The following is a 72,089-nucleotide window of genomic DNA, read 5'->3' as shown; positions in this document are numbered from 1 at the left end:
ATTCAAACTCCACAGGGGCTATTTAGCTACAGAAAGGGAATCATACTTCTAATTTTTTACAGTTTTACACAGTCCAATATTAGTACCTCAAAACAATGCCCCGTAAGACAGTGTCTTATATTATAAGAGGATCTGTCCCTCTCTTTTGCTGATGCAGGTGTAAGGGAGCACACCAGATAATTCTGCCAAGGTGCAGGTCCATGTGTAACCCAGTGCCAGCCCAGAACTGGTCAGCAGCTGCAGCACAGATGACATGGTCCTCACACCTGCTGGTTATCGTGTCCAGGAGCTGAAACATCCGTCTGGGTTGCTGTCACCATCTCGGCTGTCTTCAGCCCAGACTGGCTGCCCATCTAATAACTTCCATTTAACCTTCAGCAGCAAAGCAAAAGGAAAGTTGTATCCTTTATCTCTGTGGCATACAAGAGTTCCCATTTCTCTTCTGTTTTGAATTAAATACTTACGAGTTATTATTTATAATTTTTCTTGTCTGAATGTCTCATTGCAGCTTTTAACTACCTGTCATACTTTTCTTCCCTATTGTATAAATCAGTGTACTGTCAGCAATCTCTTCTTTATATAGGCATTCATATGTCTTCATTTAGTAATCTCTTGATTTTTTATTAGATTGCAAACCAGATTAGTCTTATTTTGACTATTATTGTTAGGCATATATTCCAGGTGTTATATCATTCACCAAAGTTATTGCAAGTTTTCAGTATTGTTTCAGAAATGTCAATGCCAGATCTATCCCCAGTATCTCAGAAATGGTTTCACTGCTTACAGCTGATGGTTCCATTTGCAGTTACCCTTTCTGTTCTGTCACTTAGCTACTTGTTAATCCACATAATTTAAATCAGGTAATTTTTGCATCTCTTATTTTTTTCCATAAACTAATGCAATTCAGCTGCCTACAAAAGCTTTATCTTATATACTAGTACCATTACTTTTATCGGTCAGATTTTTGACGTTCAAATAGCAAGCCTATCTGACAAAATCTGCATTTCATAATATTGGGTTGATGGACATTAGTTGCTTATACTTTAAATTTTCTTATGGAATCCTATTTCTGCCTTTTTAATTGAGTCCTGAATCCATGTCGTGTTAATGAGTTACAAGTTTGTGAAGTCAACCAATTTAACATTTGGACATGTTTTCTCTAATGCATTAAAATTTTTGAGTGTTTCAAGACTTGGGAAAAATCAACTGCAATATTTAAGGGAGTTATCTGACAAACTATTGTAATATTTTAATACTTTTGGACAATGAGTTCTCCATTTGTATTTTTTTTTTAATATTACCAATATCATTAGAGATCTGTGTCCAGTTAATTATAATATTACTTCCAGTGTTTGAAGTGTGATAGCTTTACTTAGTGACTTGTGAAGTGGGTAGGTGGGATGAAAATTGTATTCTGTTCCATGTGTATTGCATTTAAAGTGTCAAAAACAACAGAAAAGTTTTTGTATGGCAACTAAAATAAAATCTCTTCCTACCTGTATTTTGTCTTTTTTTCTAATACGTTGAAAAGTATTCTAGAACACAGGTTACACTGTGATGTGCCTTGGGCTATATTTCCAGTCTATGGTATCTCACAGTACTTCATACAGGACTTATGATCCATTAATGTTAATAATCCCAAATTTTCTCACTGCATGAATGATACAGATAAGACAAATTGTAAAGGAATATTTGTGAATGTTCAGGTATGATAATCACAAATATGCTAGTGTATAGGAATTTAAATACTGTGACTGATAATAATAACAGTAGTAACAATACAGCCAGACGATCCCTCATGGTCATCACAGGAGTGTTTGCAAGACTGCTTTATTTAGAGAATCAAACATTAAACCATATATAGCATATATAGCAATTTTTATTGCCACTTGGGTTCAGAGTGCCTACGAGCGTATAAGGTTTTTTCTTGCATGACAATATTAAATATGTCAGAATATCTTTCAATATATCCTAAAATGTGAATATTCTGTATGTCTAGTACATATACGAATGGAATTTTATCCATGACTGGAATACATCCAGTCTATAACAGCTACGGATTATAGGAAGTATAAATAATATTCTTTTAATTGCAAATAATAATAGTTTATCTGTAATGCCATAGCAATGATAAACTCAGGAACTTGTATGCTAGAAATCACCTACACCTACAGCAGGGAAACAGCCCTTATCATAAAGGCCTTGCAACATAGGCTTGGATAAAAATATCTTACAAGCAAGTTGGATATTGGCAGTTTCAAAACACTCTGGCATGTTTGCATGAAAAATGCTCTGGCCATGGGATGGGAGGCTAGGGAAAATGGTGTCTGGTCCATGTTATGGGCAGAGACTGCCGAGAAAACATTCCTATACAGATACAGTGACCTGTAATAATGATTCACTGAAATTACTACTGTTTAAACAGGTACCTGAGGTGATACCACCTCCTTCACCTCTTCCTATTCCTCCTTTCCTTTTTCTAAACATGAGCTCAGCTTTGATGTTAAGTTTAAATAGACTCTTGCAGCGTATTCTGTTTCTGTGGTTAGGGCTTGCCATGCGTTCAACAAAGAAACCTGAGCTCATGCCTGCAGGACTTGGAGTTTCCAGGTGATTCTCCTGTGTCGTGTCAAAACAACCCACATGTGCAATATTAGAGTGGGGTACATGCTTGTATAATTTTTGTTATGTGGCTGTCCAATTTGACTTAAAGGATATGGTGGGTACAATGCACATAATCATCTTCTATAGGTGATATTTTAGCCATATCATTCTCATGAATAAATAATACATAGCAGCAGCTGATTGAGCAAAATGGGAACTCTTTGATTAATCTCATTTTACTTTGTGCCCACATATCTTCTATGAACTACTCTAGGTTTCACAGCCAGTGGGGAGAAATAGAGACTTGCAGAGAAAGACTCATTCTATCACCCTTAGATAAAACAAGCCATTGCCTGAGGTTTTCTGTCTCTATCAATAGTACCAAGAGCCTAGAACAGTGACTAGATGAGATACCTAGGTGTTAATCCCACCCTATATATAGTTTAGGTAAACTTTACCCATTCTGAGCCAGTGTGTGCTTATTCTTTACGTACATACAAGCAGAATGTGCTGTCCTATTATGAATAACAAGAATACTTTTTATGTATCTATCTCATTCATCCCAGGGTGTCCTCTGTTTATAAATATTAATGTGCCTTCATAACAATCTCATGAGGAAAGAATTGCCCCCAGTTTAGAGTTGAAGAAATGCAGCCATAGCATGCTTAAATAAGTTGTCCCAGGCTGCACAGAAAACCACTGGTATAAATGTAAATACCAGAGGATGCCTCACAATCATAGCCCAAAGATAAGGTAATCATAAGGTGTGGATCCCAAATCAATACAAACAGTGTAATATGGTGCTTGCTTCCGCCCTGCTCAAAGTAAATAGGTTGAGGTGTGGTGTGCATAGGGTAATTCCTGATGTATGCACATCAGTCATACATTATAACTTGGTACAGATGTAGCCAGACTGGCAAGGGACAGAACGACAGAGCCAGGGTCAGATACCTATTCCACACACTTGAGACATTTGTTTGCCCATACAATTCACATATTTTGATTCTGCAGAACCCAGCCTTTCAGCAAAGAAGCACAATTTGAGAGCAGCCCTGTGGAAGACTTGGGGGTACTGGTGGGTGAAAGATTGGACGTGAACTGGCAATGTGCAGTTCCAGTCCCGAAAGCCAACTGTATTGTGGGCTGCATCAAAAGGACCGTGACCAGCAGGTCGATGAGGGTGATTCTGACCCTCAGTTCTGGTGAGAGCCCACCTGGAGTACTGCATTCAGCTCTGGAGTTCAGTACGAGACAGGCATGGACCTGTTGGAGCGGGTCCAGAAGAGGGCCACAAAAATGACCAGGGGCCTGGAACACCGCTCCTATGAAGACAGGCTGAGAGTGTTGGTCTCCTACCCCCTGTACAAGGCTTAGGAGCAGCTGGGGAGAAGGCTAGTTGGTTCAGGCTGAAAGCAGGACAGGGAACATTTTTTATTGGATTGCAAACCAGATTAGTCTTATTTTGACTATTATTGTTAGGCATATATTCCAGGTGTTATATCATTCACCAAAGTTTTTGCAAGTTTTCAGTATTGTGTCAGAAATGTCAATGCCAGATCTATCCCCAGTATCTCAGAAATGGCTTCACTATTTACATTTTAGGAGCTTGCTAGTGCAGATGATTTCAGTTCAGGATCGTGGATCATTCCCTGATGCCAATTTATTAGTGGGGACACAGGCACCTAGTGATGCCAGGTTTTGTTCACAACTTCAGTAGGCTTCATGTCACTACTTCCAAGGTTGTCTTCAGTAAGGATTTGCTGCACATTTTTCCCTACACCACTCCTCTCCCCTCCTGGCTTCATCCTCTTACTGCCATTGTTGCCTAACACCTCTTATGCACGTGTCTAAACCTACCATCATCAGCGTGTGCATCGCCAGAGCTGCAGGACACGTCATGAGGTGAGGTTACTTCCCCGCTTTGCCATACGCAAGCAGCAAACACATGAGTACTTCAGATGCTGCTGAAGTAGTCTCAAAGTACTATTCACAGAATTCCCTTCATGTTTTTACTCTCCTTACTTTTTCCTTGTCAGTTCCATGTACTGGATAACTTCCTGATGTGTTGACATTTGTACAATGTTTCCATATGCCCCCCTTCATCAGTTCATCACAGTTATGCCAGCCAACAAAATGCCAAGTCACCTTTCCTGCAACTGTCTGGGTCATGGTATGACTTGGGTTAACTACTTGTGTGAGCAACCAATAGCCAGCTCCTTCAGGCACCACCACCTGCTATGACATAACTTGGAACAGAGGCTCTCTCATCCTTTTCCTGGAGGATACAGGTGAAAGTAACTGAGAGGTTGCATGTTAATGGCAAAGAGGAAGGAGAAGAGACCACGATGGCCATGGGCCTCAAGGTCTGCCTCTGTACGTGGGATGCACTGGAAGGTGTTCTGAATGCAACAAGTGCTGGATAAGTAAAAGCTGTAGACATGTCTTAGAGAATGGTCTATGGCCAGAAGAAGGTCCACAATCTTTCTTACTGTTGCCATGGGTGAGCTGTAAAAGAACAGGAAGATACTCCTGGATTTCACTGCAGAATGCAGCTTTACACACTGGATTTATTACTGTTTTACAGCTATAGATTGTATTTGGCTTTGTGTAAAGATGGGAGCAAAAGCATTTCCCTTTTGCCACTTCTTCTTTTCCTGTATCTGGTAATCTATGGATATGGAAGGGGAGTGACTTAAACATACGACTTGGGCCCCTTTTATTTGCAATTTACAGAAATATAAGAGATATAGGTACAGTAAGGAAAAGTACCCATCTCTTCCAATATTTTTATAGCTCTATCCTAGCAGTAGGTTGAGACAGATTAACTAACACTGAAAAATTGTCCCAAATGGATGGGCTGTTACATTCTTTGGCTTGTGTCATTTCTTAGCAAGCTTTTTCTGACTGAAAGGAATAGGGAAATGCGTGTGAAACAACTTGCTTTTGGGAATTCCTCTCATAGTTCAGCTGCTTGCCTAAATTTTCCCTTTAGCTGGCACCTCAGAACACTTCTGCGTGAAACTGCAGGTGGTCAATGAGATGCTGGTAAGTGCATGTTTTCAATGGCAGCCTCTGTAACTAACATCTTACAGTCCATAATACGCTATTGAGTCACCAGCTAATGAAGAAATCTCCTTTGCATTAACAGGTGGAATTGTGCTTATCTTTCCATAGTTTGCCTTTTTTCAGTCTCCAATACTAATGTGTTCCAGGACCTACTGAGTATGAAGTAATAGTAAAACCATTTCTGGTAACAAGATCATTATGCCATATTATGTTATATTATTATTTTCCCTAGCAAATCCTCTTTTCATTTTCCCAGTTATTGAAGTTTTTTACTAGTTAACAAAAAAAAAAAAAAGAAATTCTTAACATAGTTTGTGTTTGTTTATTTTGGCCGAGACTGCTTTAAAGACTTCCAAATGCACACTAATGTACATAAATGTATGTCATGTTGATAACAAATCCTAATCAGGTTTAGTTTTTGCCTAGATAAGAGGAGGACATTTTTTCCCTCTTCTATTAAAAATATTTTCAGTTGTTCTGCAGAGACTTTTGGTTTTGCACATACATTTGAGTTTGTTGATACAGTGGCTGAGTACCCTAAAAATGGGGTTATGTGCTTGGAAAATGAAGGAGAAACATGTTATTGCACCCAAAACTTTTATTGTAGGTAAATCCTCTTAAAATTCTGTAAAAGCAAGTCTCTGATGCACAATTTCAAATCAGTGCATGATAGGAGAACGGATTTGCATATCACACCAGTGCACAACATACCACATGACCATGGTAGCCTGGCATTCCTTCACTCCTAAGCCATGCCACCCTGCAATAAGGGATGTGGGAGCAGGAGGCATCCCTCATTTCCCTTGGTTGCCTCCCCTTAGTCTCAGAGGGAGGAGACAGGATTTCTGTCTGCATGCCAGACTTACAAGCTGAATGTGTATTGAGATAACATATTCGACCAGAGCCTGCCATTATCTTTTCAGATAATGAGAAGATAACGTAAAGGAAGTGTTCGCTATGTAAGCTGCTGCATACTGCAAGGGCATGGCAAGGACCGCATTCAGTGTTTCCCTACACAGTGACGTTTTAGCTGCAGCCTGCACATTCTTCCATCCTCCTGCAATCACTAGGCATCAAGTAGGAGCAGGTCAAAGGGATTCCTTGCAGCAACAGTGAAATCACATACTTTATTGATTACCTTGTCAGTCAGAGAGTAAAGTCTCTGTTGTCCCAAAAGCCAAACATTGGGTCTCTTCAAAATGTGACAATATATACCTTTGCTGATGCTTCTAATATATAGACATACATGTGTTGAGTACCACTTGAGAATGATGGAATAGCAGCCTCAGCAATTCAGTTTCCATTTGATGGTCAAATAATGTGCATGTGAGTACCACTGATGACCTTACTGACACTTGGTAAGTCCAATTCCAGACAGCTGCTATTTCAGGGATATTTGAAGAATTGTCCCGTAACCCAGAGGTGTCATTTCAATGCCTGACTCTATGCTACTCTAACAAATCCGTTAGAAAAGGGAACAGGAGTGAAACATGTGGCAGTAGAGCTGCATCTTGATGCAAATAATAAGCCAGATGCAGAGGAGGAAATGGATGGCCCTTTCTGTTTAGGAAAAATGATGTGAAGACAGAGAGAATAAAAGTATTATTTTACTATGTGAAATTGGGAAGGAATTCTCCCAAAGATGATGAGATTGTTTGAGAAGACATATTAATATAGTATTGCCAAAATGATGCCAAGTGATAGAGGCATCAGGTAGGAGTGTACATGGAAAGCTGATGAGAATTAAGTGTGGAAAAAGGAAAAAAGGTAAACTAATGGTGAAATTATTGGACCAGGCTCCAGGATTACAAGTGTTATTATAGACATATACATGTTGTTTTCCTGAAGGAAGGAAAAAGGCATGCTATTACACTTCCACTACAATGACTTTAAGAATCTGGTTAAACAACCAAAAACATTTGCGTACAGCAGTCTCACTGATGTCAGGTCTCTTCAGTGTTATTCACCTGTCACCAGAGCTGTTCCGTCATTAAAGAGAGAGGACGCAGGTAAATCTAGCTGTAGCTTCTCTTATGAGTGCAGTACAACCACTTTTCTTGGAAGCATGTTCAAAAGGGACTGTAACTGAATATTCAGTTTATTCCTTTGGATCTGTTCTGGGGTTCTTCAAGCTCTTCAAGTAATTCTGCAATTTAGTTTACTTCTTTCTTTTTACTCCTAATGATACAAAATTTTGATAAACACATTATTCCACAAAAAGCTGTGCAAGTCTTGCAACAATTATATATTCCCCGTTCAACAGAATGGATACTTCTGAGAAAACTACCTCTCAGAAGTCTCATTTTAAAGTTACCTTTAGCAAATTCGCCATTTCAACAGATGGACTAGAGAAGAGGTGGGAATAAGGTGCATAGTAGTGAAAACTGGACTATGATGCCAAAAAAGAGTTCCCCAAAATATTCATGCCATATGAATTACACCTCCTATACAGCTATGCAACCCAGCCACTCAGCATATGGCAAGTCATTTAGGAAGCAAAAAGTAACTAATAAAATAAACATGATAATGTATTTTGTGATTCTGGAAAATTTCCTTAGAACATAATCGACCCCATAGTCAATGCTGCACTGTTAACAATGGAGAGTTACATACATACACAATTAGCTAGCCAATGATGACAAAAAATTGACATAATTCCATGGTAACTTTATTAGTACAAAAGTTAGATTGAAACACTGCTGAGTAGGAGTTTCAAAATGTTCAGTGTTTAGTGTGATCTCTTCTCCTTTTGATAAAATGAACTCATGTTTTACAAGATCGATTTTCCTGATCTATCTTTCATGCACTACATGCTTTTAATTCTCATCTAATTTTGGTGTTCATGCCTGTCAGCGACCAGAGATACCTCAGCCTGACTGATACTCTTCAGGTGTACAGCATCAACCATACTGATCAACAAAGGGAGTATTTTTTGAAGTCCCACATGGGTTTTGGCCATCAAACTCATTGTCACGACCTCTGAAACGACTATATTTTATAGAGTTTTAGGTCAGACAGGGCTGTGAAATGAACACCTGTGCTGATATATCACGACTCGTTGCATTTCATTGACTACCTTTGTATTGAGCCAAATACATTTTTGACAAAACCATCTTTCAGAAAAAGTAAATTTGTTTCAGAGATGATTATTCACAAATCCCCTTGAAAGCTTTATTTCAGTGGTTATGCTCAGTGCTGTGCCAGGGTCTCTGGTTCAGATGTGTCCAGTTTCATCTTCCAGACATTAGTTCCTTTGAACTTTTTCTCTACTAAATTACAGACCACTGTAATACCTATATTTTGCTCCCAGCAAAGATAATCACACTAATCAAATTATCTCAGACCTCTTTTTTTTTTCCCCTATTTAAATAACTATGAAGGCATTTTGTTCAGGTCTGAGGTATTTTTTTTTTGCCCTTTTGTGCCTTTTAATGACTCATTTTTTGAAATGAGGATTTTTTGCTGTTGACTAATATAAGACTCACCAGCATCATATATGAAACTAAAATTGCCTCTCAGCTCCTACTCAGTAATCATCTGATTTTTATACACAAGGAATGAATAATTTCCTTTTGCAATACCATCATGGTTTTAAGTTTCCTGTCCTTAAAATCCATATAAATCTCAGAGTTTTCAAGATACATTAACATTCTGGAGCAAGGAAGACTTTCCCTTGGTGTAGGAGGATCCTGTTAGGGACTATTTAAATAAACTGGACATACACGCTGGACTTGGTGGGATGCATCTACAAGTGCTGAGGGTACTGGCCAATGTCATTTCAAGGACATGTTAAAGGAAAAATTCACACAGACGTGGGTACCACTGGGCTTGCTTTAGTCACAACTCAGAGTTGGGTCACCACCCCAGTGAGTGGCTGAGAACAAAGGGATACAGCACAGCTTATATACACTTATCAAATCTGTTAAAGGACAATGTTAAAACAACACTTTGTTGAGATAATTATTTCTGAATTGATAAATAATTTTGCATCTGGAAGTTGCAGGAGATCTCTGTTCTATTGATGATCTCCAGGAAATCCAGAAGAAATGGAGCAATTCTAATCATATTTTGTCAGTGCCCAAAAAGCACTCAGAATGAAGTAATTACAAAATGGGCAATCAGGTACCAGCCCCGAGAAAAACAAAGTAAAAAGCTTTGAACCTTGATGTATCTTGGAAAACTCTCAGGTCCATATAGATGTTAAGAACAGGAAACTCAAAACTATGATGCCATTACAAAAGGAAATTATTCTATCTTCATGTATAAAAATTAGTGATGCTGGTGGCACCTCTGTGATAACGTAGTTATGAAAGGGTAAAAAACATTGCACAGCAGCTGTGAGAGGGGAGTGAGGAAAAAGAGGGAGAAACAAACCCTGCAGACACCAAGATCAGTGCAGAAGGAGGGGGAGCAGCTGCTCCAGGCGCTGGAGCAGAGATTCCCCTGCAGCCCGTGGTGACGCCCATGGTGGCGCAGGTTGTTCCCCTGCAGCCCATGGAGGTCCATGGTAGAGTAGATATCCACCTGCAGCCTGTTGAGGACCTCATGACGGAGCAGGTAAATATGCTCTGAAGGAAGCTGCAGCCTGTGGACAGCCGATGCAAAATGAGGCTCCTGGCAGGAGCTGTGGCCCGTGGAGAGGAGCCCACACAGGAGTGAGTTTTCTGGCAGGACCTGCGGCCTGTGGGTGACTCATGCTGGAGCAGTCTGTTCCTGAAGGACTGTACCCTGTGGCAAGGACCTGTGCTGGAGAAGTTGATGAAAGACTGCAGATTCAGCTCCTGACTGGCTTTGGCTTTTGCTCCAGTCATGTCTCTGTGCTCCTCCTGAGTCACCTGTCTTTGCTCCCCCCTCTTGTACACTTCCTTTTCATGTTTGAGTTTTGTCAGGAGCTCCCTGCTCACCCATGGAGGCCTCCTGCCACTTCTGTTTGACTACCCGATTGTCAAGATTGAGCATTCTTGAGCTTGTAGGAGGTGATCCTTGAATTTCAAATAGGTCTCCTGGATCCCTCTTCTTTCCAGGACTGTATCCCATGGGATTCCTCCATGTAGGTCCCTGAACAGGCCAAAGTCTGCCTCTAGGGTTGTGATATGACTTTTTGCCTTGTTACCTCCTTACAGGGTCCCGAACTCCACCATCTCATGGTCACTGCAGCCAAGCCTGCCCTGGACCTTCACATGCCCAAACAATTCTTCCTTGTTTGTAACTATCAGATCCAGAGGGCATCTCCCTTTGTTGGCTCTTCAATCACTTGTGCAAGGAAGTCGACAACATTGCATTCCAGAAACCTCCTGGATTGCTTGCACCCTGCCATGTTTCTCCTCCAGGAGGTATTGTGGTGGTTCAAACCCCACATGAGGATTGGGGCTTGTGAACGTGAAGCTTCTTCCAGTTGTCCAAAGGAGGCCTCATTTACTTCTCACCAGGCAGCCTGTAGCAGACACCCATCACACTGGTCTGCCCTTTACGTCACCCATGAGCGTTCAGCTGGCTCATCACCTGTCCCCAGGCAGAGCTCCATGCGGTCTGGCCACTCTGGCACATGAAGGACAACTCCCACTCCTTGCCATCCTGGCCAGCCCCTCCTGAAGAGTCTGTATCCATCCACAGCAGCACTGCAGTCCTGTGAGCTACCCACCATGTCTCTCAGACCTGCAACCACACTTTTAAAGCATTACACAGAGAAAAATCTTGATGTTACTGTGTATATTTAGTTTTCTTGTTGCCATTTCTTTATTTAATATTAACAGGTCTTCCATTCAGATTTTATGTCTTTAAAACTGGCATGGTGATGGGAGAATGTCGTAAACTTTTACATAAAAAACAACGATTCTGTAGCTCCATTTACAGGTGACATCTTTGAAACTGTAGTTTTATTTTTAATTGAAGAAATTTGCCTGTTTGAATCATGTAGAAAAACCCCCATATCCAGTAAACTTGTTTCAGCCATTCTTCTTGTCCTTTGCCTCATGGAGGACAGCAGATCATTGTTGACATTTCAGTAGACACTGCAGCTTCACAGTAATGCTGTGAGGCATTAGATGCATTATTTATAAGCTGCACACCTCAGTTATATTTAAAATTCACAGAGAACCAGATTTAAAAAAAAACCAACGTGAAAGATCCTTCTTATTTCAGACTCGCCTGACTTGCTGCTGGGAAGCTGTGGGCAAATGAATAAAGTGATGTGCTGTAGCTGGATTGTAAAGGGAGATAGGGATGATGCCAGGGCCAAGTAGTTCTGTTGCTACCTTGTTCATTAGTGCAGGTCCAGGTTAGAACGGCTGCTTCTCTACAGCGCAATAAAGCAGTGCTCCCTGGGGTCTAGTGAAGCAAGTGTCTCATGAATCCAATTTACTTTCTCTGTTCTTACGTATGCCACAACCTTCAGTAGCTATAAATACTTGCTTTTGGATTTTCTCCATATACTGTCATTTAATTTCTTGGCTTGGTTTTCCATGTTTATTCAGATTAAAGCTTGGTCATGTCAGGACAGAAATCTTAATAAAGGCTCCTGTATTGTCTTGGTTTTTACATTTATGTCCCTGGATTGGCGTGGAAAAAAATGGCAACATCTTGATCCTGCTTCCAAGTTGCAAAACTACTTATATAATAGGCTGTCTGGTAGATTTGATGTGGTTTGCATTGCCAAAAAAAGAGAAAATGCAATGGTTATCTTTTCAAAACATCTAAGCGCTCCAATCTTTGCTCGCTTTTCCAGAGTATTCTGTAACAGAATTTCTCAGAAAAGGTGCACTTTATATAAAAAATCAACCTGAAAATCTTTCCATAGATAGTATTAGAAAGTATTTAATTTAAAGTCATCTGATCCTGCAGTCTTTAATATGTAGCAGCATTCACACAATCACAGGTTAATGTGCTATCTCTGTAAATAAACAGGGAAGGATTTTGCTTCATGGAGGTGTCTTGAAATACCCCTTCCTGTTTCAAGCTTGATACTGCAGGTTTCCTGAATGGAAATCTCAATTGCAATTGCTGTCCCTGAGCTACAGGCAATCAAACAGGAGAACAGCAAATGGACAGAGTGGCAGGTGGTAATCTAGGGGTCTGAAGTCCCCATGTCAGCTACTCATCGGTACCTGCCTATGTGTCTACTCTCCACTTGTGGTAGAAGTGAGTTCACTGAGGGGTGACCTATTTGCCACGTTCTTTGGAGATTAAACCAGCCAGTAATGCACGGTAACACGGGCAATTATGAGAGAGCTGATGCACTGTAAATTCATACCCTACCTTAGCCTGCAGCAACTGGCTGATAGGTTCGTCTCTTCAGTTTACCTTCCCAGTACTAATATGAGACCCCCACATGGTTCCTTCTCAGAGGACATGTAAGATAAAGACCGGGGCAAAACCCGAAGTAACATTATTGGTTGCTCTGCCAGTCTTCTGGCCAGCTAGTGTAAAACATTGTGAGATTTTTAGACATGGGAACTTGATTCCAATGAAATGGTCAACATGGGGCACAATGGTTTGGTATGTGAGAAAATTCTGCTATGTCCGTCTAATGTTGGGTGACAATTCAGGAGATATTTTTAAGGTGCTTTGTGTCTTTTGTGAAGAAATGCAGTAAATCAGGCACTCAGCTGCCATGCACTTTAGAAAGACTGCAGGCACTTTTTTTGGACAAAACTGGACTCAGTATTTTGTAGAGCACTCACAGAGTAACATAAGCTATAAGGCATTGGATTTGTGTGACCACGAATGCTTGATTCTTTCAGTTTAACATGGAAAACAAAAATCTTCCTCCTTATCCACTTAGATTATGTCAGATTTGCACATTACAGCGAATGATTCACTATTCCTGCTCTGATAAGTTTTTAAAATTTAACTTCTGTTATCTGAAGTTATAATTTATTTTTGGAAAGAATAACATTGGTGAATAAGACAACTTTTATTTGTAATCTGTTTTTCTAAGGCATCTTGAACATATTAGTTTACATTTTCATATGAAAGAGTTGGTATGGAGGCATGAGACATGCCTGTTATTGGTTGGTGGCTGAGTAACTAGGAGTACCTGTAAACATGCAGGATGTAGGCTTTATCTCTCTTCTCTTTAAAGAAACGATAGAGATCATCTGCTGAAACCACTTTGAATATCTGCAGCATAGTTTTCCTTGTTATCACTCATTGATAGGTCAGATTAATTGCTAATTCAAATATACCTCAGTCATGCTCTCTGCACACTTTTCCTTTATGCTAGCTCAGTCCTTGATCTTTGCTGCTATGCTGCTACCATGTTCAACACTCAGGTCATCTTCAATGGGTTCAGTACTTTCTAAACATCCACTGGGATTTCAGGTATTAATAGCCTAAAGTTTCCAACATAATTCTTCAAACAATATTCAGCTTGAAGGGTTCCTGACAGGTTTCTCTATTTGGAAGGCAGTCCTTGCAGTACTTTCTTGGTTGTACAGGATCTTCCTTTTTTGACAACCAAGATATTTCATTTAGTCATAATTAAATCCCCTTTCTGCTACTGCAAACAGGCACAAGCTTTTAAAACCAGTTTTTGTGCAAAGCCTATATAAGTATACACTGGAGCACCCTTTGGCTACATCAGCATAAGGAACCTCTTCGCTGAGAATGAGGCTAAGTGCCAATGTCTTACCAAGTGATTTCTGTAGCTAATAATCAAGTGTTTATAAAATGGCCAGCATAGGTAGGGTCAAAATATCAGCAATTTTGCCCACCTGTGACTGTACTTCAGTTCTAAAGGATTTAATATCAGCAGTGTTAAGATAATTTTCTTGCTTAAGACAATGGTCTTAAGTTCCTCTAAGGTGTCATAATCTTTGAATTTCAACTTTCCCAGGGCTTAAGGTAATAAACTGGACAACTGGTATGGTCTCTCCCCTAGACAGCATCAGAAATGTGCACTGCCATGATGACTCCCCTTCCTTTATTCTTATATTTTTCTTCCTGGGGACAAGTCCTCTTGTGATGCACCCACAATAATATTTTTTTTAAAGTATGGAATAACTGGTTATTCTCATGTCTTTGCTTTTGAAGTTTTGTTTTGTCTTACCTCTGGGTACTTATTTCACGCACAGTTAACCTAAGTGTTACTGCAAGACTACAGCAAATTGATCAGCCCTTCCAATGAGCCTGGAGCTGCCTTGGCAGGTTTAGCCCTCTGTGTAGCATACCCCACTGTCTCCATGTGTTCACCTACAAGTGGGATGCACGCTAAGTACCACTATGTGGGCTGTAATCTGGCTTGCTCCGGTAATCACGCTGCTGATAATCGTGACATCAGCAGTAGCCAGGGCTATACAATGAATACAGAATACATCAGTTACTGGCCCAGACTGTGCTGCCATGTCTTGACTTGCTACATTGCCTCTGCTTACTGGATTAAAGTTAACTTGGTGCACGTCTATTTATCCTGCTCACACACCCAATGGACAGTAAGGCAGACAAATAATTCTAGTATCTTTTTATCAGTATCATGTCTGGACATTTGCTAATTGATAATTTCAGCTCTCATACCTTTGATTAAATCACTCTTGGTGGTTAGTTCCTTTGTGCCATTAATCTATGGGTTACTTTTTGGGTAACCTCCTTCCTTGAGAAACCTTGGGAGGACATGTTGCTGCAGTGAGTTAACACAAGTACAGTTTGCTACCCAAGCCATGGTTTCTTTCCTAATTTTCCACTGCTTTCTCACCCCATCAATTAGAGAAGTGTGCAGCTCAGCACACAAGATCTGATTCCCAAGGAGGTAACCTGATTTTTCATTATCAACCTCCTTGCAAACCTATTCTGTCAGGACAGGATAGAGGAACCGGCTCTGTACAAAATTGTGATCATCTCTTAAGTTACAGTCAGATTCTTGAGGAGCAAGCAATGCCTTCTATCAGACAGTAGTCTGTACCATACTATATCTTATTGGTATTCCTGAAAAAATGCTGTTTGAGTACCAGAAGCAACAGCGACAGCATGGAGAATCATGCAGGATAGAGCACGGCTTCTCAGCTTGACAGTTCTCAGCAGTGTATGGGAGCCCATGTTGCTCTCTGTGGCTGCCCTTGGACTGCTTTCAATAACCAGGTTAGCTCATTTAAGATGAGCTAAAATTAAGAGCTCTAACAAGGGTGTCCTGAGGTGGATCTTTTGGCTCTTGTGCTGCTATTTACAGCTGTGATAAAAATCAGTTACATATTTATTCCTAGTAATAAGATCTTAAAATGCACCTTGTGTTTGGCAGGCTCAGATCAATTTTTTTCTGCTAAATATCTCCTGAGGCTCCATTCTGGGCAATCTGCCTAGTAACAGCTTCCACTAGCTTTGCTTCATTGTGTCCTCTTGGATTGCATTTTCAGCTGGAAAAGTCAGTTCGTTTTGTGGGAAAATGCCATCCAGTATCATTATTTTAGCCCTTTTTAATAACTTAGTATTGAGGACCAGACTTTTCCCTTCAGCTTCAATTTTAATTTCCTTTGTGCTTTATGGAAACTATTCCAACCAATTTTGTGTCTATTCTAAAATTTCAGTTTACTTCTCTTTTGCTGAAGTTTAAAATTTATTTTTTAATTCCAGCACTTACAATAATCCCTGATATTTCAAATCTTACCATTCTTCACTGTTTATGTAGTCTCGTATTATGAAAACAAAAAGGCTTTTTATGGCCATTTACAGGGTGGCATCCCAAAAATAGCCAAAGAAACATTCAGTTCCATTAAATGCTTATTCTTCAGCTGACCAACGTTTTCTTTTTGTATTAAAAAGATGTAGGGAAATAAGTCTTACTTTTAAAATCTATCACACTTTCAAAACTTGTGGAGAAAATATTTATAAATTTTCTTGAAACATTAAAAATCAAACCAACTCAAGGGAACTAGTGACTATTTTGAAGAAAATATATTGAGAAAAATAATTTTACAGCAGAGAAAATGGAAGAAAACAGTTTCTACACTGCATTTTGTGGAAAGTGTTGATGGGATTATTTGGCTGTATCGGTAATTAAAAAACAATCTATGCAACTTCAGCTTAAGCAGTATCTACAAGCAGCTATTTTTCAGACACTGCAACAGTTTGTATCTCAGGATCTATCTTCATCTCTGGCAAGATCTGATTAATCCCTATTTCCTATATGATTAGAAATAACAGGGTTCCCTTTCTCAACAATCCTGAGGAATACTAATTACAATGAACCTCCAAAGAGTGCTCCAGACATTATCATCACGATGATGCAACACAAAGCTGACCTATCTGTATGGTACTAGAATCTGTTGCTTCTGCATGTGATTTTAATTATCAGTCCAATTGAATATTATAGTATTGTTACTTCTTGTACTTATTACACATTGTTCCTTCTTGTCTACCTTCACAAATAAAGTTAATTCCATTTTGTCCCCACGTCACTTACCGACTGCCTGAATTCTTTAATGTTTTCCTAAACTCTTTCCAACTTGTAAATACCTTTGTAATAAAGTAATAACTTTGTGATAATACCGTAATCAGGAGCTGCAGGCTGTCTTTTTGACTTTTATTTTTTTAATTTTGATGCAGTCCATCCAGTGCTGTTAAGAAAATGAAGATTGGAAAGTCTGAATCAGACCTTGCTGCTAAATCTGGCAGCAAAGGTATTAGAATTCATGTCCCTGCCATCCTGGCTGAAAGGACAGGCTTCTTTGTTAGCAGATCATTAATTTGTTGTATAGTTGTGGTTTGTGCACGTTCACAGTTCATCTACCACATGAAAATCTCCCGTTGAAATAAGCAGATGTACGCTTTATGTCATTTGAGTCTTTCACTAATGCTATCTGTGAGACAAATGCAAAACACTGCATGCTGTTAACATTTGTTAACTTTCAAGGTAAAAATTAATTTATCCATTTCCAAGGGTAGAAGATGATTTTGAGAGTAACTGGCCTGAATGTTTTCGTCGTACTGCTGAGAAAAGAGATGAACCAGTTTGAGAGACTCCCTTCATTGCTCTGCCTGATGTTATTTTCCCTGTAGCAGCTGCATCAAAAGGAATGGGTATTTGAGCTGTACCGTTTCAGCTGAACATCCCACTTTCACTGGCGTTAAAGAAGTACACCTCATTCTTCATCTGCATTATGGAAGTAGTGACCTCCAACAAAAGAGGGAGAAAACAGGTATGAGGTGAAAATCAAGATTCATGAGAACTCTGGCAGAGTCCTTAATTGCTTAACATGGCAATTGCTTTGTTGGGCAGTTATGACATACTTATTCCTTGTCTAACATCATGTCGTGCTTTAACCCTGGCCATCAACCAAGCACCACGCAGCCACTTGCTCACTCCCCCTCACCCAGAGGGATGGGGAGGAGAATCGGAAAGGAATGTAAAACTCGAGGGTTGAGATAAGAACAATTTAATAGGTAAAGCAAAAGCCACGCATGCAAGCAAAACAAAGCAAGGAATTCATTCACTGCTTCCCATGGGCAGGCAGGTGTTCGTCCATCCCCAGGACAGCAGGGCTCCATCACGCATAACAGTTACTTGGGAAGACAAACACCATGATGCCAAATGTCCCCGCCCTTCCTTCTTCCCCCAGTTTACAGACTCAGCATGACATCATATGGTATGGAATATCCCTTCCTTTGGCTAAGTCAGGTCACCTGTCCTGGCTGTGTCCCCTCCCAGATTCCCGTGCCCCTCCAGCCCTCCCTCTGGCAGGGCCTGAGAAGTTGAAAAGCCCTTGACTTAGTATAAACATGACCCTGCAACAGCCAAACCCATCCGTGTGCTGTCAGCATTGCAGTCACACCAAATCCACAACAAAGCGCTGCACCAGCTACTAAGAAGAAAATGAACTCTATCCCAGCTGAAACCAGGACACATCATCTAGACTTCCCTTGCAGCATTACTGATTGCCCAGTTAGCCATTCTTTTTGAATGCTTGTGGGTATTTTTTTTATAATTTTGATTTCTGTTCTGCTTCTATATTGTATTCTTCTAAGGTTGTTGTATGTTATTCACTTCCGTTTCAACTCCTCCCATTCACATATCAATTTCACTAATACTTTATTTACTTCCTTCTTAAGGTCATTAGTAAAAAGATGAGTCAGAAGTGCAGTCTCTGTGGCATAATAATACATTGTTTGGATGCATTGATAATTCAGAGGGTGGAGTATTAATCATTGGCTACTTAAATAAATTTTGAACCTTACTTCTGGTCATGATGGGCCACTTCATTCCAGTACAAATATATTACTATTTATGCAGTAATATTAAGTGTATTTGCATACTTATAGTATTTTCCACATGAGGAACTTCAATGATTACAAATCTACTATTATAATCACTTTTCATAGATAAGGAATTAAAAAAAGGGAAAGCCTTAGCTCAATGTCAGTAAGGTGGAGGAAGACTCATAAAGAAAACAAGTCTTTTCCCTATTAGCTTTTTGTCAGGTCAGTTTTTTTGAAGTTGTTGAAAAGGTATGCTGGGAAAAGAAGCAGCTGGCAAGTAAGAGGTGGCATAGAGGGGTTGTGCTTACTCCAGAGGGGCGGGGGCAATGTCCCAAATGTTGGATTTAGTGTCTGAAGGCCTGATGCTGTCTAGGCTTGTTGGACCTTGATTGTGCCTTCCTGGGTGTAGTCATCCTCAAATACTTTCCATCTCTCCAGGTCTACTTTTTTTCCCAGCAGATGATTTCTGGAAAATCAGCCCTTCTGTTGTTTGGTTGGGTTTTTTTCTTGCCCCCCCCCCCATTACTAAATATCACAGTTACATGGGCTTATAGAAGTTGCATATTAAACCAGTCTGGTAGGAACTGACTTCTTGGTTAAATATTTAGAAGTCACTTCATGTTCTTCTGGTTAAGAGTATTATTTAGATTACCCAAATCTACAACTTGCCATCACTTTTTCAGGTCCAAATTCACAATTATATGCGGTGTCTTTTCTTGCTTTCACTGGCTGTGGTAAAGGAGTCATCAAAGGAGGCTTTACAATTGCAATGGTCTCAACAGTTACACAGTCTGTGGAGCAGCTTGCCCAACATTTTATAGATATCCCAACCTTCTAAAGACCCCACACAGTCACACAGACTGGTGAATTAACAGAAAGAAACATCTATCCTATTTTCTCGGACAATAAACAAATGTGGTCCGGTGTTTATCTTTTTTTTTAGATACTGGAACAGGAAGTGTCTGAAACCACAGCTGTATATCATATTGCAGCAATAATGGTGATTGCTGTTTAGATGTCTGTTACACCTCTTTTGAAAGGTATATGTTAAAATGACTGATGCACATTATTGCGTTATGGCCACCTACTCTTTGAAATACTCTAATAATGGAGTGAACAATTGGTAACATGTTGTAATAACTTTAGGCTCTGGTCTGCTATTGCGAACAAATGCATTTTTCACCTGTGCACATTCTTAAATGTACTATTTTGAGCTGCCCAAGTAAAACTATTTTTACTCGGTTCTTTCTGATAGTCTAAGTATTTTCTCCAACACCTAACAACAGCAAAGTCTCAAGTCAGTCATTTATGAGGAAAGGTGTTAATAATAGATGTTGAGCAAACTCAAGTCTCAGATTTCTTAAACTGGAAGGCGTGCACAGATGATGTCCCTCGGCCCACACCTCTTATTTTCATTAAAAGGCAAATTGGAGTCTCTCAGGGATTTCTAAGGGAGAGGTGACAATAGATTCAAGTTTTTCTGGCCCAGCTTAAGCTAGTCACATAGAAACTACATGCAGTATAAGGTCTGTACAGAAGAACGCTATGTACAAACTAGCACATGTTGCTTCTCAGGCAGGTTTCAGAGGACTGTCCCCGTACAATTGCATCTTTTCTGAACTGGACCCCGCCCATGTCCAACTGGACCAGAACTCTGGCGGAAAAGATTGTAACTTGTAGCTATCTGACTAATTGCCCTTAACTGACCACTTCTGCCAAAGCTCTAACCACAGAGGTAGTGGTGAGTACTATCTACAGTTTTACAGGTCAAAACTCAGATTCTAAATTTCACTAAGCAGCTGATTAGCAGCCAGTGTAACAAGTTTGACAGGTTTTATTGCAGTTAGTATATATTACCTGAAATTTTTAGAAATATGAAAGAATGCACTTATATAAAACATACTGCAGTAAACATGGCAACTACCATGCTTAGCTGCGGTAAAATGGACACTCAAAAGGAAATTTCCAACAAATATGTATTAAAAGTATGTTTTCTTCTGTTCTTTTTACATGGACATCCGACAGAACCTATGGATCCAGCATGACCCAAAGCTGTGAACCTGCACAACAGACTGTTCACACGATTTCTCAACTCTGTTCTTTTCTAGTTATTTCCAGCCCACATAAATCTGTAACTCAGTTTGGCCATATATGAAGCAAGCAGCTCAACAGCACCAGCTGGATCTGATTAAATCAGTACGTACAGCTGGGTATTATCCTCCTACTGAAGGCACCACAATTCTCATACCATCATGGATTTCCTGTGAGGCCTCATACATACATTGTGCTGGCCAGATGACAGAACAAAACACAGGAGAACTCCAGTTGAAAAGTCATCCGTGGCACATTACTAATTATCCAGTATGCAGGTGAGCAATCACCTACTGTTTGTTGTACTCGGTGCCAGCCTGTAGAGGCTGACACCATAATAGGTCTACAATTACCATCATTTGAAGTGGGTATACATAATAATATACTTTTCCTCAAAGATTAGTGCAGCCATTGAGTGCCAAAGAGATCCTCAAATGAGAAAGTTCTTAATGTGCTGGAATTGTTATTGGGATCTCTGGGACTGTGTAAATTAAGGTACACCACTCACTTTTCCATGCCTTAGTTTTCCAATATAAGATGTGAATAATACTTCTCAGCCTTACATAGGTGCCGAAAACCAAATTCTCAGATATTTTCAAGGTATTCTGATGAGATGGCAATGCACAGAAAAGCATCTGAAAATGAAAAGGCATTGACAGGATGAAAATGGATGCTTGGACTGATTAGCAATTCATCATTGAGATATACAGGCTGCCTTGTTACTTCCAAGGGGAGTAAATTAAAATCTGGAAAGCGGGTGATCAGCTTAATTAAAGCCATTCAGTTTTTAACCGCAAAATACAGACTGTACAGTGAAAAAGAAGCTAGTAACAAATTAGGTTAGGAGACAGAGCAGGGGACTGGATGAGAAGAAATGGTATTGCTTGTGGAAGAAGCTGTTTAGAAAGAATTTACTTTACCTTACTTAATTGAGTGCAAGTTACACACTTATGCCAAAATAGCTGCAGACATTCCCTCGATAGTCAGCTGAGAGGAAGAAAGACAACTCCAGAGTCCCTCACCTCATCTGCGGTTTGAAAGGATGCAGGGTTAGACAATCTCCCCTGTGCTGGCTGCAAAGGGACATGAATCACTTGCTTTGTCTGGCTACCTACTGTTCAGATAGGGAAGAGGAGGTAAACTTAACCCTAGCCTCCTGTTTTGATTTTTTTCAGTAGTAGCCAAAAGCTTAACGCTAGCAGTTATCTCAAATTGTAATAATGAACAATCAGACATTGCACCACCACATGAGTTAAGATGTGACCTTATTCTAGAAGAAGTATAATCAACTCTATCTTTTTGGTTCTTGGAGAAGCAAGGAGGGGAGTCAGCAGAACTGCTGCCTTGGGCTTCCAGAGGGCAGACTTTGGCCTGTTTAGGAGCCTGGTTGACAGAGCCCCTTGGGAGGCAGCCCTGAAGGGCAGAGGGGTCCAGGAAGGCTGGGCATCCTTCAAGAAGGAAAGCTGAAAGGTGCAGGAGCACAATGTCCCCATGTGCTGAAAGATGAGCCAGCAGGGAAGAAGATCAGCCTGGCTGAACAGAGAGCTTTGTCTGGAACTCAGGGGAAAAAAAAAGGAGTTTATAACCGGGAGAAGGGGCAGCAACTCAGGAGGAGCACAAGGATGTTGTGAAATTATGCAGGGAGAAAATTAGAAGGGCCCAGCCCAATCCCAGCTAGAACTTAACCTGGCCACTTGTAAAAGACAATAAAAAATGGTTCTATAAATACAGAAGCAACAAAAGGAGGGCTAAGGAGAATCTCCATCCTTTATCGGATGCAGGGGGAAACAAAGCGCCAAAGGAGGAGGAAAGGCTGAGGTTCTTAATGCCTTCTTTGCCTCAGTCTTTAATAGTAAGACCAGTTGTTCTCGGGGTACCCAGCTCCCTGCGCTGGAAGACAGGGATGGGGAGCAGAACGAAGCCCCCGTAACCCAAGGGGAAATGGTCAGTGACCTGCTGCTCCACTCGGACACACACAAGTCTATAGGGCCAGGTGGGATCCACCCAAGGGCACTGAGGGAGCTGGCAGAAGTGCTCACTGAGACACCTTCAATCATTGACCAGCAGCCCTGACAAAACAGGGAGGTTCCAGTTGTCTGGAAGTCAGCTAGTGTGACACCCATCTACAAAAAGGGCCAGAAGGAGGATCCAGGGACCTACAGCCCTGTCAGCCTGACCTTGGTGCCAGGTAAGGTTATGGAGCAGAACATCTTGAGTGCCATCACACAGCACATGCAGAACGTCCAGGGGATCAGGCCCAGCCAGCAGGGGTTTATGAAAGGCAGGTCCTGCCTCCCTGACCTGGCCCAATTTCCTTTTATGACAAGGTGACCTGCTTAGTGGATGAGGGAAAGGCTGTGTGCGTTCTCTACTTAGATGTTAGTAAAGGCTTTGAGACCATTTCCCACAGCATTCTGGAGAAACTGGCTGCTCAGGGCTTGGATGGGTGTAGTGTTTGCTGGGTAAAAGTCTGGCTGGATGGCCGAGCCCAAAGAGTGGTGGTGAACGGAGTTACCTCCAGCTGGCGGCTGGTCACAAGCGGTGTTCCTCAGGGCTCAGCACTGGGGCCAGCTCTGTTCAATGTCCTTATCGATGGTCTGGACGAGGGGATCGAGTGCACCCTCAGTGAGTTTGCAGATGACACCAAGTTGGGGGGGAATGTTGATCTGCTTGAGGGCAGGAAGGCTCTGCAGGGGGGTCTGGACAGGCTGGATCAATGGGCCAAGGCCAATTGTATGAGCTGAGCCTTCAACAAGGCTCAGTGCTGGGTCCTGCAGTTGGGTCACCACAACCCCACACAGCGCTACAGGCTTGCGGAAGAGCGGCTGGAAAGCTGCCTGGTGGGAAAGGACCTGGGGGTGCTGGTCAACAGCCGGCTGAACATGAGCCATCAGTGTGCCCAGGTGGCCAGGAGGGCAACAGCATCCTGGCTTGTATCAGCAACAGTGTGGCCAGCAGGACCAGGGCAGTGACTGTCCCCCTGTACTGGGCACTGGTGAGGCCGCCCCTCGAACCCTGGGTTCAGGTTTGGGCCCCTCACTGCCAGACAGACATTGAGGTGCTGGAGTGTGTCCAGAGAAGGGCAACGGAGCTGGGGAAGGGTCTGGAGCACAAGTCTTATGAGGGATCTGGGGTTGTTAAGTCTGGAGAAAAGGAGGCTTGGGGAGACATTATTCTTCTCTACAGCTACTTGAAAGGAGGTCGTAGGCAGGTGGGTGTTGGCCTTTTCTCCTAAGTAACAAGTGATAGGACAAGAGGAAATGGCTTCAAGTTCACCAAGGAGGTTTAGATTGGATATTAGGAAAAATTTATTCTCCAGAAGGTTTGTCAAGCATTGGAACAGGCTGCCCAGGGAGGTGGTTGAGTCACCATCCCTGGAGGTATTTAAAAGATGTGTAGATGTGGTGCTTAGGGACATGGTTTAATGGTAGACTTGGCAGTTTTAGGTTAACAGTTGGACTCTATGATCTTGAAGGTGTTTTCCAACATAAAACAATTCTATGATTCTGCGACATTCTCAATATATTTCTTGTGGAACTGCTGGCTGGTTTTCTGCCGAATAGTAGAGGTTTATATCCAGATTAAGCAACTCTTGTTTGATAGTTTTTAAATAGTATTTGAGACCAATATTCCTTAAAGAGAAAAGCAGAAAGAGAAGAACAAAGAAATAAGAACAGAAAATGGGAGAACAAAAACCATAGATTTGTATGATGGGTCAGAAGAGTCATCAGAATTTTTTTCTCTAATACCCCAGGAAGAAGATGTTGCGAAGAAATAAATCTGACTGAAATGATCTTTTTAAGATGAAACTCATACTTTCCAAGTGATAAAGAATCACAGAATAGTCAGGGTGGGAAGGGACCTCTGGAGATCATCTAGTACAACCGCCTGCTAAAGCAGGTTCTCCTAGAGCAGGCTGTGTAGAGTCGCGTCCGGGAAGGTTTTGAATGTCTCCAGAGAAGGAGACCCCACAGCCTCTCTGGGCAGCCTCTTCCAGTGCTCTGTGTTCTTGTTTCAGCTGGGAAAGAGTTCATTTTCTTCTTAGTAGCTAGTGCAGCGCTGTATTGTGGATTTGGTGTGACTGCAATGCTGACAGCACACGGATGGGTTTGGCTGTTGCAGGGTCATGTTTACACTAAGTCAAGGGCTTTTAGTTTCTCAGGCCCTGCCAGAGGGAGGGCTGGAGGGGCACGGTAAATCTGGAGGGGACACAGCCATGATAGATTATCTGATGTAGCCAAAGGGATATTCCATACCATATGATGTCATGCTGAGTCTATAAATTGGGGCAAGAAGAAGGAAGGGCGGGGACATTTGGCATTATGGTGTTTGTCTTCCCAAGTAACTGTTATGTGTGATGGTGTCCTGTTTTCTTGGGGATGGCTGAACACCTGCCTGCTGATGGGAAGCAGTGAATGAAATCCTTGTTTTGCTTTGCTTGTTTGTGTGGCTTTTACTTTACCTATCAAATTGTCTTTACCTCAACCCATGAGTTTTCTCGCTTTTACTTTTCTGATCCTTTCCCCCATCCCACTGTGGGGGGAGTGGGTGAATGGCTGTGTGGTGCTTAGTCACTGGCTGGGGTTAAATCACAACCTGTCACCCTCAAAGTTAAGAAGTTTTTCTTCATATTCAGATGGAACTTCTCGTGTTGCAGTTTGTGCCCGTTGCCCCTTGTCCTGTCACTGGGCACCACTGCAAGGAGCCTGGCCCCATCCTCTTGACTCTTTCCCTTAAGGTATTGTGGACATTGACCAGATCCCCTCCCAGACTTCTCCTCTCCAGGCTACACAGCCCCAGCTCTCTCAGCCTTTGCTCACAAGGGAGATGCTCCAGTCCCCTCACCATCTTCATAGCCCCCGCTGGGCCCTCTCCAGCAGTTCCCTGTCTCCCTTGAACTGGGGAGCCCAGAACTGGACACAGCACCCCAGGTGTGGCCTCACCAGGGCAAGCAGAGGAGGGGGGCAGGGAATAACCACCCTTGACCTGCTGGGCACACCGCTCCTAATCCCCCCCAGGATGATCCCATTGCCCTTCTTGGCCACCAGGATACACAGCTGGCTCATGGGCAGCTTGCTGTCCCCCAGGCCCTTCTCCGCAGAGCTGCCTTCCAGCAGGTCACCCCTGGCCTGTGCTGGTGCATGGGGTTGTCCCTCCCCAGGTGCAGGACCTTACACTTGCCTTTGTTGAGCTTCATTAGGTTCCTCTCCTCCCAGCTCTCCAGCCTGTTCAGGTCAAATGCTGATCAATTCTTGAACACCAAGGATGTCTTGTGGATTCACAGAGTTTAAGGTGGTACGGACCACTGGAATATCCCGCTTGATCTCTTAGCACAGTTTAGAAATTTTCATGTAGTAGCTCTACTAATGATCACAATAAGTTATGCTAAACATAACATACTGTACTACAAGCTTTATCTTTAACTGAAGAGCAAGAAAATGTATGCATTTCTTTCCAGAGCTTTTCCCATTTCTCAGCTCTTTTTCGCTGAAATGGGAAAACCTGTCTCTAATTCCTTCTTCTGCATTGGTCCCAGTTTTGATAAAAGCATATTCAAATCTGGTATGGCTGGCACCATTGCTGAAGTGATCTCTGAAGTGGCACCATTGCTGAAGTGACATGGTGGTGCCATTCGTGACATTACATAGGTGCTCTTGGTGTTGGCATGAATGTACCCCACAAAAGATGCCCTTTTCAAAATATTCCACTTCAAATACCTTGAAGTCTGGCTGTTCCCCATATAACTCTCCCATAACCACATGTGAGATCCAGCAGATTTTCACAGTGCGCTCCATAGCTTTCATCAGCTTGTTGTAATGTTACAGTCACAATTTCTCATCACGTCGTCTAGATTTCCATGCCCCTTCAGTCAGTTGAACTTCAGGTCAGGACCTAGTCAAGAACCTAAAAATTTGCCTGCAGCCTTAACATCATCTTTGTAGCAAGTTTATCGGTAGCCATTTTATATCACCAATAGAATACTCAAAATATGTCTGAGATATCCTTCTGAAATGAACAGCTTGAACACTTCTTGGTGACACTTCCTTTTCGGGATCTGTTGATTAGGCAGTTTCTAAATCAGTGCTTTGTGTGTGTGTGTATCTGTGCATTTTACAGACTTTCAGCAAAAAATGGTATCAGACAGCACAAAGAAGCCCAGGTACAATGGCTATCATTATTTTAGTGATCAAATGTGTCCATTAATATGGAAAGAAAGTTTATTTTCTAAGTCCAGTCACAAAGCATGCATCGGATCTGTGAATGAAGAAACACCATGGGACAAGATCCACTGACATACATAACTATTGTTCTCTATTTCTTTTCATTAAAAACAAACAAAAAAATTACACATTATTCTCAAAAGCAGGCAGTAATGACAAACAAGCAGTATGTCACGGAAACAACACCAATGAAAAGTGGGAATACTAGACATCTGGTGATTATTCTTGCTGATGAAAATCTTAATAGTTTGTTAATTATCTACTTATTTTCAGAACAACTTCACAGTTGCTGAGGTGACTGCCATCTAGAATGTTTGTTTGTTTATTCTCGTAGACATCCGTAGGTTGTTGCAGTTCATCAGCAGTCAGGAACAGTACAGATAAGCTCAGTGAAGTGTCCATGAAATACCCTGCAGAGCCTTCTCCAAATCAGCTATACTGAATGCCTGTCATTAGTTGTAACCAACAAGCTACTACCTCTTTTCTTTTAGATCAATGCTTTGTATCAGAGAAATTAAATCCCAAATACCAAGTCAAGAGGCTGGGTTACTGGCTGTCAAAATTTCAACTAGAAGAGGAAGAATATATACTTTTGCAGAAAACACCATAATGTGGTATAAAGATTTTATCAACATTTGAAAGACCCTTCATGACTCACCTGTACCTTTGCTACATTAAGATTTGCAGTACCATCATTCGAACTGATACAAAATCTTACCATATCATGAGGTGCTTAAAACAATGAAACAGGATTTTCACATGGTTAACTCATTACAAAAGATGGATCTCTCTCCTTTTGTTTATTATCCAATCTAGTCCTTCTTTTTGTGATACACACATTACTTCCATTATTCAAACTGAAATCACCTTTTGGTGGAGACTTCAACTGATCTACTTAAAATTCCCTACACATCTATGACTCTATAATGAATAAAGTATCCAGCATAAACATTTATAAGCAAACAAATCACGGTTCTACCAACAATCCAAACACCACATGTATTTTATATTTTGTTGAAGAATATTAAATGGGCTCCCCTTTATTTTTTCTATCAGCATTACAGCCTTTTTTTTTTTTTTGGACCCTCTTCTCTCTCCGATGTTTTTTTCAGAGGTTTACCCTGCCTTTTTTCTCCCAATTTTGGTTTTGCCAGATTCTATATGGCATCCAGATTTCTTATCATAGCTACAGAAGTTAAAGGAAAACTCCTTACAGCATTATTTATTTACTCAGTAGAACGATACAACTTTCTTTTCCTTTGACTGCATCAAAACTCCTGCTAATAAAATAATCTATGACTACATCCCTCAAGTGAAGATAGATGCAGAGCAGATTCATGCAACGCGTTTCATTAGATTTGGATTCTGGTCAAACACGAGAGCTCCAACACAACAAAACCATCAAACCCACCAAAAATGTATATATGCAAGGAGGAGTAAGGCAACGTAAGAAAAAAAAAATCATTTCACTTATTTTTAGCTGAAAGCTGAGTTGCTCTATGCTTTGTAGAGAAACACAGGCACCTCCATGGGATCATCCATTACATTCTAAAACAGGTGTTTGGACTGAATTTCTCTCATGAAATGCCTCTTTTCCTTGACTGTTGAGTAAGCTTATATCACTAGATTAGGTAACATACTTAAATACTTGATAAATAAAGACGAGTAAGATAAATTTCAATGAAAGACCAGTGTAGGTATTACATCATTAATACATCATATGTAGTGTTTATGGAAAGCTAATGATGAATATTATCAAATTAATAAGGGATATATACATCTCTCTTTTTTTTGTAGCATGTTAACAATCTTGAAAATACTGTAAGTATCAGAAGAACCGTACCGCTATAACAAACACAGTTATTAATGTGTAAAGCCAGAATGTAAACTGAGAGGCTGAACTGTTCTACTTAGTGCATTTGCATTATTATAATGCAACTTCCAAGGGAGAAGCTCAGAGAAAGAGCAGCTTTTAGCGGCCTTAGGCACAGATGTGGGACCGGCTTACGAAGAATCCGAGAAAAAGGTAAAGGAAAGACATAATCTTAAGAAGCTGGTGAGGACGCATAGCCCTGCTATTCTCTTACAGCTAAATGAGCTTTCAAAATATAACCGGTTATCGCTTAAAGAAGAAAAGACTTTCAGAAATATTTTAAGTAAGTTCGCATTATCTCGTTTCTGAGCTCTGCACTTTGTAATCAAGAACCGGACCTGGGCAGCTCAGATTTCCCTTTTTCCTCTCTGGCAATCGGGAATAACGACGGGAGCCACGCCAGCGCCCCGGGCGGCGGGGAACCCCACGCTGCTTGGGCCGTCCCTGACCAGCGCTTAGGCGGGAGCTTCCCCTCCCCGGTCCGCAAACACCTCCGGGGAAAAGAAGGCTGCGGAAAAGCCCGCCCCCGCCGCCGCCGCCGCCGCCGAGGGAAGCGCTGCCCACGCTCCTGCCCAGCCGCACAGCGAGGTACTGTCCCCGCCCCGCAGAAGAGCGCTGCGGCCGGCTCCCGAGGGGGACACCGGGCCGGGCGGAACGCCTCAGCCGCTGGGGCGGGTAACGGCCGCGCCGCCCGCCCTCCGCAGCGCGCCTGCGCACGGGGCTCCCCCACCGCTCCGGGGCAGCGGGACGCGGCGGGAGCCTCGGGGCAACCCACGAGGTGCTGCAGGGAGGGAGGCCGCTGCGGCTGCTGTGAGTAGCGCTACTGCCACAGCTCTCCTCCAATAGCCAGGCGGGCTCCGCTGTTTTCCCTCCTCTGACCAATCAGCGCTCGCTTCCTTCCCCGCGCCGTGAGCCGTTCTGACCAATGGGGGGCGGGCTCTTTAGGGTCCGGTACTATTCAAACTGGGCGCGGCGCGCGCGCTCGGTCGGCCGGAGCCGCGTCCTGGCCCTGAGGCGGCGGCGGGTGAGTGAGTGCGGCGGGTCCGGGCCAGGTCCAGGTAATTGCGGCCGGGCCGAGTGCGGTGGCGCGCCCGCGCCTAGCGTTGGAGCTGCCGAGCGGCGGTGGCGGCGGAGGCCGCGCGGCCCGGGCCGCCTGTGGCGGAGGGGCTCCCCCGGCCCGCCGGGAACGGGAGGCCGGTGCCCCGGCGCTGCGCGGTGGCCTGGGGCGGGGCGCTCGGTGGAGAACGGGGCCTGCGGCTCAGCTGCGCGGCTGCCCCTTCGGGTAGGGAGACCTGGTGTCTCTCCTTATCACCCTCACCGCCTTTTCTTGATTTTGTCTCTTCACGATTTCTTTGTTTACCTGAATTTTACGAGCTGTTTCGGGAGTGGTGTTTGGTGGTTTTTGTTTTTATTTTTATTTTTTCCCCTCCTAATTTAAATTTGGTAAATTCTAAATCTAAACGAAAAAAGTTCTGGATAGTACAGCTGGTTGCAGACTTGGCAACACACAGGAAGATGTAGTTGGGTGAGGGTATCATTCAATACGTTGTGTAAGTTGTCTTTAAATAGGCTGAGGAGTAGCGCTTTATAGAAATACATGCAAAGCAGAGCAGTGCTTGATACGAATTCACGCAAATAGTTTTGGACCCTGGAAGATGCTTGTGGGCAAGGAGAGGGGAAAGGAGAGAGGATGGTTTTGGAATGTGTACCCATTCAGCTCTGGCTAGTGCAAGTGATAAAGCAATAGCTATTCCAGAAATGATGCCCTAAGTTAAAACTAGTCTCAGTTATGTCTCTTGTTACTGCTTGGCTATAACCTTAAGCCTTCAGGACTTAAAATTGTGTCTTAGTGATTTTGTGTGCTGCTCAGTTCTCTGCTGCCTCTGGGTAAACCTTCCCTATAGCTTCAGGTTTGTTTGTGCTGCAGTAGCTCACCTGCTTCTCTGCTGTCCAGCTTCATTCTGATTACCTCTATTTTATATTTTTGAACCTTACCCTTTCTTTGTAGTATCTTTTTTTAATTTTTGCTATTTATTTTCATAGTCATGTTGCTATTTTTTATTACGATTCTTTTATTTTTATGTTGTGTGGTTTTGTTTTCCTTTGCAAAAATCCTGGTTTAGGCTTTCAGACTTGTAAACAAAACCAAGAAAATATTATGCATGTGTATAGTTTTTCTTAAAGCTTGGGTAGAGGCTGCAAAAACCTTCAAAAACCGTGTTTTTATGTATTTTGGGAAGTAGTGGCTGGATAAAAAGAGAGACTTACTAGTGGCCACAGTAAGGAACAGGCTGGAAGTTATCAAGTCTGTCTAGTTAGAAAACTAATAATCTTGTAACCCAGTCTTCTAGTCAGTGTCATACGGTGTATGAAGGAAGCAAAGTTGGAGAGGATTTGGAGGGCTTTGCCACAAAGTCTCGATTCAGACTTTGACTGCTTATGGAAAAGTTTAGCTTGACTCTTTCTAGTAGCCATTTTTAAAATGTCTGAGTAAGCAAAAGTCACAGGATTTCTTTCGTATTCCTACCATTACAATTTGCTCTTTAGGCTTTAACCTAAAAGCTTGTATCTTTTAACAAGGAGGTCTTCTGCTTTTGTGACTTCCCCTGTGTTTTAAAGAAACTCCTCGGCATGAAAATTGGCATCTATTCTTTCAAAGCAGTAATAAAAACTGCTGTAGTATTTATAGAATAGTATTTGATAACTGGTGAATGACCAGCAATGCCATGTGTTTCTGAAGATGGTTGTGTGTTGCATCTTTCCATTCTTACTTGTCTTGAATGTGGGTGGCAAGATCCTGAGGGCAGGAAGTTTGAAACACTTAAATGCCCACGTAGTAGAACCTAATGTTCAGGAAGGGTGTTTAGTAGTACTGTAGTGTGTTCAAGTTGATTTAACTGCTCTTGGAGCTGGTTCTACTTCCTGTAACTGACAGCATTTTCTATACTACATGCAAACCTGTGCACTTTTGCTTAAATAGTGAGCACTGCAAAAGAATTAACTGAATATATGAACAGAATGATGCAAATACTGTAGAAGGTGGCTAAGGTTAGTTTTTCCCTCTTGCGTGTGATCCTTATGCATAGGAAGGGAAAATGTCAGAACATATGCGCGGGTAAAGCTTCTGATTTAGAGAGAGAGGTGGCATTTTACCTCCTCTACACAGAGTAGAGGACTTCATTCAGCATGTAGTTTGTTAACATTAGTAGATGCTTGGAACAGGCAAACAAATATTTAAGGATAATAGTATAACCACAGTGGTGTGGAGATATAAGGAAAATACAGGTAAATAGGATAACATTAATTTCTTTTACTAAGCTGATCAAGTCGCTGGGAGGAAAAAAGCCAGGCAAGCTCTTGGGCACTTGCTAAAAATTTTTGCTGCCCTCTACACCTGCTTGGATAGACAGATGCAAAATGTCAGTAGATTCCAGAGGTAGGAAGTGTACCTTTTTGTTCAATAATTAAAAAGTATTTTCATGTTTTTCTCAAAGTTTGCATTTGAGGAAAAACTATCTGGCTCTATTCAGAATTTGAGCCAATAGTGTAAGACAGCAAATCCACTATTTCAAGACTGGATGCTATTGTTTCTCTTTATTATTAATGCTCTTGGGTGTATTACATGTGAAATCCTATGGCTAGCCTGTACTGCCACTTTATCCATTTACAACATAGACAGCTTTCTAGTCTCTGTCCCTTGGCGCTCTATTTAGTGGATCTGTATGAGGGGTTGAAGTTAAACTACTATGCTTTTTTTAGAGGTAGTTCTGTCTGATGTCTGCATACATGTTTTCCCTGTTGTTGGTTCCCTGTCCCTAACTTCCTTTCCTGTATGGATTTCTAAATCTCAGATGTGCTGCCATGTAGCTTTGCAGTTAAAAGCTGAGTTCCTGTTGAGCGCATATATAATGGCATGTTGCTCTTCTAGCTCTTTGCTGTCTTGTCAGTTTGAACTTCTCTCTTTGAAGTGCATTCATGGCAAATGCTTTCTTTAAAAGTAATCATACAGCAGATTAAGCCAAAATGAGACTGAATACTTGCTTGTGGTTGTACTTTGGCATGAGTAGAAAGATTAGTTGCAAATCATGACAATAAAGTGAGTATGCCCTTAGTGCATTTTTTTATCTGTAAATGTCGTAATAAGCTGACACACTTGGAAGTGCTTGCCCTCAGTCCAAAAGTAGTCTGAGCATTTTTGTTCTGGTTTTGTTCCTAACTAGACAGTTTTATTGATTTAATGATAACTGTATTTCTGGGGTGTCATGGAGATTAGTCAAGCTTACAAGGGTATACTGATAGTAATTTACTTTTCAATGTGTAACCATTCTGTTTTTGATACACAGGAACTTCTTCAGGATGGAGAGCTATGTTTCTTGCCTTTGTTGGATTCTTGGGATCATCTGAGATAGCCTGACCCTCCATCCATCTTGCCTTGTAAAAAAGATATATCCATTCTTCCAGGGAGTTTTTCTCCATATAGTACGCGTCAAACCTTGAACAGTTAAGCAGCACACCAGAAATGTAAGCTGGATGCATATTGATGAGAGTTAAGATGAAATTTATGCAGAAAATTACTTTTTTCTTAGTACATTTGGCAAGCCATCACTACAGAAAGGATAACAAACCTTTTACATTGGTGATGAAAATATAAATATTGTGTTTAAAATGACAAAATCCATCTGGGAATTGTTAGCAGTTACGGTTGTAATAAGGGATCATGGTATTACTGAACATAAGGTAAACTTTTGATCTCCTTGGTGCTTCAGGTTCTGGAGAAGCTGACTTCATCTGTACTTTGAGGGGATGGGTACAGCTCAAGGACAGATCTTTAAGGATATTCACACCCATAAAGAGCAGATTTGGAGTATCTGAGTTCCTGTAGCCCCTTTTGCTATATTTAGAAAAGGCAAAACTGCAACGTGTACCAACATCTTCCTTACAAAGAGACAAATGTGTGTTTTCCTATAAAGTAAATGCGTATCATTGCTAAACTGGCATGTGAACAGTCTTTGCTACAGTAATCGCCTATGTAACTTTTAGCAACATGATCCCCAAAAGATGGAGCAGTTTACAGAGCCAGTTTCAGGATAGCCTGAATAATAAGCCTGAAAAATAAAATAAAAAATTAGATAAAATAATTGAATGAATTTGCAAAGTGTTGGTCAAATGTAGGCATACAGAGAGGGGTTTGTGTAGCATGCCTCTGAGTAAAAAAACCTGTTCTCTTTTATTAGTAAGCTGCCACCCATGTCAGGCTGTTGTATCCTTTGAAAAAGTGATATGGCTTGTTCTTTGGAAATGTGCATAAAAGTTTGCCTTTCCTGAACACAGACATTATAGAATATATATACATATATGTTAATTATACATAGTTTTGTCTTAATGTTCCTAATATTTTCTTTTGTAAGCCTCAAATTACTCCAGTTATGTGGACATAATTCTTAGTAGTTGATGGAGTACACAGATTTGCTTTAGGGTTCTCCCAACCTGCACATACTTAGTGAAGCTGTGCAGATGTCTTTGGTGTTTCATTTGTGTACTTATCTTCTGATTAGTGTCTTCTGTCTAGCCTGCCCTTCCACCATCAGTTTGTAGTTTCAGTGTTGGGATTGTATTCCTTAATAAAGCAGACGTTCTAGCCAGGAATTAATACAAAAATTGAGTATTATTTATTACAAGTGACGTAATGTAGTAATTTTGTTATGCCTACTGGTTCACCTGTTTTCAGTGGTTTGTCTTTGTGTAATTGCTTAGAATGAATCCTTTTGGATAGGCATCTAGGTGGTAAAATTTTGCAACAGTGGAAGTTAATGAGAACTACGACAAGTAACTATTTCAGAATGTTTGATTTAGAATCTCAGTGGTATAAATAAGTGCACTGCATTTCGTTGAAGTGCTTCAGAGAATGTTAATGGTAAAAATTGAGGCATAGCAAGAACGGACTGGTATTTTTCAGACCACATCTCACTGTCCAATTAAACATGTGTTATGTTAAATAAAAATGCCATGCTGTTAAAGAGGAAGTAGGGCTAAAAGATGGGTTGTAAGTATCTCTTAAGTCCTGATTTCAAGTTATACCCATGATGGAAAAAACAAATATTGTTCAAATTTGGAAGTTTATAGTATAAAGTTTTCTTTCCATATGAAAAGTGTTTATGTTTAAACAAGGTGTGCGTGTAGGTTGACACATCTAAGGTAGTCTAACCTAGCCTTACAGGTGTCATCAAATGAAAGTCTCTCCTTCTTGCCTTTCCTTTCTCTTCTCCATATGGTGACACAGCCGAGAGAGCAGGAAAAACATAACGCAAAAAGATAAAAGCTCTCCCTTTATGTAGTTTTCTGCTGGGATTTGTCCCTGAGCCAGGTCACCATGAAGTCTTGACAAATGCTTGTTCTGTTGCTGTTTATTCAAGAGAAGTGGCAGGAATTTGTGGCTAGGAGGACTGCCTCTTAGCCATCCTAATCTATGGATTCAGGATGTGATTTAATGCAATAGACATAACTATTCAGGCAGCATATCCCACCTCCATTTTATTAAAACATTGGATATACTTTATTGGAAAGGGCTACTGTGAAGCATGGACTAGTATTTTGGCAGATGAGTTAAGTACGGATTCTTTTTGCTCATCAAAGTTGGCTTCTGCTAAGAAGTTCACTTGTGTAACTGTCTTGACAAAGGCTTAATAGAATATTCATGTTATATAGTGTGGTTGAGTCTCAAGCTGCAAAGTATATGTGAGAGGCTTTCTCATGGTAATTCCAGTTCAGGTGAGCTACAACAGGCTTCTTCAGTAACTTAATTGGTTTTTAACCTTGTGTCTGCAGATGGAGGAAGATGACTTAAGTGAAAGGGGGTTGCCACAAATTGCTTCAATCATGAATAGAGTTAGAGACTTGAAAAACAAGTACAGAAATGAAGACAGCATCACAGATGAGCTTAACTGCACTAAAATCTTGGCTGATACAACAGGTATGTGTGTTTGCACAATTGACACCCGAGTAACAACAGTTCTTAACCTAACAAAAGAACCATTAACTGAAAGGATTTAAGTTTAACATTTTACATTTCTTTAATATTAATGACCACAAAATACATTTAATCTCTCCTTGTTGTAGTTAACTGTGTTGCTCTAACTTTTTCTTAAACTACTAGTCATCTTACATGAGATCTTATAAAAAGTTTTTTCTTCTGTTCATGTTTGCTGCAGTTTGAATCAATCTTCTTTGTTGTTTTACTGTTAGATAACTCGGGAACTGTTAATCAGATAATGCTGACAAATAATCCAGAAGATTGGCTGTGTTTTTTGCTTCGGCTAGAGAAAAAGGGTATTCCTCAGATGGACGTTAACCTGCTGAATACACTCATTGGTCGTTACAGTCAAGCAGTGACTGCGTTACCTGCAGAAAAGCATAGTGAAGATGAGAGCTATGCTCGCATCCTTGTGAGATTTGCCGAGTTGAAAGCGTAAGTATAAATTTCAATATAAGAACTTATAATTAAGAATCATGCATTTGAATGATGATAAAAATAGCTTGGGTTTTTTTTTAGTGGTTTCTGCAACAAATTGTTTTGAGTGTGGATGTTTTCATATAGGCTTCTTGAAACTGAGCAGCTTTGGCTAGTCTGCTTATCTGTTGTCTCCACAGTACTTGCATTTTTTGTGTATGGTAATAAACATGATTGTTCAGAGGTATTTGATTTAGAGATGTTAACATGCGGGGTTTTTTCTGGCTTCTATGGGGAAACGGCATGAGGCACTTTATTTTCAGCGTTATACTTCAGCTCAAAAGAAGCTGTATGGGTGAGATCTGATATAACTTTGGGTATCTATAATCTGTATATTACACTTTATGTTGTAAGTTAGGATTAATTTCCCCGTGGACTTCTATAATTGGGCTGTGAGGTAGGCGGTTTGCTACTATCTAATCCATCTAGTCAAACCATGGTGGTCTGTCCTTGGCTAGTCCTTCTCCCTTACTAGGAAAGACTCATCCCAGCTACATTAAATTAGCTGCTGTAGGGTAGGAAGAATGTCTCAGAACATCATTCTATACTTCCATACTGATGAAGTTAGTCTTGATTGTAGTCATTTATTGCTTTATTCAGTCATAATTTGGGACAAAACCAATTTCTTTTTGTAAGGATTTCCTTTATCACTTGAAATAGCATTGTAGCAAATATTGAAAGGCTCTGTTTTAACACTGCAACAATCCATAACTATGAGTTGAACATGTGGTCTTCCAGTGAATATAGCGGGTCTTTTTGTTTCTTGTGTGTCCTCCGGTTCGGCTTTTAGGCAGGTGGCTTGATCTTGCAGGATGATGTTGTCTACTTTTTTGTCTATAATAGCATTTGCATGGGTCTTGCTGCATCAGTGTAAACTGAAAGTGTAGAATGGAAGTTGTCTGACTACTGTTGAGAAACAAGCAGGAGTGAGCAAGACCTGCCATGAATCCTTAGTACCTTGAAGAGCTAAGGTGTTTCTGTGTAAGTGGAGTAAAGCATATCTTCCAGAAAGAGCTCCTGTCCTTAAAGATGCTGAGAGAAGGTTTTCTTATTTGAAGGTTGGTTGTTTTTCCTCAGAACAGAAGTTGTGCAGCACAGGCTTCCAACTAATACTTTCTAGGTATCTTTGGGAGAAGGGTGCTCTTCAGTAGGGTTGTTTGCTGTTCTCCCAAAAGTTCCACCTAACAGGAAAAGTACAACAGAGCATCACAAACTTCAGAAGCAGTGACAACAGCTTGAGATTTTAGTGTCTGTTGGCATCAATGCTTTTCTTCTGATCTAAGCTGGATTATTCCTTTCTTGGCACTGGACCTGTGTTGTACTGGTATCTTCTCTAGCTGCCATCTGACTATGCCAAAACCTTTTGATGTATTAGGATACTGAGGTTGTTTGAAGAACCCTTGGACGCTCTGAAACAGGCAAACGAACAGTCAGCGGCATCTGTGATTATCTGTATATAGCACACTAACCATGCTAGGCCTGCTTTCATGTAATGCTTCTGGCTGTAGCATAGTGCCACCAAGTGTGTGGCACTTGATGCCTGTTGCGAACTTAGGTCTTGTACTGTCAGAGTTGTTGCTGATTTCTACAGGAACTTAAAATTTAATACACTTCTGTAAGGGAATGTAATTCATGTTACAGCTTAATTTTTTGTTACTCTGACTTTGCCTGGAGATAGGTTATTCTTTGTCCTGTCGCTTTGGATGATCATAGCCAAGTTTATTAAACTTACTGGAGTCCAGTAAGATGCCTAAACTATGGTAGAGACTTTTCTCATTCTTAATTCCACATATTTCTACTGGAAATATGTTCCATTTAGCTTTGTGTTGTATTTTTCTGTACTTATGTCTTAAGCCATTGTCAAAGTTTTCACTGTCCCCACTCCTAAGTGCTACCTTTGTTTACCTGTTGAACCAGGGTGGAATTTTGAAAGAAATTTCTTTATTTCTTGATTATGGATTTTGCTGAATAGAAGTGTTAAAATAACTTTTTTAATATTAAGAAGGGGGAAGGGAGACCATTGAAAAGTAATGTTAACTTATTTCATAGTCATAGATTTGGGCGTCTTGTGTCTTGAAGAGTATTAAGCTGTAGATCCTTTAGAATATTTAAATGTTTGTGTACTTTGTGTAAGTATCTCTGTTCCTAACTTAGCAATCTATGGCTGAATGTAAAACTAGGATTAAAACCTAGTAAAAGAAAAGAAACCCAAATGTGGAGTATCTTGTCTGGACTCTGTGGCACGTTTTTGAAGTATACCACGCTTGCCATTACTGATTGTGGCATGTCTGCAGAAAACACTTAAATCCACCTTGTGCTACCAAATTTAACTGATAAGACTGTGCTGTCTGGGAGTATGGGGAATAACAGAATGAATTCCCTATGTCTTGTAATAGTCTGTTCCCATAGAACCCTTGATAGAGGTAGCTATTGGATAAATGCTTGTGTCCTAGTTTTCTGTAGGTATGATATTCTAGATGTAGCAACAGAAACAACTTCCTTCAGTTACCTACGTCTCTTCTAAGGGAATCTGACAATTTGAGTGCAGTTGCAGAAGCTCTTCAATGTAGAAAAGCTCGTGAGTTCTAACAAATCTTAGAGTTTGGTATTGCTTTAATGTAATGGATTGGAAACTTTGTGACCATATTGCTGCAGGTTATAACTAATAGTGTATATAACATTTCTTCTGATTTGACTAATGCAAAACACTTTTCCATGCTTGTTGTTTCTAAAGCAGTCTTTTCCTTGTCCTCGTACCTTGCAATCTCCCTAGTACAGAAGTGGATGCATCCAGAGATTTTACTCTAGATACGTCAGCCTGTACCCTGGGAGGGCTACAGGTGGGTGTTCTGAGGGAAAATATATACATATTTTGAGGAATAATTTAAGCAGGGACAACGAATGAGTGCTCTATCTTTCTCGTCAGGTTTCAATACATTCTGTTTTTTGGAAAGGATTAGGTTAATATCTTTCAATTATTTAGCTTTTTAAGACTGCTTATTTGTACTTCACTGACTCTAAGAAAGAGGGAAAACTTCAGCTATGGATGGATTGCTTTTCCAGAATTATCTAGTGCCATCATTTAGCACATGGAACTTCATCCTTGTTACTTAGGGTCTTTACTTTGTGTAACTATTGTTATGCTGTCTTTACAGTCTTCAAGATCCAGAGGAGGCACGGGACCAATTTCATCTGGCCAAACTGAACTGCAAGAGATTTGCTTTTGTGCATGTGGCTTTTGCACAGTTTGAGCTATCACAAGGTGTGTAGAAAAACTTGTTTGGTGTTGCTTTTCTGTGTTCTGGGTTTTGTTGGTTTAAACTTCTATTATGTAGTTTGCAAGGAAATGAGTAGGTTTTAAAGCAGAAAAAGAAAAAGCTAGATTTTTCTTTTTTGATTGAAATTTAACTGGAACATGTGTTCGCTTTAATAAAAATATGTGCGTAGTTCTTAAGTATTTTTCTTTTTAGAAATGTTCAAACAAGGTGAAAATTGGCAGTGATATCTGTTCTTTTTCTAAGCTTAGAACTTGCAGTGGGAGGTGTGAGTAAGGCTTTTGCTTTGTTGAAAAATGGTGCTCAAATTTGAGTGGTAGTTTCCCTCTATTTTCAGCTTGCTTGTGGAAGAAATTCTTGCTCCTTCCAAACAGCAACTGTAGACTTTGTTTCTTTTTTATTAAACCAAAATACACTGTAAAATTGTAATTTGGTCCAATTAAATTTCCCCCCTGCCACTCAGGTTCTTAAGTAGCTAGCAGTTGGATTTTGATTCTGCTTCTTGTTCCATTGTTGAACATACATGTTAGGAGAGTGGAGATGCTTCATATCTTATGTTATCTCACAAATGCTGTGGACTGACTTCTTTGACAGTCCCATAGATGCCATGTTCCAGTCGAACAGGGGGGCAGTTTGTCAGTATCCAAAACAGAATGGTAGTCTTTGTCACACGGTGCCACACAGCAGTGTTTTAGGCAAGCCATTCTGATAGGAGAGTGATAATGTCTCTTAAATTCTGGTTTCCTTCTTTAAGGTTCCCTTCTTTATAGTGTTCCTTGGTGTACTGGATCTGGCTTGGGTGGGGTTAATTTTCCTAACCTAACAGCTCATATGATGCTGTGTTTTGGACATGTGAATACAACAGTGTTGGTAACAGTTAAAACACTGGTGTGCTGCTGAACTGTGCTTGCACAAGGTCAATGATTTCTGTTTCTTGCTTGGCTTCTCCTCTGTCCAAAGGCTGGGGGTGGGCAAGAGTTTGGCAGGGGATGCAGCTGGGACATAGGGTATGGAATACCCACCCCTCTGGCTTCATTCAGGTCAGCTGTCCTGGCTGTGTCCCCTCTGTTTCTTGTGCCCTGCTGGCAAGGCCTGAGAAATTGAAAAGTCCTTGTCTTAGGTCAAACATGACCTAGCAACAAGAAAAACATCAGTGTGTTATCAACATTGTTCTCACACCAAATCCAAAACACTGCGCTGTACCAGCTACTAGGAAGAAAATTAGCTGTATCCCAGCTGAAACCAGGACACCCAAATTGACCAAAGGGATGTTCCATGCCATATAGCATCATGATCATCAATAAAAAAAACCTGGAGGAATAGTCTTTCCATAGCAGCAGATGCTTGGAGACTGGCTGGGCATTGGCCTGCTGGTAGGAGGTGATGAATGATTGCCTTGGCATCACTTGTTCTTTTTTCTCTTTTCCCTTCACTTAGTAAACTCCTGAGGTTTTTTCTTGCTTTTCCTTTTCCAGTTCTCCCTCTAGACTATTAAGTTATACTTTAATATATCTAGAGCAATAGGTCTTCAACACTTTGGGCCAGTACTCCAAGTTCATCTGGGTTGACGTTGCTTCATTCCTGCTGTGTGTAGGGGAGGGTGGCCTTGGTACATGGTAGCAGGGTTGTGCTGCCTACCCACAGGCTCATATTTTCAGATGTCTTTAGTTTTCTGTCTGTGGTAGATTTGAGCAATCATCTGTCACCCTGTTTATCTCCTCCATTTAACAGCTTTGCTCTATCAGAAAGACTAGCAGATTCCATGAAAGCAGTTTTCTTTGAACCAAGTAGCCTTGGTCTATATATTTTGAAGTTTTTGTGGCTTGTTTTTCTTCATGGATTTTATCAGTACCATGCAAGCTGTTGTATATTGCCTAGTATGAAAAATTCTCCCCAAAATTAACTACAATAAATTGTCTGTTCTACACTGTGGATTCTGAATGCGTCTTACTAGATGTTCCTCTGTTACATCTGTTTATGGACAAAACCACTACCAGTGGGAAATAGGCTTTTGGTCCAGTACTTTTTAAACTATATTAGGATGCCTTTTAGATATTCAAAGTGTCCCATGAAGAAGAGTAATTTTAATAAAATCAGTAAGTAAATAGTAATTTGTCTTAGGCTTTCTGGTTTTTCTTAACTAGTAAGTTTATTTGTAGTGGAGGAGGAAAGGTTGTGGAAATCCCCCTCAGAAATACATGGCATGTGTTTAATTGATGGAAGAAGGATCTGAATAGGACTCCTCCACACAGAGGGGAAGACAAAAATTTGCATATTTGACTTGAAACTCCACGTTTTTGTTTCAGATGAATCTGTTATCTGGTCTTGTTCCAATATGAACTTGTGGTGTAGAACTTATAAACAGTAGTAAAAAGTAGCTGATTTGTTTAGTGAACACTGTATGCTTATTAAAAAAGATAATAAACTAGTAATACTGCAGTAATAAAGATATTGTCAAATTGGTTACACAACAGGTTTTGTTTATGAACTTAAGTGTAGAAAAGGTACCACTGGGTTACCAATGACTAAATTAATCCTTGTATCACAATTACTTATGAGTTTTAATTACCTTGTACCGATGGAATGTGTTTGTACAATAGTTTCTCTTAATTTGATAGCAAATAGTCAACCTAAAATGAACCTTCCAAATCTCAAAGGAATAAGCTATTTGTGATTGATTTTTTTATCTCCAGCATGTGCTCAGATACGTTTTATCCTTGAGCTGGTCTAATTGACGTTTGGTGACGGGTATGGAGCTGTAGTGTCCCTGCTGGGTGCTTCAAAGGGGACTAAACATAGGAGTTTATATTGTTCCTTTAAGAGTGCTGTTCCTGTTTTACTGCGTATGTCCAGCTTAGGTCAGAGGGAAAGGTGGAAGGTAGTGTTTTGCTACTTCCTCATCCCAGTGATTTCAGCAGTGCTTTGGCATGCCTGCCAGTTGCTTCTGGATTAATGCGTGTTTCCCTTTGTGTTAAGAAGAAAAAGTGAATTATACATAGACTTCCCCATTTTGAGCAAAACTGTGAGCTAAAGCTCAAGTCAAAATTCTGAAATTATGGCTGGCAAATTGACTGCTTTCATTATAAATTGATTATTCATGACTTGAAAATAGTGACACAACAAAGGTGCCATTCTGTTTTATTTAAATGCCGAATACAACTTCATTTAAATCAGTCAGATGAGGAGCTGTCTCTTCAAGTTTGGTGTGCCTTGGGTAGTGTACTTGAAGCAAGATTTGCTTGTTAATTGCTCTGAACCCGTGACTGTAAATGAAACTACTTTTGGTATATAAAATGTTATGCCTAGGTGGATCATTCGGGCTTTTTGTATGTGATGAAGTGGACTGATTGAAACTCAAAGATAACTGCTGACTTTACTCTTGTGCCTTGGTTCCTTGTCTATTAAGGGGGATGGAGCAGTTAATTTTTCACATAGGTGTTCTGGTATTGTGTGTTTTGTTATTGAGGCACATAATATAGGAGGAATTACTTTCATTTTGAGTAGCAGGTCTTGTTGAAGCAACGTGTGGTTACTAAATATAGCCAGAGGAAGAACACAGGTTAAGGATTCTTAAAGAAATGCTAAGCCTATCTACTTGCTAAGGATTTGAGGGAAGTAGTACTTGATTATATGGTTAAAAAACAAGTCACAACAAATATGCACCATGTGAATTTAAAAGAAATCATATCCAATCTTATTCTGGTGTTTCCTTGCTTCAGTCTCAAACAACATCCAGTTAATATCCTTAAAACAGGTTACTTAAGTGTAAGTTCTTAATATATGCACCCCAATCCCCTCCCCAGTCTGAACTGCAGGCGACATTGACGTCTAACTTCAGTTATCAGTGGAGTTATGAGCGCTGGAGACATCATGGAGCTCTGAAATAATACTATTATATTGTGTAAGAAATACTTAAGTATACATGTATGAGACACATACAAGAAGTGGTTTACATTTTGCTGTTTTGGCACTGAGGAATGAAATCAACAGCTGTAACAAAACATCGTATCCTTTTGCCCCGAAACTCTCTAAACCAAGGAAGAGATTTTGGTTGCAGTGTACTTTCCTTACTTGACTCCTATGTTTAATACCCGTATGTGTACACGCTTATACATTTAAACTGAATGCTTTCAATATATTTTAACAGCCCCCCCCCCCCCCCCCCAGTTCTCTTCAGTCTCTGTTTATGGCACTTAGTAATGTGTAAAACTGTAATGAAACTATATCCTTCCTTTTAATTTCTTTTTTTTAACTGTAGTAATGTTTGATTTAATAGCAGCTGCTTTTAACTTTATTACATGTATTAAAGATGTCTTAATACATACAGGATAAAGGTTTGTATCTTGTCAGATTGCAACCGAAGTCCATAAAGGTAGTTGTTCCTTGCTGGTACTACAGGAAAAAAAATGGACTCTAGGACTTATGTTGTATTTCCTTGTAGTTCCTATAGCACTAAACAAATACTGAGAACGTAGTGTTGAGTTTTATAAAGCAATTTTTGTGACTCTGTGGTCAACTTCATGTGAAAAATTGACTTTGCATGACTCACTTGTAACTAGCTCAGGCAGTATTCTTAAAGTGGATATCTAAGTGGGGGAAGCCTAATGAATGATGGCTTCAGAGAAAGATGCAAAGTGAATGTAAGATGGCAAGAATGTGATAACATCTTTAAATGTGTTGCCCCAGTGTAATTGTTTATTTCCTTGATTTTTCTGTTCCTTTCTACTTAGGAAATGTGAAGAAGTGTAAGCAGCTCCTTCAGAAAGCTGTGGAGTGCTCTGCTGTTCCACTAGAAATGCTGGAAACTGCTCTACGAAACTTTAATTTACAAAAAAAGCAGTTGCTTTCAGATGAGAAGGAGAACTTAGCAGGTAACTGCAGTTTCTTAATGTTGGTGGAGTTTATGAATGTTGTAATTCTAGATTGAAAACTATCTAATGTTTGTCCCGTCTACATAAGACCTCATAATCTGCCATTGTCTAAAACAGACATACCTATATTCTCGATCTTACTCCTTCAGTACTTGGCTCTATCTTCTGTGCAGTGATTGTAGTTTGCAGAAGCCATAAGTTGGTAGATTCTCTAATTCTGCAGAGGGCATTCCTCTGACTGTTGTTAGGTATTTGTAATAGAAACTTACAGCTGAAAGTGTGAAATAAGAGCTATTGGTGGTAGAGAAGAATTAGAACTGAAACAGACTAAACTATACAGATAGTTTTACTTTGAGGTCTATCTTGTGGCAGACTGAAGTTCTGGCAATCACCTCAGTGAAGTCAAATCTAGGAAAATTAAGTTTCAACCTTATATTTATTTTACAAATGGATGAAACCCATGTATTTATCAGTACAAAATTGAAGTGCTTGACTGTATCATAAAGCATAACTGATACTTTTGCTGGGTATGTAACTTCAATAAGGGAATGGTTGCCTTATGAAGCTTTCAAGAGAAATTTGGAGTGGGATTGAGCAAAAAAACATGATTAGACTTCAGTATTTAAGTGCATGTAACTAACTCTTCCAAGAGTGGTGCTTAACAGTTCCATATTTTTCCATGTATAAGGACAGATTGTGGCAAAATGTCTCACGTACATTTCCTTGGGGATATGTCTTCATGAACGTGGTTTGAGATACGGCTGGCTCCTGTTGAATACCTGTGTGTGAAATGCTAGTTATGTGTGTGTGGGGGGAAAAAACCCCAAACATTTGGCAACACTTACAATATGGCATTAACTTACAGTTAGTATTAGCATTAAGTTTTTTAGTAAACTTTTATTTTTGGGTCTGTTCTGTTTACCGTTAATCAGACATAGACCTCTTTAAGTGCCACACCTGATGTACTGTGCCACAAGAGAATATATTGTGGAATATCCTTCCTGGATTGTGCAATTTCTGCCATGTTATTGGCTTTACTTGCTGCAAAGCTAAGGGAATACCTATGAAATAATACATGGTAAAAGCCTGTCTGCCATTTAGGAAGCAGTGAACTTTGGGGGAGGAATGGGCTTACTTAGTTTTTCATCTGTATGAGCTTGTAACATCAGGTATTTAAATAAGCTAAGTATTAATTCAGCTATTTAGAGAGAAGTTTAAAAGGTAAATAACACTAGACTCTAAAACACAGGGATGTATGTGGCCTAAATCACTGAACTTGGCTTTAAGTGAATTTATATGGTCCTTCTAGAGCAATAGAGAATGTTTTTGTGTATAGGCATTTGTCTTGTTTGTTTCACGTTACTATTTAAAGAGCTGCTTTTGAAAGTTTTATCTGAGAACAGATGTGCTGTTATGTATGAATGCATTCCTTCATAGCTTCAAAAGATTGTTCAGAAAGCTGTTGACAGGAATTAAGCAGTTGTAGTGTAGTAATACAAGCATAAAACCTGTGCCGCAAGTCTAGAAGCCTTTGCTTTAATTCCCTTTTTGCCTGTCTTTCGCATGTCTTTCATTCGTGCACGGCAATCTAATCTATTTAACGTACCAGGTGCAATAAAACATGATTAGTTGGGAAAAAGTGATTTAGTATTTAAATGAAGTCATGGAACCATTGTAGAGCAATTTAGTTTGGAAAAGACTGTTAAGATCAGAGTCCAACCATAGTCATGAGAAGTATGAAGCAGATAGGCTGTATCAGACTGTGAGGGAACAGAAGTATTGTAGATCACCAACTGGATGTGAGAATCCAGTGGCAGGCTTGGGCAAAAAAACCCCCACCAAATGTCTCTGTGTATATGGAAAAAAATGTGGGATGTGTGAGGTGGTGATGGTACGGGATTGCTAAAGTGCTAATTCAAAACAATGTTCAGTGTTGGGTAAACAGAAGCTTAGAACTATGTTATACATTAAAGCACTTCTCTATGTAACTGAAGTTAATATTTGGTTTATTGGCATAAGTAGGTTACAAAAAATTAAGGACTAAATAGAGGTAGTACTGCAGTGTTGATCTGTCAGAAGTCTTCAGCGAGCAGAAGCCCAGTTAGAAGGGGGACGTTCAAAGATTCCAAATAAAAATCAAATTAATTTTAATGAACTGATCCAGGATTTTAAAATGTTAAGAGAAATGGTATGTAAAAGTCCTTAAACTGATTTCCTGAGAGGCTGTGGATAGCCATGATTTCTTCTGTTTATTGGTAGAGTAAATAATTTCCTGTACTAATGGAAAACAAGGCCTCTGTGCTGTAGGAGATCATAGTGTATAGTATCTTAGTTCTTGGGTTTTTTAAAATCCATGTTCCTTGGTGTCTGTCTTAAATAGATCTTTTCCACAATACAAAATATGTATCTGAATAATCAGGTATAAATTTAAATTTTAAAAAGGGTTTGTCAGGAAAATAATGTAAGACATTAAGCCTTCATTTAGGGAACATTGTGGAGTAAGATATTTTATTCAGATATACCCTAATCTACCTTTTGTATGTTGTAACACATAAACTCATGTTCATGGGCAGTTACTAAAGTGCTGATGTATTTGCATTAGTGTGTTCTGACTTGCGGTCGCTTATTCATCTCTGGGAAGTGACCTTCACTTCTAGGCAAAAATAGTTTGGATGATGACCATGTTGTTCTGAGCTGATTATTTGGGGTTTTGAGGTTCTAGAATTACTTTTCAAATAAATGTATTTCATATGTACTTTACAGTACACAGAACCAGAGGTCAAATTATATGTGACTAGAAGTTGATGTGTCACTTCAAGGCTAATATGCAACTTGATACAGCTTTTGCCAGATCTTAAATAACTGAGCAAGATTCTCTACTAGGTTAAGATGGGGCTGGTAGATGAGCTGTTGGCTCTTACCTGCTTTGATCTTCTCTGACCTGACAGTAGAGCACAGCTTGTCATGTGACCACTCTCACATTTGCTATCCCAACTAATTGCTTAGAATAATTCCGTTGAGTTTATATGTGCTGTGTTGGCAGCACATTGAGGTAGACTAACCAGCAAAAGGTCTTTGATAACAATTCACCAAGCTAGTAGATTCTTCAGCTGGTTAGTAGAGTTGGCTTTAGAAGGGAGTGTGCCTGTGGCCTGTCGGTTTGGAGGTGATACTGGAGTTTATTTCAGCCTAGGATTTGTCAGCATGAAAGCCATGTTCATAATTGAAAATGGGAAGCTGCTTAGAGTTTTAATGACTAAATATCTAAAGTGCCTCTCTAAGGGGGAAGGAGGATCTGAGGGAGAAAAAGTGTTTAATTGATGACTGGTAATTCTGATGCCCTGACTTCTGTCTTCCTCTGACACAGTAGGTAGTTCTAGGGATTTAGAATGCAGCCTTCCAGAAACAGTACTGAAAAACCTAAATGAGAAGATATGCTTGTGGAAGATTCACCTATTTATGTTGTGATTGCAATTTTTTTTATACTTTCCACTAGAACTGGAAAAGCTGCATGCTTTTGCAATGGCAGGCACCTGTTAAATGCTTTAAATCCAGATCTACAGAAACATAACTGAGACAGCACAAAAAGTTGTATCAAAATAAAATACACATAAAGGAAGTCGGCACAAAAGCAAGGTTCAAAAGGAGGAGGACAGGTCAGGGATATGATCAATATCTTGGGTCTCTGCAGTAGCCGGGAGTTTGTAAGGGTTGTCTACAGTTATATCTTTGAAATACTAGCTCTGAAACAGGCTAGGTTTTGATGCTTGATTTAGGATTTATTATAGCTACTTAGGTGTGGGTGTCCTTATCCTTCTGAAAATTATTGGAATGAACAATGAAAGAATCCAAATGTAAGCAGCTTGAAATCTCCTGGGGAATCCCTGTGGAGCAAGCTGTGGAAGCATCCTTTGGATGACGTTGTTTTGGAGCAGAGGTTTATTGTCAGAATGTAGATTTGGAAAATCATCTTGCTCTGAAAGCGTGGGTTTCTTCCTCACTCCCCCAAGATACTATTTAAACCAATGGTTTTAGTGCTTGCATTCCTTCTCCTGTATAAGAAGATAAGATTAACAGTGAGGTTTTTCACTTAAATTGCTTGGATAGTCTTTGGACATGTTTAATCTCCCTTTTATGTGTTTAAACATAGTTTACAACTATAGCTGTGTAGAAAACAAGTAGCTTATGTATTTAACAATTGTTACAGGCCATTCTATGTTTATTCTGGAAAGCTCCTTCTGCTTGTAAGTCTTGGGTTTTTTCTTTTTTTTACCTGAATTAGTGTCTTACATAATTAGATCAGTAGAAAATAGTGATATGTCATTGATACTAGATTATTGCAAATTATGTGTTTTTAATTTTTGCTTTTAAAAGAACATTTTTTCTTTTCAAAACAAATACGGTCTGCAGTATTATCTGAATAATTCTAACTAATTTGCCTACAGTATCAAGTACACAAGAGCCTGGACTTCAGAGCATAGCTGGAAATCACAAAAACGTAAAAAGGAATGATTCTGGTGAAAATTCTTCTACTGTTGCCAGACAATTGCTTGGGTAATGGCTTGAACTTACTTAATTTCTTAAAACATTGTTTAAAACCAAACACAGTGTTGTAGCATTTTTTTTCTTGTCTTCAGGGAGAAGTCACAGGAACTTGATGCTCTAGTTAATTACCACAATCCATTAAGACCACTAAACAAATCTAACCAGGTAGAACGTGTAACGTTTTGCTTCAAAATCTGAAACTTTTCATTCTGCTTTATACATCTGGTAACTTTCAGTTTGCTCTTAGGCCTGCCCCTTTGGGAGGATTCCAGTTACTCTAGTAACTGATGCTGGTGATGATGTGGAGAAGATGGATGTCCCACTTCCAGTTAGTGTTATGAAGAGGTATGGTTATTGGGTTTTCTGCAGCATAACAGATTTTAATACTTTTTTTTTACAACAGTCTTTTTATCGGATAGTGGAAATGTCAGATGTTAAGAATGTTAAAATCTATCTAAAGCTTATTGACAAATAGCCACAGTTGCAGTAGATATTACAATAACCAAAAGCATGCAAAGATCGATTTCTTGTTCTGGCTAATCGGTAGGCTCAAAAGAAATGGAGACCAAGGCAAAATAATTTTTGTTTGAAAAAACTTTACATTTCTGTATTACTGTTTCTAAAATTAGAGATAAGTCAGTCTTGTAACTTCCAAAAGACTTCTAAATCCTCATTTTTAATGCATGATTGCATTAAAATCAAAAAATTGATGATGATTATATCTTATTTCTTAAGATATAATCTTATATATTAAGGAAGTGGTTATGCTCATGTTAGTTTGAATAACTATTTAGCAGTGGAATCGTCTGCTAACTAAGATAGCACTTTGCTACATGTTACCTGGCTCTAGTGGAGCTTGAAATTAAACAGGAGAAAGCTTCTCCCTGCCATCAAGTCTGTTATGCTAACTTTCTTCCTTTCTTACTGCTGTGTTATTAAATTCATGCAGAATTGGGAACTTTGGGGAGAAATACATAAAGAAAGAGTAAAAGCTGCTTACTTAGCTTCTCGGAAGTTAAAGCCCAATATTCTAAACCTGTGAAAGTGGTGGGATAAGGTATTTCACATAATAGTGGTGGTCTGTACGTATTTAAAGATGTACTTTGGAACACATCATTGGGGTTTAGGATCCTAGCTGTAGCCTATTACCGGCTTTTTTAATGAAGACAACCAATTAAGTAATCTGTCATTTCAGAAGGTGATGGTGGCATTGTTACAGATCTTTTTTTTTTTCTTGTGTCTCACTTGGCTGTCAGAGTGGACCTACTTTTCTGTATATTTGAGACTTCTAGCCAAAAGCCTTCACACAACTGCTTCTTTCATCTCGTTCACAAAAGGCAATCACTAAATTATATGTTGGCATGTGATGTAATTAACAATGTTATTTCTATAGGCAAATATCTGGCTCCAAATGTACAGCCTTCACTGCACCTTTTCCACCATCAGAACCAAAATCTAGTAGGGGTGATTCCTGTGACCTGGGAGACTTACAGGTAACTTGAGTCTTTTTAAAGCAGGTGTTGGGAGCTCTACCTGGCTGTCCTATTGTATTAGGAAGGAAAATAACACTTTTTTTCAACTCAAAGAAATAAAGTAAAATTTTCCTTTATGCTAAGTAGTTACTTGTGAATAGAAACGTTCATTGCAGCTTTTAATTTGAAAATTGTTATGGATAATCAGAGATTTAAATCTCTTAAGATTCTCTTTTAATTAAGAATTATCTGAACAATTCATCTGATGGGAGAACTGGAGGGGTGTTACAAATCTGTTACATGGTTTATGAAGAGGGGATAAACAGATTTCATCTTGACTACAGGAGCTCTTTCAGCTGTAGTCATGAGCTTTATCATGGGAAGTACTCTATTCAGTGAAGTCCATTTAACTGAATACACTAAGTGCTCTTTGGAGCTGTAAATTATGGCTTTTGATAGAGATTAATTTTGAGCCATGCCTTGTTCTTTGTCCCTGTCTCCCAAAAGAAAGTTCAAGAATAGAAAGCATTTAGGTCTTCGTTATGGGAACTGTATGATGGGAATTCAGACTATTAACATATTTAAAAGTAGTATCAGTAATAGTTGTTTGTGTACCCAGCACTGTTTTCTGAAGCATACGTGCTTTGTGGTATGTTGGTTGTTAATTATCATAAGGGAATTGTCTTTTGGACACTAGGCTTGGGATCTCCTTCGATTATTTTTAAGATGCTTTTTGTTTTCTTTAGTCCTTAAAAATAAATAATTCCTTATGGTTGCAGATGTTGGAGGAGAACAGCTTAGAAACTTCTACCAATTCAACTATAACTCTCAAAACCAAAATGGATGTAAGTCATACAATGAAAAGAGAAGGTAACTATTAATACATATTTTAGTAATTTGAAATAGAATAGGCATTGAGAATTTGCTGTTCTGTATTTTAAAAAAATACATTGCTAACCAAAATATTCTTCAAAAAGTGAAAAAGTTGGTCTGCTTGTAACTGAGGAGCATTTAATTAAAAACAGTCATTTGAGTGGTACCTGTAAAAATAGTAAAATAGCAAAACCCCAAACCCACACAAATCCCCACTGCAGCACTTTGGTAGCTGAATTGCACTGAACTGCTTAGTGTGGGATACTGCTTTCTAGAAATTTGAAAAGAGAACTGAATGAGCACGTAAAGGAAAACTGTTAGGCTGTGCTATTTGCAGCCTGCTCTGTGATATTCCACCAGTTCAATGTGCTATTACCTCTGCAGAAGGAACCATGAGATGGAGCATGTCTGGTCCCTTTATGCCTCTGGCTTCAGTCATCACACTGGTTTATAGGTTGCCTGTTGTCACAGACAGCAGACTTCTAATTTGGAGTATTGCAATAGGTTTATCTTCAATGCTTTATAAACCTGTACGGTGTCCCAGGATGCTGTAGTACATACTACGAATATGATCTTTTGTGTGTTGAAGGAAACAGTTGTATCTATTATTATTATAGTAGTATCCTAAGATTTTTGAAGAAATTTGCCATGTTATTACACTGAACTAAATATGAATCCTGAAGATTATATTAATGCCTGATTCCAGTAAGTCAGCTGTGTTTGTCTGTTCTGATGTAGAAAATGAGGTAAAATTATTCTAGAAACTCTGGGACAAATCTGTCAAACTATTTCAAGTACTAAATGCCAAGTATTTCAATAAGCTGACTTCCCCCCCCTCCCCCCAGAAAATAGAGTCCAGCATCAGGAGCTCAAGATACCAGAGCCAAGGAGTCTGGAAAGTCAACATCAACCGTCTAGTTCTGGTGAAAGCTATAGAAAGCAGTTGGATCAGATTAAACTAAACTGTGTTAATGCCAGAAAAATACGGCCAATTCAAGAAGTAACAGAGAAAAGCTGCTACAGAGAGGTAAAGTAACAGGAATATGTAGTTTCTAACTGCAGCAGCCTTTACATGTTGAAAAAAAGAGTTCTATGTTCCTGACCGTGGCTCCTTATGTGGAATAATGTCTTACTTTGCCCTCCGTAGGGAAAACAATCAAGCCTTGAACAATCTAGTCATCCTGTTTCAAAAGGATTATCACCACCAGATGCTGTTTCTAGGAAATGTGATCCATCACGTGTTTGTGGAACACCAAGCACCACATATAATGATTATATGGACTGGTAAGCTACTTTGACCTGCATCCTCATGAACAGTAGTCAATCTCTAGACTTTAGCAAGGTTTCTTAAGTTCTTCTGTTCAGACAGCAAAGATTTCAGAGTGCTTCCAACACTGTCAAGTGTCTGACTTGTAAGTTTCAGATTGCATTTGGGGAACTCTTGTCTTCCCTGTTAGCTTTTTGGTGTTTAGAAGTACATGATAAAATTAATAAGCCCTTATTAGAGCATTTGTCTTTCTCTGATCCCTGCTACATGACCATTTATTTCAGATGCCTTGTTTTTTGTGGCTGACAAGCTTTTTACATTGATAACTGTATATCAGTCTGGTTCCCATGATACAAGTATCTGTGGGATTTAAAGTGTAAGGAATCTAGAGGCTTGTGTAGTTGAGCTCTCGGGTTAGGAAATGCTAGCATCTGTTTATCCATGCAGTCTTGAGTTAAGCATAAGCCCCTGTCCGTAAGTTGATAAATCTTTCTAATTGTATGGTTACTATTTTCATAAGTCTCTAGGATGAATCGTACATCAAGGCTGTATGATGAATAAGCACTGTTCCTGTTGATAGGACCTCTGTCTGTAGCTGTAGAACTTAAATATATGTAGTGAACGAAGTACATCATCTCGTGATGGAACTCGATAAAAGCAGTCCTTGAATAGGTTCTGGTTTTGCTTTTTTCAAACTTTGATGACATGGAGATTAGTAAATATGCGGGATTGTTCAGTGCTTTTGTGTTCAGAGAGAACGATGCTTTTGACTGGTATTGACTTCTTTCCAAACTTGTTATTTTATTCTGTATAAAAAACCATAGGCATATCAATACTTCTCCGGTTCTGATCTTGGCATCCGTTTCTGTAAATACTGTGAAGGGGGTAAAAAAGTATATTTGGCAATATAATTAAGTACATGTAGATACATCAAGGAAATAAATCAAAAAACATAAAGGATTTCTTGCAGTCTTTAGTTTTCTTACACATGATCTTTCTGCTTGTATAAAGTGTAGCTGAAGTGCTCAAAAGAAAAAAACCAAACAACCAACAAATCTCATAATTGTAAAAAGTCTCAATCTAGAAAGGTTTTGAGTGAAGAACAGTAAGCTAAAGAAAACTAGCCTAGTTATATAGTGCTTTCATTTTTCGGTTTGTGGGAGTGTCAGCTAGTATCTGAAGATGAGGATTTAATTAGTTACTGATCTAAGAAATATTTCCCAAGTATGTTACAGTTTAAGTGTACTTCTACTTCAAGAAGTTGAAGTGGTCTTAATGCTAATTATTGAATGTAGCAGAGGCTTGGGATTTTAGTAGTCAGTAGGGTTTAACTTCCAAGAAGCACTGAAGATTTCAACTTTGTTAGAATAATCTTTAAAAAAAATACAGCTAAATGCAGAAGTTGTTCATAATTTCCTTTAGTTTCAGAACACCAGTTGTAAAGAGCAACTTCCTACCAGGATGTCAAAATTCTGCTTCCTACAGCCAGCTCCCATATTTGCTACCACGTACCTCAGCAACTCCATTTCAAAATCAAGTTGGCTTGCAGGTAATTTCAGGCTGTCGTCTACCATTTTTCAGTACATATTTTCATTGGAGACTACTAGGTTAAATGTATGTATCTTTTTAATCTAAAGTTGCTGTTCATCTTTCTAGATGAGTAATGGAAAGTAGTCTGTATTGCTTATTCTCAGAATAACTCTTCATATGTATATCTGAATTTAGGTAAAATAAGTCAGTGTTAGAAAAATCAATTCAGTTGTGTCAAAATCCTGAAGCCTTTGTCTGAAATCTAAACCTTTTCAGATCCTACTTCATTACAGAGGCAAGAACTAGAGTAGCTATTTTTGTGCTGCTATGCTTTGCTAATGGTGTACAGCCCACTACAGTGTAGTACCCATAAAAAGAAGCGGTGTGTTTTAAAAAACTGTAGGAGTTTGAGGGAGGTAGAAGAATGAAGAATTACATTCCTTCTCCTTTTTTTTAGATTTCACAAATTATGCTTATTTTTAGTGGCCTGAAATCGTGTAAAAAATGGGTTACCTTAGATGGGTTGTACGTTCAGGTAGGAATCTTCCCAACTGTAGATAGCAATTGGGGTATAGGTTTGTGCTTCCTACCAGAGGATTAAAATTTAAAATTTGTGGCCGTTCTACAGCTTGCTGTAGCAGCTACAGGCAATGCAGGCTGTTTCAGCTTTATAACACTGAAGTCCACTAGCTAGTAGTTAGCTTCAAAGAAAATTGTAGGTGATTTGAGTGCAGCTCTAAGTTTAGTTGCCTCCTGTGATTGAAAGTCTGTTTAGAGATAATATCGGAAACCACATTCTCTAAGGAAGGTGGTGTCTCCAATGATCTGAGAAGCCTTATTAAAGAACAACCTTTTCTTGACTTCCAGTGTGAAGAACGTTGGTATCTTTTATAAGAGTTCGATGATGCTACATGCCAAGTGATGATCAGTATACAAATACTTTTGCTATGGGGATCTTTAGCTTTCATTTAAACTTGTAACTTCACTACACTATTTGGTTCAGAAAGACCAAGACAACTGAAAGCGGATTAACTTAATAAAAAGTAGAACTCTACCAAGCTCCACTACATGTATACTAAGAGTTATTTCCTTAACTTTTTCTGTATGTACACAGGTTCCAGCTTCTCTACCATCACACGAATGTCTTGGTATCAAAGGAAGAGTTTATACGATGCTAAAGCAAATAGGCAGTGGTGGATCAAGTAAGGTAAGATGCTCTTTTTTTTTTTCCTTTTAGACAGTCATGCATTTACACAGTAGTTATATTATAAACATACGTGTTGAAGTCTTCTAATGAGTGCCCAGTACTGACACATACAATATGTCTGAGTGACCTAGAGTTTCTAGGAATTTATTGTTTTAATGCTATGCTTAGACTTTATCCCTCATGGATGCAGAAGAAACATATTTATGGCCCTTTGTACCTCCTTTTAATTTTGTTTCATGTTTGCATATGCAGGAACTGACAGAACCAAAGTGGTACTGAGCAATCAAGCTGTGTGCTTTCTTATGACACATCCAGACTGTTTCTTCCATCACAAGAGATGGGAAATTTAGTTTTAAATGTTGCAATACTTAAAATCATAGAATAGTTTTGGTTGGAAAGGACCTTTTAAAGGTCATCTAGTCCAACCACCCTGCAATGAGCAGGGACATCTTCAACTAGATCAGGTTGTTCAGAGCCCCGTCCAGCCTGACCTTGAAGGTTTTTGGGGCTGGGGCATCTACCACCTCTGGGTAACCTGTTGCAGTGTTTCGCTATCCTCATTGTAAAAAAAAATTCTTCCTTGTATCTAGTCTAAATATACCCTCCTTCAGTTTAAAACAATTACCCCTTGTCCTATCACAACAGGCCCTGCTAAAAAGTCTGTTCCCATCTTTCTTACAAGCCCTTTTTAGGTACTGGGAGGCTGCTGTAAGGTCTCTCTGCAGCCTTCTCTTCTCCAGGCTGAACAACCCCAACTCTCAGCCTGTCTTCATAGGAGAGGTATTCTAGCCTCTGGTCTTTTTGTGGCCCTCCTCTTCTGGACTCTCTCCAGCAGGTCCGTGTCCATGTGTTGAGGGCCCTGGAGCTGAATGCGTTACTCCAGGTGGGGTCTCTTGAGTGGAGTAGAGGGGGAGAATCAAGTCTCTTGATCTGCTGGCCGTATTTCTTTAGAATCCAGCTCAAGATACAGTTGGTCTTCCGGGCTGTGAGTGCACACTGCCAGCTCCTGTCCAGCTTTTCATCAGTACCCCCAAGTCCTTCTCAGCAGGGCTGCTTTCAATCCCTTCATCTGCCAGCCTGTGTTTATACCTGGGGTTGCACCGACCCACGTGCAGGACCTTGCACTTGGCCTTGTTGAACCTCATGAGGTCAACACAGGCCCACTTGAGCTTGTCCAGGTCTCTCTGGATGGCATCCCTTTCCCTCAGGTGTGACAACTGCACCACTCAGCTTGGTGTTATCCGTAAACGCGCTGAGGGTGCACTTGATCCCACTATGCCATTGATGAAGATATTAAATGGTACTGGTCCCAGTATGGACCCCAAGGGACACTGTTTGTCACTGGTCTCTGTCTGAACGTTGAGCAGTTGACCACCGCCCTCTGGATGTGACCAACCAATTCCTCATCCACCGAACAGTCCACCCGTCAAATCCATCTCTCTCCAATTAAGGGAGAAGAATGTTTTGGGGGGACCATGTCAAAGGCCTCACAGAAGTCCAGATAGGTGACATCAGTCACTCTTCCCTTGTCCACTGATGCAGTCACTCCATCATAAAAGGCTGCTGGGTTGGTCAGGCAGGACTTGCCCTCGGTGAAGCCACGCTGGCTGCCTCGAATTGCCTCTCTGTTGTCCATGTGCCTTGCCATAGCTTCTAGGAGGATTTGTTCCATGCTTTTCCTAGGCACAGATGTGAGGCTGACAGGTTGGTACCTCCCAGGGTTCTCCTTTCTACCCCTTTTAAACATGGGTGCAATGTTTCCCTTTTTCCAGTCACCAGGGACTTTACGTGACTGCCATGACTTCTCAGATATCATGGAGAATGGCTTGGCAGCTACATCAGCCAGTTCCCTCAGGACTCTGGGATGCGTCTTGTCAGGTCCCATAGACATAAGTATGTTCAGGTTCTTGAGGTGGTCTTGGACCTCATCTCTTACAGAGGGAGGGACTTTGCTCCTCCAGTCCCCGTCTTGTGGTCCACCCACTTGAGAGGTGTGGGAAGAGAGGTTGCCAGTGAAGACTGAGGCAAAAAAGTTAAGAATCTAACATGATTCTGTTAATCCAGAGAGCAACACATTGAAAAGAATAACAGAATAAAATAGAGTATTTCAGTTGCAAGAGACCCACAACAATTATCTAGTCCAACTGCCTGACCATTTCAGGGCTGATGAAATGTTAAAACATGTTAAGGGCATTGTCCAGATGTCTCTTAATCACTGACAGGCTTGGGGCATCACCAGCTCTCTAGAAAGCCTATTCCAGTTGACCACTCTCTTGGTAAAGAAATGCTTCCTGGTGTCCAGCCTAACCCTCCCTGATGCAGTTTTGAACAATTCCTATGCATCCTATCACTGGACAGCAGGGACATCTTGTGTCTGGCATTACTCTGTTCTAGTTGCAGAATCCAGCTTTTGGACTTGCTAAACTTCATGCCATTGATTTCCCAGTGCTCAGACTTATCTAGATCCCACTGCGAGGCCTCCTGTCCCTCAAAGGGAGTTAATAGTACCTTCCAGTTTGGAATCATCAGCGAACTTATGGTGTATTCAACTCCTGCATCAGATCACTGATAAATACATTGAACAGAACTGGCCCTAGAATTGAACCCTGAGGAACATCACTGGTGACTGGTCACCAGCCAGATGTAGCCCCATTCACTGCAACTGTTTGAGCTCGGCCACTGAGCCAGTTCTTCACCCAGTGCACTGAACCCACTCATTCCGCAGTTGGACAACTTGTCCAGAAGGATGCTGTGAGGGACAGTATCAAAAGCTTTATTAAAATCCGTAAGAACTACATTCGCTGCTTTCTCTTCGTACACTAGGTGGGTGACCCTATCGTAGCAGGATATCGAATTAGTTAAACAGGACTTTCCCTTTGTGAATCCATGTTGACTGTGCCCGATTATTGCCTTGTCCTTTAAACAGCAATCGATAGCACCCAGTACGATCTTGTCCAGAATTTTTCCAGGAACTGAGGTTAGGCTAACAGGTCTGTAGTTCCCTGAGTCTTCCCTCGTGCCCTGGTAAACTGGGATAACATTGGCTAGCTTCCAGTCAGCAGGGCCCTCCAGGAAGAATAGCTTCCTTGTTGGCAGTGTACAATCGCAGAGCAAGGTAGGGTGGAAGGGGCCTCTGCATGTCACTTGGTCCAATGGTCTGATTAAAGCAAGGCTGGAATAGGGCAGGTTTCTTGTGGCCTTTTGCAATAGAGTTTTGAATATCACCAAGGATGGAGATTTCACAGCCTCTCTGGACAACCTACTCCCCTGTTCGACTACATGATGGTGGAAGAAAATTTCCTGACATCTAATCAGATTTTCCTTATTAGCTATGCTTATTGCCTCTCATACTTTGATGGCTCAGGAGTCTTTTTCATACTTTCCTTTTAAATAGCTGAAGACAGCAATAAGTTTCCTTGTAGCATTCTTGCCTGAAGTGTGAATGGACTCAGTGCTCTCAAACTTTTCTCCTGTGCCATGTGGTTTAGCCTCCAAATCATTTTGGTGTGTTGAAATGGATGTGCAGTGGCAGGTCAATTCCTTTTCTCTGTGGGAGGTGTTTTGCATTCTCCATCCTTGGAACACTTCAGATTTGTGATCAAATATACCTAGTGAAATACAGTATGGTACCAGGATGGTTTCTGATAGAGGTAACTGGTGGCTTCTTTAGGTTTTCTTCAGGCTGACTTGTATGAAGTTCTCTAAATTTGGTGTTGTTGCTTCCTTTTGAAAAGGTAGGCTTTTTCTTAGAAAGAGATTCGGGCTGTGGTGAAATGGACTGTAGTAAGACAGAATACTGGTTGGAGGGTTGAATGAAGTTATTCATGGGTACTATGTTGCAGGTGTTTCAAGTACTGAATGAGAAGAAGCAGCTGTATGCTGTCAAATATGTGAACCTAGAGGAAGCTGATCAACAGACTGTTGAGAGCTATAAGAATGAAATTGCTCATTTGAATAAACTGCAGCGACATAGCGATAAGATCATTCGCCTTTATGACTAGTGAGTAAACACTAATTTTATTAAAGCACTATCTTTATATAAAAAGTCGCCTTACATTTTAACAGAAGTATATTTATTTTTTAGTGAAATTACTGATCATCATATCTACATGGTAATGGAGTGTGGAAATATTGACCTCAATAGCTGGCTTAAAAAGAAAAAAAACATCGATCCATTGGAACGAAAGAGCTATTGGAAAAATATGCTGGAAGCTGTTCATACAATCCATGAATATGGTATTCTTAAATAATTCTAGGTATTTGTATAGGTTATATGGCAGAGATAATATGAATGTATTTAAGTTTTGGAGGCGGTGCTGCTCTTCGGTGTAAGCCTAGTAATCTTCAAAGATTCCTGTATTATGAAAAAAATTTTAGAGAAACAAAAGATGACAGTAAACTTGATGCAGAAGGTAGACTATCTTTGGTAACTCAAAGGGATCTCTAAGTATCACTGCTGCATAATGTTTTGTTTCCTTGCAACAACCAGGAAATCTTTTCTGTATTGGAATACACTGCATACTTCTAACACTACACTTCTAGTACTACTTGTTCTCAGACTCTTTTTAGCCACTCATCTTCTCCAAAGAAGCTTTGACATTAATGACAGCTTTTACACAGCTCTGTCATCTTTATTTTGACATAGTGCTTCAGCTTTTTCTCATAGTTCTTCAGGACTTTCATCTTTACCTATGTAACTGAAGTGCATGCATCTGTATTCTGTTTCCTCTATATATACCATAAAGGAGAGAGCAGATTTGGATCCTTTCCGTATTTCAGAAAAGACTGGAGACCTGTACATGTAGCAGAGACCATCAACTCCTAACAGCACAAGGACACTAGAACATTCAGTAATACAGAAAACCAGCAAAACATGTTAAAACACAGGCTACATACTACATGTGTCCTTGAAACAAGCAATTTTGCAAAATATTAGATGGATTGGTTGATTATATGGATAAGCAACACTCATAATAAATCACATAAGTAGTGGTTGTGAGGTCAGTCATTTGTAATCCTTGGTGAGTGATTCCTTTGAGATCAGGAAGAAAACACCAGACTAAGCAATATAATTCTTCTAAAGTGCTGCTTAGCTGATGCTTTAAGAGAAAGCTACAGGAGTGACCAGGCCACTGAATTGCTCTGCAGTAGCAGTTCAGTACGGCATTGTGCACATACGGCTAGAGGGCCTGTCCCTAACTGACAGAAACTATTCAGCTCAAGTCACTTGAATCTATTCTGGGGTGCCTGCAGAATAAGTAATATTATTTCTATATATCTTATGTATATTTATATATAGATAGATAAAATTTAAATATCTTAATATGTATATAAAAAAATAAGTTTGAATAAGTAATAATTCAAACTACAAACTCATGCAAGGCTTAACTGTTGAAAAAAGAAATGGAAACACTTATGAAATCTGCAAAAAGTAATTTAGTTTAGGCTGGGTAAAGCTGATCTGCACCTCCTCTCTGAGCAAGGCTAATGGGAATTGAGCAATAAACCCCCCTATAGTAGTAACTTGGATTGACTAAACCTTGATTGACTTAAACGTTTTTCTTTCTTTTTTACAGGCATTATTCACAGTGATCTGAAACCAGCAAACTTCCTGATAGTTGACGGAATGTTAAAACTGATTGACTTTGGCATTGCAAACCAAATGCAGCCAGATGTGACAAGCATCGTTAAAGATTCTCAGGTGAAATACTTCTGGAAAATCGGTGTACACTTTTCTGTGAAGTACTAGAATAGTTGTGGTTGTTGTTTATTGTAGTAACTTAAATGAATACTGAGACTTTATGCTGAATGGTTTTATAAGTATATATAAATATTCATATACATTATTTTTTACATCATTTTGTTGAACAGAATTAACAATGGCCTTCAGCCTTAGAAACAAAATTTCAAGATGCTTTTCAGTGCTTTGAGATAAAAATCTAACTTTCTATCAAGTGAGTTAAATTAAGTACATGCTTCACTTAAATGACTGTTTTGTATTTTTGTGGCTAGGTTGGCACAATGAATTACATGCCACCGGAAGCAATAAAGGATCTCTCTTCCTATGGAGAAAATGGGAAATCTCGCTCTAAGGTAACATAGGATCTTTTTTCTTCTGTTCCTTTCATGTTTAGGAGAAAGTAATCCAGGCATATATGTTAAAACTTAATTTTCGTAATCTTCTGCTGAAATCAGAACAGAAGGGAATTCATTGTGCCGTGATGGTGGGCAGAGTTTGAAGGCTAAGCTTATTCCTTTCAGCCACCTAAAAGCATTTTGCAGATGGTGTTTAGAAAAATTAGAAAAAAAAAAGTGCTGAATGAGTAAAATTGAAAGCAAAACAGATATTCAGGTTTGGGTGTTGGAGGAGCTGAGAATAGTGTAATATCTAAACTAATAAATGTAAAAATAATTTAAAATCTTTCTATGGAGCAGTATAAGTCTTCTGCTGTTATCAGTGTGATTGGCATTGAACAGCAATATAGCGTACAGTGAGTGAAATGCACGCAGCCTTTTGGATATTGGAGGCTGTACTGATGATTAATGTTACAAAAATCTGAGCATCTTAATGGTTCACTGTACTGTGCATCTCTGACAAGTCCTTTGCGCTGAAATCACTCCAGGCTTAGTGTTTCTGGGAGGATCTGCCGTGGAGTCAAGTGCGAGAATCATTCCTTAATCACTTGGTTGCCTGTTGTGCTACTTACGACTTCTTGTTTCAGCTTCGTTCTGCCAAAAATTGGTGGAGGTCTTATGGTACTGTTAGCTGCTACACAGCTATGTCTTGGCATTCTGCATAAACAACTGGCTTAGAAATCTTTTTCTGAAAGCCAGGAAACTTGCTTTCTGATGTAAACCATTGTTGGTGTGTTTGCTTAAACAACAAGATATGACAATGACACAAGCATCAGTGTATTTCTTAATTCTTTTAAGCAAGTGGCAGGTTTTAAAAGAAATGAGTGGTACCTAATAAGTGTTAAAAGATGATAAAATGAAGTCTAGTATTTCAGGGGACATGTACGAGTTCTGCGTATCCTATTAGTTTTTCTATGCTAGAGAGTACTATGTATTGTAGAACTTGTTATAACTTTACCAGGGCAATGGAATGTGATTTTTAAGGAAAGTACTGAAGGAAAACAATTTCACGTTGGCAGTCAAACTTCATTTAAGGGGTACATAGTTTTGTAAAAGAAGTATTAAAATCTGTATTCATATCTACATGTACATACATACTTAAAAGATTGTGACTCTTTAACAGCTGAATGGATGTATTATGATGTAGTAAAACAATTAAAACACAATCTAGTCTTTCCAAACACAGAATGTTTTGTAGATGGATTTCTTTTGTTAAGGATGATACTTTCAACATTTTTTACATTTTTAAAAATTGCATGGAAAGTGCAGACTTGTTCTGGAGCTCAGCTCACTTAAGTAAAAGTCTAAGCATTGTGCTGGGCTGTCTGTGTGCTGCTTTCCCCACCTCCCTTTTCCCCGCTCCCCCAATCTTATGTGCTTCCTCTTCAACAAGACAAGTGGAAAGTTCTCCTCTAAGGAACAGTTCAGGTGTGGTCGTAGAAATCTGGATCTGAATCCTTTTAAACCCGGAAGAACTGAACTGTGGCTTCCTGCTTTGGGAACGTAGCTGTGATGTCTCACTGGTTTCTGGGTTGGATTAATTTAGTATGCTTTTATTTGTATTTACTCAATCTGAAATTAGAATCCTGCTGTTTGACTTAAGGACAACATTTAACTTTAAGTTCAAGTAAATTGATTTTCAAAGATAATTAATAAAAGTAGTTTTGTTATGAAATAAGGGTGAATGAAGTCACATCTCTGTCTTGGTAGATAATGGCATGCTGTCTTGGTGATGTATGTTAGTTACTAATATCTGTTATCCAATGTAAAATAGATATAGTTAAGCAAAATTACTGTACAACTATATGATAAATTGACTGAGTCTTTCCTAAGAGAGGAGTAATCTTGATTTTATTTTTTTTATTAGATAAGTCCCAAAAGTGATGTGTGGTCATTGGGATGCATTTTGTACTGTATGACATATGGAAGGACTCCATTTCAACATATAACAAATCCAATTAATAAACTGCATGCTATTGTTGATCCTAGCTATGAAATAGAATTTCCTGATATTGCTGAGAAGGATCTTCAAGATGTGCTAAAGGTAACTGTCTGTTAAGATTAGTTTATGTTAATGATTCAAATAATGGCAATTTCTTTTTTTAAAGTGTATTTTCTTAAACTTAATGAGTTGTGCTTGAGAAACTTTTTTCACAAATAGATGGCTCAGTGCTATTTGTAGTAACAGACCTTATTTGAAAAGACTACTTATGAAGCTAGAGCTACTTCATTTAGTTTTCTTATTAAAAGTCTATTTTCAGCTCAGTAGCAAATAAACTAGTAAATATTTACTAGATTTTTTATTTTTTTTTTAAAAGCAGTCAGACAATGTCTTTGGCTGAATAACCTGAAGTAAATACAGTAGCTCTTGTACTTGCCATCCTTGTCCTTCACTATGCGTATCTGCCTGCTTTTGAAACTTGGCCTATGCTTTTACTCAAGCCCTAATTGTGTTGCTCAGCAGGTAACAAACTGAAATCCAGAAACATTTGTCTCCTTTCAAATCTGTGTCATTCAGAATAAAACAATACTGTAGGTTCTGGTCTTCATGTCCTCTGACATTTGTTGCTTAAGTAAAACAGGATACCAAACTTCACTCTGAAGATAACTGCTAATGAAGGCAATTAGGTTAATCTGTTACCGTACTGAGTTGAGTCTAAGTTTGTAGTTTAGCAGTAAGAAGTTCTGACATGCATCTACCAGGTCTTTTAAAGGTCCTCACTCTTAATTCTTAAGAAAATCCTGAATTTATAGGTAAAGCATTCTTTTTCTTTTTCTGTTTGCAGCGCTGTTTAGTAAGAAATCCTAAACAAAGAATATCAGTTTCAGAGTTGCTGGTACATCCCTATGTTCAAATTCAAAGTCACTGTCAAACAGGTACATTTACTTTAAAACATGTTTTTATTAAAAGTATAATTCTGTTTAAGAAGACAAAATGCTTTACTCGTATGTACTTTTCAATTGCTGGTGTAACAATGTATTTTTTTTGGTGCCTGTGTGTATTCTGGGAAAGACTGTAGTGTTTTAATTTTTAAACCTCTTACAAACTGCACTGCTACCTTATACATAGTTGTATACAACTTCAGCTTCATTCAATTAACTGCAGGTGTTGCAAATGCAAAAGGAACAACAGAGGAAATGAAACGTATCCTTGGCCAGCTTGTTGACTTGAATTCTCCCAACTCTATTTCTAGAGCTGCTCGGGTAAGTACATTTTCTATTTTGTGTAGTAGTACATGTTCATGCAAACAAAGTTAGAATGTTTGGTAGTAGAAGCTGAAAGGATACATCTATCAAAGCTGTAACCACAGCTGGAAAGGCATTACGCACTGTAGTGGGTTTTTTGCAAGCACGTGGAATCTCTCTACGTCCTCCCGAATGGGAAGGGTTGAAAGGATGATGGTAATCTTGATTTTAGCTTTTTTTCCTTTCCACTTCCCAGTATATCTGTACTGCTTTATTTTCAAATCACCCACTGCCCTAGCATCTCTTTCCTAAAACAGTACTTACAGTGCTGCTTTACTTTTCAACTGCCCAAGAACTGTAGTAGGTCTTCTAATTTAAGAACCATCATTATGAAAAAATTATCTAAATCTGTCAAGTGTGCAAGCTTTTAGACTGCAGCTGTTCTTACTTCCAGGAAACTGATTAACTGTTAATGCATTGCTATGTGTAAATTAGTCCCTGTATGTTGAAATAGTCCAGCCTCTCTATTTACTGCCTGAAGGACAAGCTTGATAACTCTTCAATGATTCAATTCTTTCCATCATCTCTCAGAAGAGGTGATGGTGATCAAATCAATAACAAGTTGAGATGGAACGCAAAGCTGCTTTCATGGGGAGGAAAGCAAATTCAGTATGCATAGAGTAAATCTAAAGAAGTTGGCTTACACTTTACACTGCTAGTTGTACCTGACCTTTTTAAGTATGAGGTGAACAAGAGATTATTCTTAATGTGATGTGGCTATGTTTGTGGCCACTGATTTTCCTGTCGCTTATAAATGTTGCTCACTGTGAGCATGCAAATACCTCTTTTCTTCCATGCTAATGTTTCTACATCAGAGACAATTAATGGACTAAACTTTGCTTTAAATGTTGGTAATTAGGTTGTTTTCAGCCAGCTTGTGAAGCTCTATACCTTTGCTCATGCTGCTAAATCAGAGTTTGTGTTTTCTGGGAGGTGCTACGTTGCACTACAACTGGTACAACTAAGCTGTCTTGGTTTTTTTATGATAGAAAAAATTTAGCATGGAGGTTGGAATATTTCAGTATGTGGTAACTTCAAGTGGTAATATTACAAAGATATAGTTTGAATCAGTGTGCAATACAACTGTGTTCACCTGAATGCTTGTGTTTTTATTAACTTTCAGACTTTATATGAACAGTGCAACAGTGGTAAAAGTCTTGATGTATCAGCATTTGCAAAACCTGGGAGTCAAAAATCACGGACAACAAAATGATGTACTACTCAGGATAAACAGATGTCTGGTTGGTTCAAAAAATACATTGTGCTGCTGGCTTTTAAAAGGACACTCAGCATAAAGTTCACATTTTTAAATGTTCTTTCTGTTGCCTAATACTGCAGATCATTAAAAAAATTTAACTGAACACTTTTCAATGTGGGCTGTTTCACTGTTTGCTTGCCACTTGGATTGAACAATGGAAAATGCTAGTTGATGATTATGATCATTGAAACTTAGAAAATGCTACAGTGTTTGGAATACAAAAACGTGTATGAGAATCTTCAAGCTCTTATGTCCTGAAGCTAAAAAGTAGTAGTTCATAAAATGATAATAGATGTACGTAACGCAGATATCTCTTGAAATATCTCCTATGACATGAACACATAGTATTATGCTGTTTTGCCTTTGACAACAAGCACTTGTGTTCAGCTTTGATCATAACTAAGGAAATAAGTACCCTGTTTATATAAGCAGTGATGGTATTGTTACATACATGTGAAGATTATCCCGTCTTTGACCTGTTTCTACTAAGTGGCATGGTACAACAGTCAGTGCTGTTCTGAAGTTATATAAATAAAATGGCTTTTCCTCTATTAAAAATGCTATTATATAAATCAAATATGCTTTTCAAAATTCTAAGTAGAAAATCCATTAATATTTATGATGGTTGGAAATCACTAATTTGGATTTTGAAAAGCATTAATACTAAGCTCTCTGAAACGCACTGAATCACAGAATGATTGGGGTGGGAAGGGACCTCTGGAGATCATCTAGTTCAGCCCCCTGCTAAAGCAGGTTCTCCTAGAGCAGGTTCTACAGGATCACATCAAGGTTTTTGAATGTCTCTAGCGAAGGAGACTCCCTGGCCTCTCTGGGCAGCCTGTTCCAGTGCTCTGTTGCCCTTAAAGTGAAGAAATTCTTTCTCATTCAGTTGCAACTACTTGTGTTGCAGTTTGTGCCCGTTGCCCCTTGTCCTGTTGCTGGGCACCACTGCAAGGAGCCTGGCCCCGTCCTCTGGACACTCGCCCTTAAGGTATCTGTAGACATTGACCAGATCCCCTCCCAGTCTTCTCCTCTCCAGGCTACACAGCCCTGGCTCTCTCGGCCTTTCCTCACAAGGGAGATGCTCCAGTCCCCTCACCATCTTCATAGCCCCCCGCTGGGCCCTCTCCAGCAGTTCCCTGTCTCCCTTGAACTGGGGAGCCCAGAACTGGACACAGCACCCCAGGTGTGGCCTCACCAGGGCAAGCAGAGGAGGGGGGCAGGGAATAACCACCCTTGACCTGCTGGGCACACCGTTCCTAATCCCCCCCAGGGTGATCCCATTGCCCTTCTTGGCCACCAGGACACACAGCTGGTTCATGGGCAGCTTGCTGTCCCCCAGAACCCCCAGGCCCTTCTCCGCAGAGCTGCCTTCCAGCAGGTCACCCCTGGCCTGTGCTGGTGCATGGGGTTGTCCCTCCCCAGGTGCAGGACCTTACACTTGCCTTTGTTGAGCTTCATTAGGTTCCTCTCCTCCCAGCTCTCCAGCCTGCCCAGGTGTCACTGAATGGCAGCGCAGCCTCCTGGTGTGTCAGCCACTCCTCCCAGCTCTGTACCATCAGCAAACCTGCTGAGGGTGCGCTCTCTCCCTCCATCCAGCTCATGAATAAATTGAACCAGACTGGACCCAGTACTGACCCCTGGGGAACACCACTAGCTACAGGCCTCCAGCTGGATTCTGTGCTGCTGATCACAACCCTCTGAGCTCTGCTATTCAACTAGTTCTCAAATCAGTGTTAAATTTTTTTTTTTTAAATATCTTGCATTCAGTTTCATGACAGCTGCTATGCTGTTCTTGGATACCTTCTAAAATGTGGAGCTTATCAGCTCTTTATCTTGATCAAGTATTTTGAATTAGCCTGTTTTGCTTTTCCTTCATAATAGCCCTTCATGTAAAGTGCCAAACTTCATTATTAAAGTAGCTCTTTCCTTGTTTATCTCTGTGAATCAAGCGTACGATGTACTTCTTGATCAGGGATGGGAAAAGTCGAAGGTCAGCGCTAGGGAAGCTTTGCTTGATAATTTCAGCCTTTTATATTACAGAGTTCATGTTATCTTAGCTTCAGACAGGCATTGAAATATTCGGAACTCTTGGATAGTTTTTGTAATTTGTGTTTGTTTGGATAACTGATATTGCAAAAAGGTATTGTAATGTAATCCTTCTCAAAGGTCTAATGTGAGGGAGTTTTGTTGTTCATTGTAAGCATACATTTAAATATCACTTTTTCACCCCTTCTAAGTATTTTTTTTTCTTTTTTTCTTCAGATTACCTGGATCACAGGATTTCATGGTTTTTTCTTTTTGGTCTTGGAACGTTAGGCTTCACTGATATCTTCCTACCAGTTGATTTTTGTAGCTTTTATTTCTATGACTCTTGAAACATTTAAAGGATTGAAAATGAGTGGGATGGTGCTCCTGGTTACCTGGTAACGTGTACCTGTAACAGTACTGTGAAATGTCCATAAAGCCTCTGAAGAAGGGAGGTGGTCTAGCATGGACTACCAGGTTTTACTGTCTGACAGAAGTATCACTGTTTATCCAAGCACTGGAGCACAAATCCACTGCCTGGAAATCCTTTCTGCCTCTGGTGCAGGTGCATGTTCATGGCACTTCTGTTGTCTGTATGCCATCTGGTAGGTCAGTTAGGTCAGCTGTCTGTGGAGAGCAAAACCGGTCACCCTTGTGGCTGAAGGCTTACTGAAGCCAACACATCTTACTGCCTGCGGAAAATGCAGCTGGAGTCTAGAGAACTCTCAAAAATTACTTTGAGCATTTGTAAGCAAACACTACTGGGTAGCTGTGTTTTCTTTTCTCAGGATGTGGGTGGTGTTCTTCATAGCATTTGGTTTGACCGGGTCAGAGGGGAATTCCCACTGCCTTTGACACGTTTATTAGCTGGGCTGAGATACCTTTACATTATCTTTGTGTAGGTAAGCTTATCTTACACCTGTAGGAATAGGTATATTGTCCTGCGTGTTCTATTCTACTTCAGTGTTTATGGGGGACTGCTCTTTACTGACAACTTCAGTTGAAGAAAATGTTACCTTTTATCCCTGGAGGATGCGTCTATTTCTGCAGTGATCTGGATGCAGAGTAGCACTGTACTTTGCTTGATTCTTCAGTTCACAACATAACCTTTTTCTACGCTTGCACACTAAGCAATAGTAGCTTAACTGGTATCACTCGTAGCACTATTGTAATGTCTTGCTTTTGAAGTTAATAGCAAAGAATGAATTGTAAATGCCTCTTTCAACAGCAATATTGAAGGAGCAGTGAGTTCTTGCTGTCTTTCCTGCCATTAATTTATCAGCTTTTGATGACTTTGCAGCCCTATAAGAACTGGAGAATGAGAGAAGAGTAGCACACACTTGGATCTCAAATGATACGTGAAACTCAGAAGTATTGTATTTTCCCCAGACCTTAGTAACTTTGGTTTTTAAATGAGTTTTCAAAGCTTGCTAATATAATAAAAGCACCCTTTGATAGGTGGGAAACTTTGTTTTTAATTCATATCTAAAGCAGCAAAACAATTCAAATACTTTTTAAAAAAGTTCTGTAATGACAGTTAGTATTTCTGTAACATCAGGTGTCTGCTTAATGTTTGCGTTTCAAAACTTAAAGCCTCACCACCTTCATATGCCAGTTAGGAGTATTCTTCTGTGACAGAGCAAGTGCTTGTAAAAGAGCATGAATTATTCTGGGCTGTGGCGTTTCTGTCTGAATACCTGCCCTCCTTTGTTCCAGGTTAGCAGTGATTCTTCGGATTACACAGGGAGGGTGATTAGGAGAGGGAACTACTCTTGATACCAGCCCTTCTCCCCTCGGCCTGGGCTGGGGGGAGGGCTGGAACGGAGGGCAGAGGATGTGTTCGCACCCCAGTAGTGGGGCATAAGCAGGAACAGCGCATCTCCCTTGTGAGGGCAAACTTGGAATGATAAACTTGACTTTGTTGTTGGTCTAATTGTTATTATATGAAACAGATTGTGGAGTCTGAATTATCTGCAGAGACAGGGGGAGGTATCCCATATTTCTTGGGGGAAAAAATGTTAAAAGACTTGTTCCCTGTAATGGTCCTGGTTTTGTTTGGTTGGTTCTGTTTTAGGGCTTTTTTTTCATCCAGACTTTAGTACTCCTGTGGAAATTCAGTGGTATTTCAAGCATACTGAGTACATAGGCTAACTGCACTCCTCTTGTCTGTTATATAGATGTTAGTTATGAAGCATAAACCAACTAAAGAAAAAATGTTAATGTTCTGCACCTTTCAGATTCTAGATAGCTTGGGAAACTACTTATGGCATGGGAAGTGAAACACTGTCTCCACTTTCTCTGGAGAGGGGAAAAAGAAGTATCAGCCTCTTCAGAGGAAAACTTGTGAAGAAAATCTTTACAGAAACATCTTTTCACAAAGAGTTACTGTTGAAATGTCTCGCGACTACTTGGTGTAGATTGCAGGTCTTGAAATATTTCTGCATAATTATTTGAATGTTATAATTGTTAACTTCTGCTGTTTTGCTTCTGTGGTTAATGTTGAATACGCAGAGAAGCAGTGCTACATGCCTCTTTTTTTTTCTGTTGTATGGTATGGTTTATCAATCCTTTCTCATTCCATGACTGCTAAAGAACCCACGGGAAATACAGCTGGCACGAGAGGGAGCTTATGAAAGAGGACTGGGGCTGATGAGAGGCAGTGGGTTGTTATCAGTCATCCCTTTTAAATAAAAATTTCCCATTGCAAATAGGTAACTGATTTGTACTCCTTCCTTGTCTCAATTATATGCTACAAGACATGTCTGCCTGCTTCGGCAGCTGCCACTTAACCAGCCCTCAGTCTATTCCTGTTGTTTTTTTGCTTACAGCCAGCCATCTCCCTTTTTACGTTCTGCTGGGCCCTTTAAAGTGTGTGTGAAGTACAGAATAGCTATGCATGAGTAGCTTTAAAGGAGAGAAAATACCAGTCTGAAATGTTGGGTAACAGAGGCTGCTGCCTGAAGCTTTCTCAAGATTACAAAATGCCTGTCATGCGTTGCTGTCACCCTGAAGGCCACGGTTCGGGACATCGTGTATGTACAAAATGGGGCGAGAAGAGGGCTGACTAAACCCGGTATGTCTCTAACTGGCGTTACTGGTGCGTGTAGAGTATAACGCTGTATCAACTAATACTGAGGTACCACAGCTACACGAAGACTAGAAAGGTAAATGAGAACATTTCAGTAAGTTCCCTTCAGTAACTTTTGTTTGAAAAATGGGTTTGGAAACTTCCAACCTTTAAATCTAATACTGTGGTCCAAAAAACTTTTACTCGGCAGCTAACACTAAGAAAAGCCTGACGGCAGAAGGGTGACCTCTTTATTTGTGGGTGGGTGTAGCCTTACTCAGCCTGAGCAGCTGTATGCATAGTTGGAATTCAAAGCCGAAATGGAGTGGAAGTTTTGAAAGCTATGCTGCTTATAGTCTGTTTCAGTGTGCCAGCACCCAGCTTTGAGTCCTTCACAAATAGAAGAAAAGGAGGCAGTTCTCTTGCGGAGCTCCCTGTTCCCAGGACACTTGGCCAAGGAGGAAGACAAGTCTATCCCCGTAGCCCTGGAGGAGTCAGACTCCTGCTTCTCATCTGGCTTTGGTGAGGGCACTCCGAGCTCCTGCTGCTGAACGTGTAGCCGAGTGGGAGGGGAATGGTTAAACCCCTAACGGCAGAGAATGCAGAGCAGGGTGTGAGTTAGTCTGAAGGTCAGTGGTCAACTTGTCACTATTTTCGTCCCTCCTATAGGCTTCTGTTCATTCTTTAAGCACCTAATAGTGGTTTCATGCTAAACAGGTAACTAATTCTGGGAGTGGTGATAAACATCAAATTAAAAATTAAACAGTTGAA

At 40.0% G+C, this 72,089-nt stretch overlaps 1 protein-coding gene across 1 annotated transcript; it reads left to right on the top strand.

Moving 5' to 3' along the window:
• Positions 1-33,385: 33,385 nt before the first annotated feature.
• Positions 33,386-66,326, top strand: TTK (TTK protein kinase). Its single transcript, XM_056344820.1, has 22 exons — positions 33,386-33,558; positions 35,863-36,007; positions 36,280-36,502; positions 39,700-39,806; positions 44,550-44,690; positions 49,136-49,244; positions 49,328-49,400; positions 49,483-49,580; positions 50,629-50,728; positions 51,487-51,577; positions 52,426-52,607; positions 52,728-52,864; positions 54,270-54,396; positions 55,492-55,584; positions 59,427-59,584; positions 59,669-59,820; positions 61,161-61,285; positions 61,597-61,677; positions 63,587-63,763; positions 64,506-64,596; positions 64,826-64,923; positions 66,089-66,326. The coding sequence occupies exons 2-22, from the start codon at positions 35,863-35,865 to the stop codon at positions 66,176-66,178; spliced, it is 2,598 nt and encodes an 865-aa protein (XP_056200795.1). The 5' UTR covers positions 33,386-33,558; the 3' UTR covers positions 66,179-66,326.
• The last annotated feature ends 5,763 nt before the right edge of the window (positions 66,327-72,089 follow it).

Source organism: Falco biarmicus, chromosome 6 (assembly GCF_023638135.1).
Source record: "Falco biarmicus isolate bFalBia1 chromosome 6, bFalBia1.pri, whole genome shotgun sequence".
Lineage (NCBI taxonomy): Eukaryota > Metazoa > Chordata > Aves > Falconiformes > Falconidae > Falco > Falco biarmicus.
This window is presented reverse-complemented; position numbering and strand designations above follow the sequence as displayed.

What these genes read in the sequence shown, in the direction of transcription:
- TTK (XM_056344820.1), top strand. Translation starts at nt 35,863, where the DNA reads ATGGAGGAAGATGACTTAAGTGAAAGGGGGTTGCCACAAATTGCTTCA. An exon ending in GTTGCCAGACAATTGCTTGG is followed by an intron (nt 49,245 to 49,327) that starts GTAATGGCTTGA and finishes TCTTGTCTTCAG; the next exon opens with GGAGAAGTCACAGGAACTTG. An exon ending in CACTAAACAAATCTAACCAG is followed by an intron (nt 49,401 to 49,482) that starts GTAGAACGTGTA and finishes GTTTGCTCTTAG; the next exon opens with GCCTGCCCCTTTGGGAGGAT.